This window comes from Coptis chinensis, chromosome 4 (genome assembly GCF_015680905.1).
Source record: "Coptis chinensis isolate HL-2020 chromosome 4, ASM1568090v1, whole genome shotgun sequence".
Classification (NCBI taxonomy): Eukaryota; Viridiplantae; Streptophyta; class Magnoliopsida; order Ranunculales; family Ranunculaceae; genus Coptis; species Coptis chinensis.
This window is the reverse complement of record NC_141459.1, coordinates 104139732-104206686: the sequence shown is the minus strand read 5'-3', so window position 1 is coordinate 104206686 and position 66955 is coordinate 104139732. Positions and strand designations below refer to the sequence as shown.

General features: G+C 37.2%; 1 pseudogene; it reads right to left on the bottom strand.

Annotated features, from left to right (window-relative positions):
* Positions 1–26451: 26451 nt before the first annotated feature.
* Positions 26452–28063, bottom strand: LOC147506514 (SNAP25 homologous protein SNAP33-like; annotated as a pseudogene).
* Between the last annotated feature and the right edge of the window lie 38892 nt (positions 28064–66955).

Genomic DNA, 66955 nt, shown 5'->3' with positions numbered 1-66955 from the left:
GCATCAATTTTCTGATTTTCTATTAATTATTCTTTGAGGTTAGTTTAATGTAGTACGTTGTATCCAGTTTCCAAATTCTCATTAATTATTCTTTCAGGTTAATTTATTGCAGTTGCATCAAGTTTTCGATTTCTCGTTAATTATTATTTGAGGTTAGTTCAGTGCAATTGCATCCACTTTATGATTTCCCGTTAGTTATTCATTAAGGTTATTTCAGTACAGTTGCATCCAGTTTTCGATGTTTAGTTAATTAATTAGTATTTGAGATTAGTCCATTGCATTTGCATCCAGGTTACAATCTCCCGTTAATTACTCTTTGAGGTTATTTCAATACATCTGCATCCAGTTTCTGATTTCCCATTAATTGTTTTTCTAGGTTAGTTCGATAGTTTACAATTTTTATACATTTTGCATACACGTTTGAGTCTATTTTTATAAACTCACTTTCGTTTTGGGTTCTTAATTACTCGTAATTACTCATGTGAGAAGGCTAAAAAAAAGGACATTTATGCTTTGAGGTCAGTGCAATGCAGTTACATCCGACTTCCAATTTCTAGTGAACTATTTTTTGAGGTTATTTCAATATATTTGCATCTAATTTTTTATTTATCGTTAGTTAATCTCTGATTTTAGTTTAATGCAGTTGCATCCAGTTTTTTGTTTTTCGTTAATTATTTTTTGAGGTTAGTTCAATACAGTTGTATCCAATTTCTGATTTTATGTTAATTGTTCTTTGAGGCTATGTCAATGCATTTGCATAAAGTTTCCGATTTCCCGTTAATTATTTTTTAAGTTAGTTCAATGCCGTTACAACAAATTTATAATTTCTCATTAATTATTCATTTAGGTTAGTTCAGTGCAGTTTCATCTATTTTTCAATGTTTCGTTAATTAGTCTTTGAGATTAGTTCATTGTATTTGGATCTAGTTTCCGATTTCCGTTAATAACTCTTTAAGGTTAGTTCAATATATCTGCATCTAGTTTTTGACTATTTATGCTTTTCGATGCAATTATATTCGGTTTCTGATTTTCCGTTAATTATTTTTTGAGATTATTTCAATGCATTTGCATTTAGTTTCTAATTTCCTACCAATTATTCTATGAGGTTAGTTTTATGCAGTTGCATTCGGTTTTTGATTTTCTGTTAATTATTTTTTAGTTTAGTTCAATGCATTTGCATCCAGTTTCCGGTTTTCCATTAATTTTTATATGAGGTTTGTTTGATGTATTTGAATACCGTTTCTGATTTTCCGTTAAATATTTTTCAAGGATTTGCATCCAATTTCTAATTTCCCGTTAGTTATTATTTGACGTTAGTTTAATGCAATTGCACCAAGTTTTCGATTTCTAGTTAATTACTTTTTGAGTTTAGTTTATTGCATTTGCATAAAGTTTCTGATTTCCGTTAATTACTTTTTGACCCCAGTTATGTATTTGAATCCAGTTTTCGATTTCTTTTTAATTATCCAATGTGGTGTGTAATACCAACTTCTACGGATCCATTTGTACTGTCCTTGCAAACATGACATAAAAAGTAAATTATACTTGATTTACTATGTGGGATCATCAAAGATTATCCAGTTCCCGATTTTCTATTAATTATTATTTAAATTATGTATGACTCACTATGTAGAATCTTCAAAAATTATCTACGAACGGGTGTTGTTAAATTAATTATTCTTAAAAGAAAAAATTATTAATTTGGGTACTGAATTATAGTGGATTTGACAAAATGGGTACTGTATTATTATTTTTACAAAATAGAATACCATATTTTTCAAATATTGCAAAAATGGGTACCGTCTATATATACTGTAATGTATGTATACTTATTTGATGATTTGGCGGATTTGATGATTTGGCATAATTTGGCAGCATAATCCGTACACATGGGAACATAATGCGTACACATACCCACCCTTTCTCTTCTTTCTTTTCTTAGCGGAACCGACGAGTTTCTACCAACCCAAATTAATATCCTCAGTTCAAAATCTGTTTCATTTACAAACCAAATCTTCATTTCCAATAGTTTCCTTGTTTTTTCTCAATAGCCATGGAAAATCATTTCCATGTCTATGTCTTCACCTTTTTCCTTACCTCCATCTTCATTTGTATCTCAGCATTGCTGGAAAATTCTTCTAATTCAACAAAAACCTCAAATTCCACAACACAAATAAACTCAAACTCAGTTCTGGTGGCGTTACTGGATTCACATTACACTGAACTAGCTGAGCTCGTTGAGAAAGCTCTTCTTTTACAGACCTTAGAAGATGTTGTAGGTAAACATAACATTTGTACCTGGGAATGTTAAATCTCTACAAACTTTGTTAATGTATCATATCATTCCTAAGCGAATTTCTTCAAATGGCTGGCAACTAGAACCAGAAAAGCCCCATCGTCGTCCGCAATGGTAATTCACCCAGATGTTATAATCCGACCTGATGGAGTTATTCATGGGATTGAAAAGCTTTTAGTGCCAAGATCTGTTCAAGAAGATTTTAATCGTCGACACAGTTTACGTTCCATTTCAGCTGTTTTACCTGAGGGAGCACCTGAAGTCAATCCATGCGTACAGATGATTTTGCATCTCGGAAACCAGTTCAAGTTTCCCAATTCGCTTTCTTTTCTTGTTCCAGTAGTGTGGATATTTTTAAGCCATTAGCAGACTATTAAAATCGTGAAGGGGTGTTTAAATCATTGTGTTACCATAATATTTCTCTTCTTTATCCTCTGTGGTGTTGGTGGTAGATGGTATTCGTGATGCTGATGATGAAGCTGACGTCGCTGCCATTTTCTTCTTCCTCCTTCTTTTTCCCATTTCGTTAGATAGATGATTCTCAGAGTAACTATGACACATGATAAAATTCCCATAAAATGTTATAGGATTTTTTATTTGGATTAAAATCGATGGGATTAGGGTGGATAGAGATTGGTGTTTGATGGTGGCTGATCAGTGGAGGTTTTGTGCTGCTGGGGGAGATGAAGGTGATGATGATACCGTGCTCCCCACAACAAGTTAGAAAGGTGCATCCGGTTTTATCTGATCTGGATTGGGTTAAAAGTTAGTTGGGTTGGGCCGGTTTGAATGTTATAAAGTTTGAGCTGGTTTGATTTGTTATCAGTGGGCTTTAGTTAACTTTTGGGCTTAGGCCTTTGATTTTGTGCATGCCTACTTACATGGAGACTGAGTTGCCATGTGTACGCATTATGTATGTCAAATCATCAAATATGTAGACATACATTACAGTATATATAGACGGTACCTATTTTTGCAATATTTGAAAAATACGGTACCCTATTTTGCAAAAAAATAATACAGTATCTATTTTGTAAAATCCACTATAGTTTAGTACCCAAATCAATAATTTTTTCTTTTGAAAAATATTTGCAAATATGCAGAACTATTATATATTAATGTTATATTGATCACTCAACCAAATTTCTTATAACATGAAAACCTCACTCTATTAAAAAAAAAGAACTCACCTTTGATAAAACCCTTCAACTTCATTTTGTTATTTAATAATAGAAGTTTGATTGAAGTTTTGTGAGATTGACTAATAAGGTGAAGTTCATATATATTGAAGCTATTTGAATAGCAAGGAGTTTCCAATTGTATGGAAAGAGATAAGATAAACACCATTTTAAATGCAAAACCATACTTATCGAGACATTCCCATAACATATAACCCAACTATGTTTTGATGTTAGTTCAATGCATTCACATCCAATTTCTGATTTTTCTGTTATTTATATTTTGAGTTTAGTTTAATGCAGTTGGATCCAATTTCCAATTCCCATTATTTATTTTTTGGGATCAATTAAATGCAGTTGCATCCAGTTTCTGATTTCTCGTTAATTATTCTTTTAGATTAGTTCAATACATTTGCATCCAATTCTCAATTTCCTGTTAATTGTTCTTTGAGGTCAGTTCAATGCATTTGCATCCAGTTTTTTATTTCCCGTTAATTATTCCGTGAAATTAGTTTAATGCATTTGCATCTAGTTTCCGATTTCTCGTTTATTATTTGATAAAGTTGCATTTGCATCTAGTTTCCGATTATTTGACGTTAGTTTCATTCAATATTTTATATATTTTTTAAAATATTTCTCATTATTTCTTTGCCGTTTTTTTTTTTTTTCCATTTTCCATTATATATTTTGTGATGTTATTTTTTGTATAATTGTTTTTAACTATGTTTTGAGGTCGTGTTAAGGATATATTCGAAAAAATTCGGTGCTTTATCATAGACACTTAAATTGTATTATTTGTAATAGAGAATTAGTTTCTACAAATTACCTATTTTTTAACAATTTTTTTTATTTGATCAAATATATAAGAAAAGTGTTTAATTTGTAATAGAAAATTACTTTTTACAAATCACCTATTTTTTTTTATTAATTTTTTTTATTTGATCAAATATATAATAATTGAAAATACACTCAAACTCTCCAAATATAAGAATTAGAAATACACTCAAACTTTCCAAAGAGGTTCCATATACGTGGGATTGTAGGCTATTAGAAAAGACTATCTTTCATAGTATAGTGCCACATAGGAGAGAAAAAAAACTAACTCTCATATTAGAATGCCACATAGGAGAGAGAAAATCCTCTATTAAAGCTCTCTGCTTTAGTATATAGACTAGATTTTGGACCCGGGCATACTCCCGGATCTATTAAATATTTTGTGTGCATAAAAGGCTTTACAAAATGTCTCACACAAATTTTCGAATAAGAATATATTTTTATTGAAAATAAACCGAAATACATTAATGAGCAGTGATTATGGTGCATAAGTAGTTGGAAACTAAGGGATCAAATTGAGATAGCTTCTTCACTTTGTGGTTTAGGATATTAATCCGTAATTTTCAAATAGAATTATCTTAAACTCGATCTAGCTTGTATAATAGTTTTCTTAGATTTATGGCGATTTAGCGGCAAATTTTCGAATCAGAATATATTTTTATTGAAAATAAACTGAAATACGTTAATGAGTAGCGATTATAGTGTATAAGTACTTGGAAACTAAGGGATCAAATTGAGATAGCCTCTTCACTTTATGGTTTAGGATAAATCCGTAATTTTCAAATTGAAGTATCTTAAACTCGATCTAGCTTGTATAATAGTTTTATTAGATTTATGGTGATTTAGCGGTAAATCATCACCGCTCAGCTTACGTACTAATGTGTACAAATCACTAAAACAGATTGATTGTTTCCATATCCGACCTCAAAGAATAAACTACTCCCACTTGAAAAGATTTATCACATGAACGTGTCCTACGAACGGGTGCCGTTATATTAAATTATTCTAAAAAGTATTAGCAACTATGCATAGATATGAGATATGAAAATTATATTAATTACTCATTTAAATTTCTTGCACCATTCTCTATAAAAAGGAAACATCAAACCTTGATAAAACTCATCGACTTTTTTTTTATTGTTAGGTTTAATAATAGAAGTTTGATTGAAGTTTTGTGAGAATGCCCAATGTGGCGAAGATAATATTGAAGCTACTTGAATAACAAGACATTCCCAATCACAATAAATGAATTATGATAAACACTACTTAAAATGCAAAACTATATTTGTCGAGACATGTATTCCCCCTACATATAATACAAATATGTTTTAGGGTTATTAGTTCAATACATTTGCATCAAGTTTATGATTTTTCATTAATTATTCTTTGAGGTAGTTTAATATAGTACGTTGCATACAGTTTCCAAATTCTCATTAATTATTCTTTGAGGTTAGTTCAATGCAGTTGCATCAAGTTTTCGATTTCCCGTTAATTATTATTTGAGGTTAGTTCAGTGCAATTGCATCCACTTTATGATTTCCCGTTAGTTATTCATTAAGGTTAATTCAGTACAGTTGCATCCAGTTTTCGATGTTTCGTTAATTAGTATTTGAGATTAGTTCATTGCATTTGCATCCAGGTTCCAATATTATGTTAATTACTCTTTGAGGTTAGTTCAATACATCTGCATCCAGTTTCTGATTTCTCATTAATTATTTTTCTAGGTTAGTTCGATAGTTTACAATTTCTATACAATTTGCATACATGTAAGAGTCTGTTTTTATAAACTCACTTTTGTTTTGGGTTCCTAATTACTCGTAATTACTCATGTGAGAATACTAAAAAAATGGACATTTATGCTTTGAGGCCAGTGCGATGCATTTACATCCGACTTCCGATTTCCAGTTAACTATTTTTTGAGGTTATTTCAATGCATTTGCATCCAATTTTTGATTTTCCGTTAGTTAATCTCTGATTTTAGTTTAATGTTGTTGCATCCAGTTTGTGGTTTTCCGTTAATTATTCTTTGAGGTTAGTTCATGCAGTTGTATCCAATTTTCAATTTTATGTTAATTGTTATTTGAGGTTAGTTCAATGCATTTGCATCAACTTTCTGATTTCTTGTTAATATTTTTTTGAGGTTAGTTCAATGCAGTTACATCAAATTTATAATTTTCCGTTAATTATTTATTTAGGTTAGATCAGTGAAGTTTCACCTTAAAAACCATTAAAAAAAAGAACTCACCTTTGATAAAACCCTTCAACTTCATTTTGTTGTTTAATAATAGAAGTTTGATTGAAGTTTTGTGACATTGCCTAATAAGGTGAAATTCATATATATTGAAGCTACTTGAATAGTAAGGAGTTCCAAATCATACGGAAAGAGATAAGATAAATATCATTTTAAATGCAAAACTATACTTATCAAGACATTCCTACAACATATAACCCAACTATGTTTTAAGATTAGTTTAATGCATTTGCATCCAGTTACTGATTTTTCGTTATTTATAAGTTAGTTCAATGCAGTTGCATCCAATTTCCAATTATAGTTATTTATTTTTTGAGATCATTTCAATGCAGTTGCATCCAGTTTCTGATTTCTCGTTAATTATTCTTTTCGATTAGTTCAATACATTTGCATCTAATTTCCAATTTCCTGTTAATTGTTCTTTGAGGTCAGTTCAATGCATTTGCATCCAGTTTCTGATTTCCCGTTAATTATTCTGTGAGATTAGTTTAATGCATTTGCACCTAGTTTCCGATTTCTCGTTTATTATTTGATAAAGTTGCATTTACATCTAGTTTTCAATTTTCCGTTAATTATTGTTTGAGGTTAGTTCAATGAACTTGCATCCAGTTTTCGATTTTCCGTTAATTATTTCTTAAGGTTAGTTCAATGCATTTGCATCCAGTTTATTTTTTGAGATTAGTTTAGTGCAGTTGCATCCGATTTCCAATTTTCCGTTAATTATTTTTTAAGATTAGTTCCATGCATTTGCATCATGTTTCCAATTTATAATTAAGTTTTCTTTGAAGTTAATTTAATGCAGTTGCATCCAGTTCCGATTTCCCGTTAATTTAATCTTTGAGGGTTAGTTCAATACATTTGCATCCAGTTTCTGATTTTTCGACAATTATTTTTTATGTTAGTTTGACGTATTTGCATCCAAGTTTTGATTTTCCGTTAATTATTCATTGAGGTTAGTTTAATGCAGTTGTATCTATATTCCAATTTTCTATTAATTACTTTTTAAGATTAATTTAATGCTTATATTTGCATCCAGTTTCTGATTTTCCGTTAAATATTATTTGATGTTAGTTCGATGCATTTGCATTCAGTTTTCGATTACCCATTAATTATTTTTTGACGTTAGTTTCATTCAGTATTATATATTTTTTAAAATATTTGTCATTATTGCTTTGCCGTTATTTTTTATTTTTATTTTATATAATATATTTTGTGATGTTATTTTTTGTATAATTGTTTTTAACTATGTTTTGAGGTCGTGTTAAAGATATATTCGAAATAAATCGGTGTTTTATCATAGACACTAAAATTGTATGATTTGTAATAGGAAATTAGTTTGTACAAATCACCTATTTTTTAGCAATTTTTTTTATTTGATTAAATATATAAGAATTGGAACACTAAAAGTGTTTGACTTGTAATAGGAAACCTTTTACAAATCACCTATTTTTTAGCAATTTTTTTTATTTGATCAAATATATAAGAATTAAAAATACACTCAAACTCTCAAAATATAAGAATTATAAATACACTCAAACTCTCCAAAGAGGTTCAATGGAATTGTAAGCCATTAGAAAAGACTCTATTTCATATTAGAGTGCCACATAGGAGAGAGAAAAAACTATATTTCATATTAGAGTGCCACATAGGAGAGAGAAAATCCTCTATTATATGTCTCTGCTTTAGTATATAGACTAGATTTTGGACCCGGGCATACGCCCGGGATCTATTAAATATTTTGTATGCTGAAAAGGCTTTACAGTATGTCTCACACAAAATTTGTATGCTGAATAGGCTATCTCAATTTGATCATTTAGTTTCCAAGTACTTATGCACTATAATCGTTGGTCATTAACGTATTTCGGTTTATTTTCAATAAAAATATATTATGATTCGAAAATTTGTCACCGTAATTTTTAAATAGAATTATCTTAAACTTGATCTAGCTTGTATAATAGTTTTATTAGATTTATGATGATTTAGCGGCAAATTTTCGAATCAGAATATATTTTTATTGAAAATAAACCGAAGTACGTTAATGAGCAGCGATTATGGTGCATAAGTACTTGAAAACTAAGGGATCAAATTGAGATAGCTTATTCACTTTGTAGTTTATAATATTAATCCGTAATTTTCAAATGAAATTATCTTAAACTCGATCTAGCTTGTATAATAGTTTTATTAGATTTATGGTGATTTAGCGGTAAATCATCACTATTTGGCTTACGTACTAATGTGTAAAATCACTAAAACAGATTGATTATTTCTATATCCTCAAAGAATACATTACTCCCACTTGAAAAGATTTATCACATGAACGTGTCCTACGAATGGGTGTCGTTATATTAAATTATTCTAAAAAATATTAGCAACTATGCATAGTTATGAAATATGAAAATTATATTAATTACTCATTTAAATTTCTTGCACCACTTTTTATAAAAATGAAGCATCAAACCTTGATAAAACTCATCGACTTCTTTTTATTGTTAGGTTTAATATTAGAAGTTTGATTAAAGTTTTGTGAGAATGCCCAATGTGGCGAAGATAATATTGAAACTACTTGAATAGCAAGACATTCCCAATCACAATAAAAGAATTATAATAAACACTACTTGAAATGCAAAACTATATTTGTCGAAACATTTATTCCCCCTACATATAATACAAATATGTTTTAGGGTTATTAGTTCAATGCATTTGCATCAAGTTTTTGATTTTTCATTAATTATTCTTTGATGTTAGTTTAATGTATTACGTTGCATCCAGTTTCCAATTTCTCATTAATTATTCTTTGAGGTTAGTTCAATATAGTTTCATTAAGTTTACGATTTTCTGTTAATTATTATTTTAGGTTAGTTTAGTGCAATTGCATCCACTTTATGATTTCTCGTTAGTTATTCATTAAAAGGTTAATTCAGTATAGTTGCATCTAGTTTTCGATGTTTCATTAATTAGTGTTTGAGATTAGTTCATTGTATTTGCATCCAGGTTCCAATCTACCGTTAATTACTCTTTGAGGTTAGTTCAATATATCTGCATCCAGTTTCTAATTTCTCGTTAATTGTTTTTCTAAGTTAGTTCGATAGTTTACAATTTCTATATAGTTTGCATACATGTAAGAGCCTATTTTTATAAACTCACTTTTGTTTTGGGTTCCTAATTACTCGTAATTACTCATGTGAGGAGGCTAAAAAAGTGAACATTTATGCTTTGAGGTTAGTGCGATGCAGTTACATACGACTTCGATTTCTAATTAACTATTTTTTGAGGTTATTTCAATGCATTTGCATCCAATTTTGAATTTTCCGTTAGTTAATCTCTGATTTTAGTTTAATGCAGTTGCATCAAATTTTTAGTTTTCTGTTAATTATTCTTTGAGGTTAGTTCAATGCAGTTGCATCCAATTTTCTATTTTATGTTAATTGTTCTTTGAGGTTATTTCAATGCATTTGCATCAAGTTTTCAATTTCCCATTAATTATTTTTTGAGGTTAGTTCAATGCAGTTACATCAAATTTATAATTTCCCGTTAATTATTCATTTAGGTTAGTTCAGTACAGTTTCATCTATTTTTTAATGTTTCGTTAATTAGTCCATGAGATTAGTTTATTGCATTTGGATCAAGTTTCTGATTTCCCATTAATAACTCATTAAGGTTAGTTCAATACATTTGCATATAGTTTTTTTATTATTTATGCTTTTAGGTTAGTTCGATACAATTATATCCGGTTTCTGATTTCTCGTTAACTATTCTTTGAGATTATTTCAATGCATTTGCATTTAGTTTCCGATTTCCCACCAATTATTCTATGAGATTAGTTCAATGCAGTTGCATTTGGTTTTTGATTTTCTGTTAATTATTTTTTGAGTTAAGTTCAATGTATTTGCATCCAGTTTTCGGTTTCCCATTAATTATTATTTGAGGTTTCTTTGATGTATTTGCATATCGTTTCCGATTTTTCATTAATTTTTTTTCAAAGATTTGCATCCAATTTATAATTTCCCGTTAGTTACTCTCTGTCGTTAGCTTAATGCAATTTGCATAAAGTGTCTAATTTCCCGTTAATTATTCTTTGAGCTCAGTTATGCATTTGAATCTAGTTTCTGATTTCTTTATAATTATCCAATATGGTGTATAATACCAACTTCTACTGATCCATCTATAGTGTCCTTGCAAACATGACATAAAAAGTAAATTATGCGTAATTTACTATGTGCATGGGATCATCGAAGATTATCCAGTTCCCGATTTCCCGTAAATTATTATTTAAATTATGCATGACTCACTATGTGGAATCTTCAAAGATTATCTATGAACGGGTATTGTTATATTAATTATTTTGAAAACTATTTGCAAATATGCAGAACTATTATATATTAATATTATATTGATCACTCAACCAAATTTCTTATAACGTGAAAACCTCACTCTCCATTTAAAAAAAAACTCATATTTGATAAAACCATTCAACTTCATTTTGTTGTTTAATAATAGAAGTTTGATTGAAGTTTTGTGAGATTGCCTAATAAGGCGAAGTTCATATATATTGAAGCTACTTGAATAGCAAAGAGTTCCCAATCACACGGAAAAGAGATAAGATAAATACAATTTTAAATGTAAAACTATGCTTATCGAGACATTCCCACAACATATAACCCAACTATGTTTTGAGGTTAGTTTAATGCATTTGTATTCAGTTTCTGGTTTTCTCTTATTTATATTTTGAGGTTAGCTCAATGCAGTTGCATCCAATTTCCAATTCCCGTTATTTATTTTTTAAGATCAGTTCAATGAAGTTGCATTCAGTTTTTGATTTATCGTTAATTATTCTTTTCGGTTAGTTCAATACATTTACATCCAATTTCCAATTTCATGTTGTTAATTGTTATATTATTTGAGGTCAGTTCAATGCATTTGCATCCAGTTTCTGATTTCCCGTTAATTATTCTGTGAGATTAGTTTAATATATTTGCATCCATTTTTCGATTTCTCATTTATTATTTGATAAAGTTGTATTTTCATCTAGTTTCTGATTTCCCATTAATTATTGTTTGAGGTTAGTTCAATGAGTTTGCATTCAGTTTCCGATTTCCTGTTAATTATTTCTTGAGGTTTTCCATCAAGTTTATTTTTTTAGATTAGTTCAGTGCAGTTGCATCCGATTTCCGATTTTCCGTTAATTATTTTTTAAGATTAGTTCCACACATTTGCATTATGTTTCCAATTTATAATTAATTTTTCTTTGAAGTTAGTTCAATGCAGTTACATCCAGTTGCTGATTTTCCGTTAATTTAATCTTTGAGGATTAGCTCAATGCATTTGCATCCAGTTTTCGATTTTCTGACAATTATTTTTTGATGTTAGTTTGATATATTTGCATCCAAGTTTTAATTTTCAGTTAATTATTCTTTGAGGTTAGTTTAATGCAGTTCTATCCATATTCTGATTTTCTATTAATTAATTTTTAAGATTAGTTTAATGTTTGCATTTGCATCCAGTTTTCGATTTCCCGTTAAATATTATTTGAGGTTAGTTCGATGCATTTGCATCCAGTTTTAGTTCCCCATTAATTGTTTTTTTATGTTAGTTTCAATCAATATTATATATATTTTAAAATATTTGTCATTATTGCTTTGTTGTTATTTTATTTTTTTCATTTTCTATTATATATTTTGTGATGTTATTTTTTGTATAATTGTTTTTAACTATGTTTTGAAGCCATGTTAAGGATATATTCGAAATAAGTCGGTGTTTTATCATAGACACTAAAATTGTATGATTTGTAATAGGGAATTAGTTTATACAAATCACCTATTTTTTTTGCAATTGTTTTTATTTGATCAAATATATAAAAATTGGAATACTAAAAGTGTTTGATTTGTAATAGAAAATTATTTTCTACAAATTATCTATTTTTTTAGTAATTTTTTTTTTTATTTGATCAAATATATAAGAATTGGAAATACACTCAAACTCTCTAAATACAAGAATTAGAAATATACTCAAATTGTCCAAAGAGGTTCAATATAAGTAAGATTATAGACTATTAGAAAATACTATCTTTCATATTAAAGTGCTACATAGGATAGAGAAAAAACTAACTCTCATATTAGAGTGCCATGTAGGAGAGAGAAAATCTTTTTAAAGGTCTCTGCTTTAGTATATAGATAGTATATATAGATAGTAGATAAGAAGGCTACCATAAATACGTTTTAAGACTAAAGTTTAGGCGATGTCTCAAGTTTAAAGTTACTAAGTAAAGTTAGAAAACTTAACATAAAACGAAGATTCATAAGGTTTAGATTCTAATTTTTCGTGGTACAGCCGTACAATACCTTAGCTTAAATACGTTTTGAGACTGAGTAGCTGAAACAAATTTAGGTGATGAAAGCATTGTATGTGGAATTATAGTCATTATCTATAAACACAGTAAATTCTTAAATTATATACTGATTTCTCTCTAGTCTTTATATATAATACTGATTTCCTCTATATATGTGCCCCCATATTGTCTCCAAGTTTTAATTTATTGATCTCTTTCAATTATGCATCAATATGTCATCAGCAACCATTCAAAAATTGAAATTTGAAGTAAAAAAAGATAGTACAGTTAGGAGCAAGGATCAAAATATCGAATTCGGTGAATATATCGGTGTACCCAAAAACCGATATATATCGGATATATCGAAAATATCGGATATATCCAGTTTTTTTGTGACCAGTCAAAATTTTGTTTTGCATGTCGATATATAAAAAATATCGTCGATTATATCAGAAATATTGTCTATTATATCGGAAATATCAATAATATATCGGTCAAAGTCAACAATATTTGGTCAAAATCAATAATATCGGTCAAAGTCAACAATTTATATAGGATATATCGTATATATCGGTCGATATATATCATTATGTCGAAAATTCCAATATATATCAGGAAAAAAAGGATTCAATATTCGGTGGATATATATCGGATATATCGATGTCGGTGTACCAAAAAAACGATATATATATTAGTGATATATCGGATATATTGGCGATATTTAGTTCCTTGGTTAGGAGAATGTCTTTCATCAACGACAACGTGGTGAAGCCAAACCCGAAAATGGAGATGGCCCTGGAAAAGGTAATTTACTATCTCTATCTTTTTATTTTTTTCAAAACTATGCGTGTTTACAATGGACTTCAGTGTTCAAATGACGTAGTTACGTGGACATTGCAATAGTCATAAATAAATTCTTAATTGATTCGAACCGGCGTCTTTTATCATGTCTAAATGTCCACTGTCTTGTGTGAAGACTGACCAGTGTTCTAAAAAATGCTAGGCGGTAGTCGGCAGTGGGAGAGCACCTAGCCTCAACCTTATAGGCAGTGCTTAGGCTGGCTAGGCGCTAGGCGGTTTTTTTTCCTGATATATCATATAATATATATAGTAATACACACCTATACTACAAGAAATGAAGAAAATCATTTACCATAACTCAAAAAACAAACACAAACAAAGATAATAATTACAAAAATACGTAATAGTTGAAAAATATTGACTTCATATAAAAACATACCCTTTCTTATAGTGGCATATAATTTACATTAGACTTTAGTACTTTTAAACTTGTTCAAATTTGACGTCTAGCCTATACGGGTCTTTAATTTTTGATATTTAATTATTTAAAAAAAAAAGTTGACTGGACCGCCTAGAGGCCGACTAGTATGCCTAGCCCGGCTAATTGGTCCGCCTAGACCTGCCTAATCAGTCAACTGATTTTTTAAACAACATGGGCCTAGGCAAGTCGGTTGGTCACCGCCTAGCGCCTAGAGAACACCTAGGCGGCCGTCTAGACCAATTTTTAGAACAGTGAGTCTGACTAGCTAATTCTTATTTGGCCCAGATGGTGAGCCATACGGGCCGGTTTGTTAATGGGCGAGTGTGGACCCCTGATGGCCTTTTTCCTTGTACTTCTAGAATATAGGGATGCAAATGACCAAGATCAATGACTTATCTCTACTACTTATAAGAGGCGTGGGTGAGTTAACCACATGAGCTGTTACTCGGTTCTAACTTTGCATAGTTTTTTGACACGTCACATGTTAAGACATTTGAACCACCTAAAAGCTGTTACTCGTTTCTAACAAGATCTAATAGTTTGACACGTCTCATGTAACCAAAACAAAAAGGCCAATAACCACATCTGTTGTTCTGTTTTGTTTTAGAGAGAGAGACCGTACCACAAATAAAGTAAGAGAGAGAGAGAGAGACCCTACCACTAATCATACACACAGATGATTAATTATCACGTGCAAAACACGTGTATATTTTGTAGTAGAGAATAGGGATAGAACAAAACGCTAGTGACAACTTTTGTGTTCATTGGCAGACACAAGTTAACTCACTTGGACCACATCATTACTGAATCCGGTATCATTATTTTCTCCTTCGGTTTCCATCTTTATGTCCAATTACTGCTAGTAAATGCTTAAGAGCCTTTTGCAATGCGTCGTTGTTTGAATGTTTGGTCTCTTTATGTATCTGCAATTCTCTACGGGGTATTTATTTTGGTTGTTGAAATTCTGTTGCTTTTATGACAAACACAAACGCATTTGTCTATTTTCACGATTTTTTCAAAATTAGTCCAAATGTCTCTTCTTGTTGTGTTTTTTTTATTCAATCAAGTGATTCGGTCAACCTACTATAGTACATTTTTTGGTGATGACCTTCCGTAATTAATATATATATTTATTTATTTATTTGGAAATTGTTACACGCTCTAGATGTTTTGGTAACCCTTTTCTTAACCTATCATTTACTGTTTGTTTTTCTCTTCAAATTTCCCTCCATTTTACTTTGACTATTTGTTGACTTTTTTCAGTTGATTCAAGGAAGATGGAAAGAAGAACACTTTATAGTGTTAGTCTTACACCTGAAATGCTGCAATTCATTCGAGATAATAATTTGCAATTGCACTCTGCCCCAGTACCTATAGATGAAGATCTGACAACTGATCTAACTGTGACATTGGAGAGGATACAAAATCCGACTGATTGGTAGAATCTTTCACCATCGTTTGAAAGGTTGAGAAGAGATGCTGAAAATGCAGACTTGGATGCTGAAAACCCTTATCTACGGCGTTTGTAACGCGTGGTGTAAGGAGGCGTAGCACCATCTCCTGGATCCGGTATATTGACATTTAATAACTTATTTTTATTATACAATCATGTATTATATTCTTTATGACTATAATGAATGCCCATAGTCTATTGATTTATAATTTTATATGCATGCCTATGTTATTTTTTGTTCATGTCAAGAATATAAGCGTTGATTTAGCAAAAGAAATATAAAACATCCACAAGTACAAAATTGGATAAGATGTTATTTGAGTTGAATAATACAAGTGCAACAAAACAAACCAATGTTCAAAACTTGACTTGGTAAGCTGATGAACATAATTTGAAGAGGAATGCTAACACTGATTGGTATGTTCACATACTGATTTGTATCCCTCGTATGTTAAATTAGTTACTTGTTGTATTGGTTTATTTGTTTTTCTTTCGTTTCTTGAAAAAGTTATTTCTTTAACCGTGTCAGTATGATATTGTTTTTGGTTTATAGGTTCGAGGCGAGTTAACCTCACCAATCCATCAACAGAGAGTGATTATTTGAGGAATTTAAGAAATTTAGAATTGATGCAAAAGCCTCGCAAGGACTGGACTTCCAATGACTTCAATAATCTGATTTCGGTGATATCTAGTTCTATACTTGTGACGGGCGATTCTCCTGAGATGAACAATTCAAAAGATGTTCTGAAGCGTTTGCTATTGTTAAAGGTATTTTTTATTGACGGACCCCATATTGTGCTGGGCAGACCCCAAAAAAAAACAATTATTACAAGTGTGTCATTGGTCCCAAAAAATAAAAAAACAATTATTACAAGTGTGCCATTGGTCCCAAAAAGTTGAATTCGAAAACCTCAAGCTTAAACGACCCGGCTAGGTCGTTCATTGTGCAAACCCAACGATATGGCCACAGCGTTTGGACTAAGTCCCAAACGGTGTGGCCAAGTCGTTTGGACTAAGTCTCCAACGATATGGCCACATCGTTTGGACTAAGTCCCAAACGACTTGGCCACACTGTTTAGGACTTAGTCCAAACGATGTGCCCACACCGGTCAAGAGGCAAAAAAACAAAACTTTATATTTTTTCAAAGTTCAAATCCCAAACGGTGTGGGCACATCGTTTGGACCGGTGTGGGAACATCGTTTGGACTAAGTCCCAAATGGTGTGGCCAAGTCGTTTGGGACTTAGTCCAAATGATGTGGCCATATCGTTGGAGATTTAGTCCAAACGACTGGGCCACACCGTTTGGGACTTAGTCCAAACGGTGTGGCCATATCGTTGGGTTTGCACAATGAACGACCTAGCCGGGTCGTTTAAGCTTGGGGTTTTCGAATTCAACTTTTTGGGACCAATGATACACTTGTAATAATTGTTTTTTTTGGACTTTTTGGGACCAATGTCACACTTATAATAATTGTTTTTTTGGGGTTTGCCCAACACAATATGGAGTCCGTCAGTAATAGGACCCTTGTTAAAAGATCATTATGAACTTTTGGAGAAAAAACAATGAAAAATAGCTCAAACAGTAATTAAGATATCGGCCTTCAGCGCTGAGGCTTGCTCAATTGTTAAGGATTGGTGTTGTACATATTTTCCCATGTATGTGCCATTAGTTTTAATTTTGTGTTTTTTTTCTAGTTATTTTATAAAGTTAATATATATATATATATATATATATATATATATATATATATATTTTTTTTTTGATGTTCTTGCAGTGCATGAATCAAAGTGGGAGTGACATCATAGGAAGCTTACAATGAGTGTTAGAATGATAGTTATGTGGCATTTGTTTTGAGGCGGCCCATCAAAAGTTACAAAAAAGTGTTTTTATTCTAATAGGGTTTAGCTTGGTTATGGATTTGTTTTTGAGCTTATGGTTTATTGTCGTTAACGGATTTGGTACCTTGACTTTATGTTGATGGCTTTACTTATAAGTGGCGTGGGTGAGTTAGCCACATGAGCTGTTACTCGGTTCTAACTTTGCATAGTTTTTTGACACGCACATGTTAAGCCATTTGAGCCACCAAAAGTTGTTACTCAGTTCTAATAAGATCTAATAGTTTGATACGTCTCATGTAACCAAAACAAAAAAGTCAATAACCACATCTGTTGTTTTGTTTTGTTTTAGAGAGAGAGACCGTACCACAAATAAAGTAAGAGAGAGAGAGAGAGACCCTACCACTAATCATACACACAGATACACAGATGATTACCACATGCAAAGCACGTGTATATTTTCTAGTAGAGAATAGGGATAGAACAAAACGCTAGTGACATCTCTTGTGTTCATTGGCAGACACAACTCACTTGAACTACAACATTACTGAATCCGGTATCATTATTTTCTCCTTCAGTTTCCATCTTTACGTCCAATTACTGCTAGTAAATGCTTAAGAGTCTTTTGCAATGCATCATTGTTTGAATGTTTGGTCTCTTTATGTATCTGTAATTCTCTACGGGGTATTTATTTTGGTTGTTGAAATTCTGTTGCTTTTATGACAAACACAAACCCATTTTTATATTTCCATGATTTTTTCAAAATTAGTCGAAATGTCTCTTCTTGTTGTGTTTTTTTTTTACTAAATCAAGTGATTTGGTCAACCGACTATAGTACATTTTTTGGTGATGGCCTTACGTAAAATATATATATATATATATATATATATATATATATATATATATATATATATATATATTTTTTTTTTTTTTTTTATTTGGAAATTGTTACACGCTCTAGATGTTTTGGTCACCCTTTTCTTAACCTATCATTTACTGTTTGTTTTTCTCTTCAAATTTCCCTCCATTTTACTTTGACTATTTGTTGACTTTTATCAGTTAATTCAAGGAAGATGGAAAGAAGAACGCTTTATAGTGTTAGTCTTACACCTGAAATGCTGCAATTCATTCGAGATAATAATTTACAATTGCACTGTGCCCAAGTACCTATAAATGAAGATTTGACAACTGACCTAACTGCAACATTAGTGAGGACACAAAATCCAACTGATTGGGAGAATCTTTCACCATCGTTTGAAAGGTTGAGAAGAGATGCTGAAAATGCAGACTTGGATGCTGATATCGACTTGGATGCTGAAAACCCTTATCTATGGCGTTTGTAACGCGTGGTGTAAGGAGGCATAGATCACCCTCACCATCTCCTGGATCCGGTATACAAACATTTAATAACTTATTTTTAATATACAATCATATATTATATTCTTTATGACTATAATGAATGCCCATAGTCTATTGATTTATAATTTTATATGGATGTCTATGTTATTTTTTGTTCATGTCAAGAATATAAGCGCTAATTTAGCAAAAGAAATATAAGACGTCCACAAGTACAAAATTGGATAAGATGTTATTTGAGTTGAATAATACAAGTGCAATAAAACAAACCAATGTTCAAACCTTGGCTTGGTAACCTGATGAACATAATTTGAAGAGGAATGCGAACACTGATTGGTATGTTCACATACTGATTCGTATCTCTTGTATGTTAAATTAGTTACTTGCTGTATTGGTTTATTTGTTTTTCTTTTGTTTCTTGACAAAGTTATTTCTTTAACCGTGTCTGTTTGATATTGTTTTTGGTTTATAGGCCCGAGGCGAGTTCACCTCACCAATCCATGAGCAGAGAGTGATTATTTGAGGAATTTAAGAAATTTAGAATTGCTGCAGTAGCCTCGCAAGGATTGGACTTCCAACGACTTCAATAATCTGATTTCGGTGATATCTAGTTCTATACTTGTGACAGGGGATTCTCCTGAGATGAACAATTTAATAGATGTTTTAAAGCGTTTGCAGTTATTAAAAGATCGTTATGAACTTTTGGAGAAAAAACAATGAAAAATAGCTCAAACAATTATTAAGATATCGGCCTTCAACGCTGAGGCTTGCTCAATTGTTAGGGATTGGTGTCGTACATATTTTCCCACGTACGTGCCATTAGTTTTAATCTTGTGTTTTTTTTTTTCCAGTTATTTTATAAAGTTAATGTATATATATATATATATTTTATATATATATATATATATATATATATATATATATATATATATATATTTTTTTGATGTTCTTGTAGTGCATGAATCAAAGTGGGAGTGACATCATAGGAAGCTTACAATGTGTGTTATACTGATAGTTTCGTGACATTTATTTTGAGGCAGCCCATCAAAAGTTCTGAAAAAGTGTTTTTGTTCTAATGGGGTTTAGCTTGGTTATGAATCTGTTTTTGAGATTATGGTTTATTGTCGTTAACGGATTTTGTACCTTGACTTTATGTTGATGGCTTTACTTATAAGAAGCGTGGATGAATTAGCCACATGAGCTATTACTCGGTTCTAACTTTGCATTGTTTTTTGACATGTCACATGTTAAGCTATTTGAGCCACCAAAAGTTGTTACTCTGTTCTAACAAGATCTAATAGTTTCACACGACTCATGTAACCAAAACAAAAAAGTCAATAATCACATATGTTATTCTGTTGTTTTAGAGAGAGAGACCGTACCACAAATAAAGTAAGAGAGAGAGAGACCCTACCACTAATAATACACACATATGATTACCACGTGCAAAGCACATGTATATTTTCTAGTAGAGAATAGCGATAGAACAAAACGCTAGTGACATCTATTGTGTTCATTGGCAGATAAACCTCACTTGAACCACAACATTATTGAATCCTGTATCATTATTTTCTCCTTCGGTTTCCATCTTTATGTCCAATTACTGATAGTAAATGCTGAAGAGTCTTTTCCAATGCGTCGTTATTTGAATGTTTGGTCTATTTATGTATCTGTAATTCACTACGGGCTATTTATTTTGGTTGGTGAAATTCTGTTGCTTTTATGACAAACACAAACGCATTTTTCTATTTTCACGATTTTTTCAAAATTAGTCCAAATGTCTCTTCTTCTTGTTTTTTTTACTCAATCAAGTGATTCGGTCAACCTACTATAGTACATTTTTTGGTGATGACCTTATGTAAAAAAAAATGTATTTTTTTATTTGGAAACTGTTACACGCTCCAGATGTTTTGGTCACCCTTTTATTAACCTATCATTAACTGTTTGTTTTTCTCTTGAAATTTCCCTCCATTTTACTTTGACTATTAGTGGACTTTTTTCACTTTACTCAAGGAAGATGGAAAGAAGAACGCTTTATAGTGTTAGTCTTACACCTGAAATGCTGCAATTCATTCGAGATAATAATTTGCAATTGCACTTTGCCCTAGTACCTATAAATGAAAATCTGACAACTGATCTAACTACGACATTGAAGAGGACACAAAATCCGACTGATTTGGAGAATCTTTCACCATCGTTTGAAAGGTTGAGAAGAGAAGCTGAAAATGCTGACTTGGATGTTGTTACCAACTTGGTGGCTGAAAACCCCTTATCTATGGCGTTTGAAACGCGTGGTGTAAGGAGGCGTAGATCACCCTCACCATCTCCTGGATATGGTATACAGACTTTTAATAACTTATTTTTAATATACAATAATGTATTATATTCTTTATAACTATAATGAATGCCCCTAGTCTATTGATTTATAATTTTATATGCATGCCTCTATTATTTTTTGTTCATGCCAAGAATATAAGCGTTGATTTAGCAAAAGAAATATAAGACGTCCACAAGTAAAAAATTAGATAAGATGTTATTTGAGTTGAATAAGACAAGTGCAACAAAACAAACCAATGTTCAAAACTTGACTTGGTAAGCTGATGAACATAATTTGAAGAGGAATGCTAACACTGATTGGTATGTTCACCTACTGATTCGTATCTCTCGTATGTTAAATTAGTTACTTGTTGTATTGGTCTATTTGTTCTTCTTTCGTTTCTTGACAAAGTTATTTTGATAACCGTGTCTATTTGATATTGTTTTTGGTTTATAGGTATAAGGCGAGTTCACCTCACCAATCCATCAGCAGAGAGTGATTATTTGAAGAATTTAAGTAATTTAGAATTGCTGCAAAAGCCTCGCAAGGATTGGACTTCCAACAACTTCAATAATCTGATTTCGGTGATATGTAGTTCTATACTTGCAATGGGGGATTCTCTTTAGATGAAAAATTTAAAAGATGTTCTAAAGTGTTTGCAATTGTTAAAAGATCATTATGAACTTTTGGAGAAAAAACAACGAAAAATCGTTCAAACAGTTATTAAGATATCGACCTTCAGTGCTGAGGCTTGCTCAATTGTTAGGGATTGGTGTCGTATATATTTTTCCACATATGTACCATTAGTTTTAATCTTGTGTGTGTGTGTGTTTTTTTAGTTAATTTATAAAGTTAATGTATATATATATTTTTGATGTTCTTACTGTGAATGAATCATAGTGGGAGTGACATCATAGGAAGCTTACAATGTGTGTTAGACTGATAGTTGCGTGACATTTGTTTTGAGGCAGCCCATCAAAAATTCTGAAAATGGGGTTTAGCTTGGTTATGAATCTGTTTTTGAGCTTACGGTTTATTGTCGTTAACAGATTTGGTACCTTGACTTTATGTTGATGGCTTTACTTATAAGAAGCGTGGGTGAATTAGCCACATGAGCTGTTCTTGGGTTCTAACTTTGCATAGTTTTTTGACACGTCACATGTTAAGCCATTTTAGCCACCAAAAGTTGTTACTAAGTTCTAACAAGATCTAATAGTTTGACACGTCTCATGTAACCAAAACAAAAAAGTTAGTAACCAAATCTGTTGATCTGTTTTGTTTTAGAGAGAGAGACCGTACCTCAAATAAAGTAAGAGAGAGAAAGAGACCCTACCACTAATCATACACACAGATGATTACCACGTGTATATTTTCTAGTAGAGAATAGGGATAGAACAAACCACTAGTGACATCTCTTGTGTTCATTGGCAGACACAACACACTTGAACCACAACATTACTGAATCCGGTATCATTATTTTCTCCTTCAGTTTCCATCTTTATGTCCAATTACTGCTAGTAAATGGTCAAAAGTCTTTAGCAATTAATGCGTCGTTGTTTGAATGTTTGGTCTCTTTATGTATCTGTAATTCTCTATGGGTTATTTATTTTGGTTGCTGAAATTATGTTGCTTTTAAAACAAACACAAACATTTTTTTCTATTTTCACGATTTTTTCAAAATTAGACCAAATGTCTCTTCTTGTTGTCTTTTTTTTACTCAATCAAGTGATTCAGTCAACCTACTATAGTACATTTTTTAATGATGACCTTAGGTAAAAAAAAAATGTATTTTTTTATTTGGAAATTGTTACACGCTCCAGATGTTTTGGTCACCCTTTTCTTAACTTATCATTTACTATTTGTTTTTCTCTTCAAATTTCCCTCCATTTTACTTTGACTATTTGTTGACTTTTTTCAGTTGACTGAAGGAAGATGGAAAGGAGAACGCTTTATAGTGTTAGTCTTACACCTGAAATGCTACAATTCATTCGAGATAATAATTTGCAATTGCACTCTTCCCCAGTACCTATAAATGAAGATCTGACAACTGATCTAACTACGACATTGGTGAGGACACAAAATCCGACTGATTGGGAGAATCTTTCACCATCGTTTGAAAGGTTGAGAAGAGAAGCTGAAAATGCTGACTTGGATGTTGTTACCGGCTTGGATGCTAAAAACCCCTTATCTATGGTGTTTGAAATACGTGGTGTAAGGAGGCGTAGATCACCCTCACCATCTCCTGGATCTGGTATACAGACTTTTAATAACTTATTTTTAACATACAATCATGTATTATATTCTTTTTGACTATAATGAATGCCCATGGTCTATTGATTTATAATTTTATATGCATGCCTCTGTTATTTTTTGTTCATGTCAAGAATATAAGCGTTGATTTAGCAAAAGAAATATAAGACGTCCACAAGTACAAAATTGGATAAGATGTTATTTGAGTTGCATAATACAAGTGCAACAAAACAAACCAATGTTCAAAACTTGACTTGGTAAGCTGATGAACATAATTTGAAGATGAATGCTAACACTGATTGGTATATGTTCACATATGATTCGTATCTCTCGTATGTTAAATTAGTTTCTTGTTGTATTGGTTTATTTGTTCTTATTTCGTTTCTTGACAAAGTTATTTTGATAACGGTGTCTGTATGATATTATTTTTGGTTTATAGGTCCGAGGCAAGTTCACCTCACCAATCCATCAGCAGAGAGTGATTATTTGAGGAATTTAAGTAATTTAGAATTGCTGCAAAACCCTCGAAAGGATTGGACTTCCAACGACTTCAATAATCTGATTTCGGTGATATCTAGTTCTATACTTGTGATTCTCCTGAGATGAACAATTTAAAAGATGTTCTGAAGCGTTTGCAATTGTTAAAAGATTGTTATGAACTTTTGGAGAAAAAACAATGAAAAATCGATCAAACAGTTATTAAGATATTGGCCTTCAGCGCTAAGGCATGCTCAATTGTTAGGTATTGGTGTCGTACATATTTTCCCACGTATATGCCATTAGTTTTAATCTTGTTTTTTTTTTTTTTTCCAGTTAATGTATATATATTTTTTTGATGTTCTTGCAGTGCATGAATCAAAGTGGGAGTGATATCATAGGAAGCTTACAATGTGTGTTAGACTGATAGTTGTGTGGCATTTGTTTTGAGGCGGCCCATCAAAAGTTCTGAAAAAGTGTTTTTGTTCTAATTGGGTTTAGCTTGGTTATGGATCTGTTTTTGAGCTTATGGTTTATTATCATTAACGGATTTGGTACCTTGACTTTATGTTGATGGCTTTACATTTTGAGGAGAGGATCATAATTATGTGATACATTTAGATTGTATCCTCTCTTATACATATGGTGGTTTCATTTAATGAAGCAGGATTGGTTATGTTACTATGTTGTAGATTGCTATTCTTATTGAAATTATTGTGCAGGGGATCATCAAAGGTTTTATATATGATCGTTCTATTTATGCTGAAGTATGTGACACTCACTCACTCGTCAATGTACTTTAGCAGTTTTGCTTGTGGGTTCATCTTGTTGTTCATTATTATTATTTGCTTTTATGTCTACTTCTGTCACTGTCAAATGTTATTTGCTTATTCCAATATGGCTCATGTTAATTGTCAGTTGTATTGAATTTGGATGATGAATTTGCAATGAGTTGTGGTTTTTGAATGTGTGTTTCCTTTCTAAACTAGATAATTTGCCGGCATTCACCGGGCTTACTACATTAATAGTTGTACTAAAGAATGTGGAGCATATGTAATCAACGCACTTAAGGGCTATGGTAGTGCATCAGTAAACAAATCAAGGTTGCTCAAATGAAATATAAAAACAGCCTGACCTAGTTTTGCAAGCTAAGAAATGGCTAAGCAATGGCGATGCCTGAATGAAAACTTCCTTGCAGTATAGACAGTAGACTATCAAAATGTAAAAAAGCCAAGAACACAATTTCCTGTGTGTCAATAATAATGTAAATAAGATGAAAAACTATCGTGCTGAACAAACAAAAGCCAAGCAACAACATTCACGTATTGTTACTTCAATTCATATAGCAATACAACAATATAGTTGAAATAGACGGATCCAATTTCAGGTACCAATAAAGGTTAGCAATTACTCGTTCACACCACTGGAATGGACTGCAATTTCATGGGCTGCTGGTATATTTCTTGCCACTCCAATCCTAATCTTAATCAGTCGTCCACTGGACCACGGCAGGAACCACAATCTCATCTTTGGTGGTGCAACTGCCATAGGCTCTCTTTTTTGTCTCCCTGCCGGTTTTTTCAACGTAGCATGGATTTTCCCACCATACATTGCAGCAATTGTGGCCGCAAGTGTAGTCTGTAATGCCTCCCACACTTGTCATCTAGGTGTGATGGTTTGTGGCTACTCAACATCAGTAGAATCACAACATCAATTCCCTCAGAGTAGGTCAGTTGGAAGTTAGCTGTCACTTCACGCTACAACTCTCGGTTGCCTAGGTGGTGGTATCATTTCTGCCTTCACTTACCGCATGCTTCATCACAGAGAAAAATTCATAAGCTTATGGCTGGTATCCATCTTCAATGGCCTTAAATGGATTGTTGGGTCAACCCATGCTTTCCTTTGAAACATCATATGTTAACCACTTAACCGTATTCAAATATCCACACGCCCCATAGTTAAAACAGAGCAACCAAGACCTCCTGTGATCTAAAAAAGAAGAGGGTTCTCAGTTGGCTTGTTCTCAGACTTGACGAAGTAGTAGAAGTGCTGAACATCATTAATATCATCTACCCTCACATAACTGAAAATACACAAAAAAAAACAATCCCAAAAAATCCGAAACAATCCCATCAAGAGAATTCCTCCATCGACAAAAACATAAGAACGGTCACCATCTTCCTTAGACTCTTCATCAGTCACATCTGACCTTCCACTCAAATCCCCATTATCATCACTACTTCGATAAATAGAATCGGTAGATTCTAGTTCTAATTGTGTATTATCTACAGGAGAGGAGTCTATTTCCATTCGAGGCCCCGCTCCTTTGCGAGGAGCGATCTAAAGGTTCTTCCACGAAATATCCTCATCGGATTCTCCACTTCTTGATACCACTCTAGCTGTTTCTAATCTATTGCTTTCAACAATTTCAATAGGCATAGGCATGCGAGTCCTCATTATTTCACATCACAACTCCCGAATCTAATGTGTCTTGCTCTCCGGACTTTATCTCCCCATCAACATACATTCGTTCAATTTGAATTAGGCTTATCTAGCTGTTGCAGTTCAGATTGAACATATTCCATCTCCACCTCACTCTCTACTTTCTCCTCCACACTATCTGTGAGTTTTACTTTCAATGCCAAGATGTACCTTAACTTTCTGTAGTGCAGTTGTGGGTTCAGATGCCGGTTTTCGAGGGTTCGATCTTCCCTTAGGAATTGATGCCAGTCCCAACTTCTCCCTTTGCTCCAAGTGATTCCCCCTTCTTTTAAATGAATCATCTGCAACCCAACACAGGTATTTAGGTAAGCAAAGAGAAACTTTTCCAGCTAGTAAAGTCCAAAGATTGAATGTGATATGATAATTACCTCTCGTAATTACTGGCCCTTTAATTGCTTTAGTCTTCTTAGGCTTCCATGTTTTAGAAAACATACCACCAAGACTTCCCAATAGCTTCTCACCCTGAAACACGCAGCTAAGTTATCCAATAACTGAAAGCGCAACTAAGAATCCAGAAAAAAAAAACAAATTTGGATCTCTACAGTGTAGTAGTGTGGGATAAGTACTCCAGTATATCGAGCATGCGAAGGCAAAGGTCAAGCTGAGACATTAATGGCAAACACTCAATCACCACCAAAAGGTCAAATGACCCTATTCCCAAAGCTAGTGGATATACTTAATGCTCCACACGCATAGTTCACAATCTTTACTGAAAACTCATTACTTGAAGATCTTATAATAGCTAAACAACAATACATTGTTAAATACTATCACCAAAAATGATGTTTTGGTTCCAGTTATATCAAATTTAACTTTCTTAGACAATTTAATAGTAAGTTCTTAAGAAAAAAGATATTAGCAGATGTTTAGCAAGCAGATATTCTCGCTTCAACCCCTCACCCCCACCCCAAAACACACAAATTCACAACGCTATTTATATTCACTAGTCACAAGGCAAAATATAACAGCAAATGGGACAAATAGCTATACCCGACTGAGATCCTGATCAATGTTAGCAACAACCTCGTGAGTCCTTGTGATTTGCTCACCCTGCTGATGCAAGGTGATCAAAGTCTTAGTAGCATCATCTCGAATATCCTCAGCAATCTTGAGGGCAACTATCGACACTTTTTGTTGTCTCCTTAGCCTTATGCGTGGCATAGCCCTCCGGTTCTGCGCGTGATGCGGTTCTCCAATCCTCCAGAATCACAGAAGTCATTCTTGTATTTGTTTCTCGAAGCATAACTAACTGTAGAAGCTCCACTTCCCTCATCATCACTAAAAGTATTGCTATTAAGATTCGGCAGTACAAGTTCCGAAGAAGTATGTCTTGCAGGAGTAAAGGTTTTCTTAGCATCAGAGTCCAAGTTGGAATCAAATGGATTAGAATTGGATGAACCAAGAAATCCAGGTTCTTTTTTTATTTTTGGTTCTTCTAGGAGTGAGTTTAGATTTTGCACCAGCTGTAGAGATAATTAAGATGTTACTATGTTACTAAAGGGTATTTAGCAGTAGAAGGAATTGAAGAATATCACCTCATTTCAATAGTAGCTCCAAGCGCAAGGAATCCCCGGACGTATATGTCGATAGGTCGAGCCCCAATGTCACAACCACCAGGGAGTGCAACCATTGCCTCACCAAATCTAGCAAGCAACGGGCCACCAACAAAACCCAATTTCGAATCTTCCCAACAAATACGCGACATGGCTCAATGGCGAATCCCATGGGTATCAACCGTTACCTCTCCATTATATACATCGACTTCAACCCCTAATGATTCGAGAACTAATATCATAGTTCTAATGTCGAAACATTAGGAATGTTATGAAGTTTTGAATTTCCGAACAACAAAGAGTTCCGACAAGAACCGCCAATGCTTTGAGTTCTTCGACCCGCTAATGTGAACATGACCGGATAGCTTGGAACCACCAACGATAATGAACTTGTCATCCGAGCTTTGGGTTTGATTTAGGGATTTGGGAAGCCGAGCGAGGATATTGGAGTGTAGAAAGATGGTGTTCTCAGTAAATGAGAAGTTGAGTTTCCAGGAAGTGAGTGATAGAGATTGTTTGAAGGTTTGAAGATCAAAGCCATGATAAATAATTGCCGAAAGAAATCAAGATTTCCTAAATCCAAACATCTCTCTAACTCCTTAAAAATTGCTTGAACTAATCAATAGGGAGTTAATGATGACGAAGCTGACATTTAATTTTGACATCACTCTATCATTTTTAGTTTAATTTTGGAAGAAGAGAAGAATAAAAGAGAGGGTTTGAAGAGATGAATTTTTTTTGGGAGAATTGGGAGTGTTTTGTATAATTGAAAAAAAGAGCATGGAGAGAGGTTTTTACCTATTTTGGGTTACGAATAATTGAAATCAGCAAAAAAGAGCGTAGAATTCCTTTTTTTATGAAAAAAATCGATGTGGGTTGAGGAGAAAAAAAAAGTGGCGATGGATGCACAGGAGCATTCTCAACTACTCAGTATTAATGGTCTTTGATTGGAGTTTCATTACTTTCAAATCATTGCTGGAAATGTAAGTTTTGAATTGTCATTGTTGTATTGAATTTGGATCATGGGTTAGAGGTTATTGTATCCAAAAAAAAAAAAAACTCACACACTCACACACAAAACTTAGAGTCTTGGACAACTGTGTAACTATTATGCTTTTACGCATATATTATGTGGTCAAACTGGTAATACTCGATAAGTCATTTGAATCATTTTCCCCTTGCAATTGTACGTTAGGACCAAAGTGGTTGACTTAAAACATGGTTAGGCCCTTTGACTCAATGTCGACGTCGGACATCTATACCAAAACAAAATGTTTGACGTGCTACAACAAGTGATTGGACTCTTTCAGCGTTGTGCCCATCCTCGTAATGAATTTGGTTGTTCATTATTACTTTATTGCAAGGATCAAAATATCAAATTCGGTGAATATATCGGTGTACTCAAAAAACCGATATATATTAAATATATCGAAAATATCGGATATATCCAGTTTTTTTATGACCAATCAAAATTTTGTTTTGTATGTCAATATATCGAAAATATCGTCGATTATATTGGAAATATCGTATATTATATTGGAAATATCGATAATATATCGGTCAAAATCAACAATATTTGGTCAAAATCAACAATATCGGTTAAAGTCAACAATTTATATCGAATATATAGTATATATCGGTCGATATATATATCGTTATATCAAAAATTCGATATATATCGAGAAAAAAAGGATTCAATATTCGGTGGATATATATCGAATATATCGATATCGGTGTGCAAAAAAAAATGATATATATTGGATATATCCGCAATATTTTGTTCCTTGTTTTATTGGTTTTGTTTATTCTGTATCCCCAAAAACTAGGTCCCACGGGCGAGTCTGATCTTTTAAAGTCTAAACTTTAGTGTCCACTGTCTGCAGTGACAAACTATATGCAGGTCCACAAATCACACCTCACACATTGCATTAAAATGGAAACCTGATTATTAGGGGTGTGCACGGTTCGGTTCGGGTCAGGTTTGGGTAAAAAAACCGAACTTATTTCTAACCGAACCGATACCCAACCCGAACCGAACCGATTGGGCAACGATTTAACCGATATTAACCGACCGGTTTTTATATATTTTAAAATTAAATCAATTAAATATATATATATATATATATATTCGGATCGGGTTTGAGACTAAATCGATGACCGAACCGATCTTATCGGTTTTTAAATATACTTAACTGAACCGAACCAAATCATAAGCATAACCGACCCAAAACCGACTAGTTCGATCGGTTTTGTCGGTTCAGCCAGTTTTATGCACACCTCTACTAATTACACTGCCAACAGGCCTACAAGACGCTCCATATTTAAGGAAAAGCCTTAAATTATCATTGCTGGCTTGCTGCCATAGAGTCCTAGACGTACAATTGAAAGGGATGAGGGACTACATCATTTGAGCGTGAACGCATAACTCAACTTTACCTCTCTTTTATCTGTGCCAAATTTATTAGTGTTCGAAACCCGAAACCCGCCCAAAGCTCGAACAAAATACCCGCACCGAACCTAAACCAAAATACATAGGATAGGGTTTGGTCACACTCTCTAAACCCGAACCGACCCAAGCCCGACCTGATAATTTAGCTTTAAACCCGTTAAAAGGGCTAAAAAATCCAAAATCGAACTCCAAATCCGATTTCAATTGCATACTACTAATCTCATATAAAAGAATGAGTTAGATAAATATTTGGATTATGATCTCATTCATGTTTACAATGATGAGTTATTTAATATATTGGATTATGAAAAAATATATATCGGGATTTCCAATTTTTTCAGTAATTGCACGTGATCATGTGTCTATATAGTTCATTCCGAGTCTATCTATTTTTAAATAATATCAAATAATTATGTCCGAGTATAGATAATTACTTCCAAGTTTATTAGAAATTTTATTTTATTTGAAAGATTGGTGGATAGCTGAAGAAGGAATAAAATGTAGATATATATTTCAAATAAAGGTTTTTATTGTCTTCTTTCTTCATTTATACCGGGCTTTATCCTACTCGAAATCCGAACCCGAGCCCGATGGGTACCCGAAATATAGGGTTAGGATAGGGTTTGGTCACATTTCTCAACAAAATACCTGACTCCAAACCCGACCCGCTGAAAACCAGTCCAGGTTTGGGTAACCCGATGCCTGTTCAAAACCCGAAAAGTCGGGTTCATGCCGGGTCGGGTACCCGTTTGGACATCTCTAAATGTTAGTAAAGGTGTTAACACTCCTGTCATTTATTATGATATCATCCTATCACTACCTAGATGGCCTACACACTTACACTTCAGACGGATGAACTCTAATGGTATTAGTAAACCACATTGTCTGTTAGACTGGTAGAACAACACGTGACCTATATATACCACCTTTAATTAGAACAAGAGCATAGATATCGGAAACACAAAGAATTTTTCAAAAACATGATACCTGGTTATCAATCAACATTGTTTGAACAAGCCCTAAACCTCCTAAGGCAAAATGGATATAATCCTTCAAATGTACGTTGATGGTACTTGAAGCATTACATGAAGAGCCACTACAACATTTACAAGAAGGCTCTATGATGCTTAACCAAGAACCACAATCTCTTCAACCACATCTAGCAGACTTGGAGCAAAGCATTCTACTACCTAGGTCCACGACCTCCAAATCTAGGTCTACATCTACCATGTCTCAAGGTGATGCTACTGACACAGTACTTAAGTATAATTTGATTAGTTAGATAAATGAGGTTGAAGTATTTGAATTGTTTTTTCTTTTTTGCAGGAAGTAGTCAAAAGAGTTCACTTACAAAAGACTACGATAGGACCTACCACCATCCTGACAACAAGCAGTTCATGGCAGACAATGCTGCATTATTTAGGGTTCTACTACACAAAGAGCTCTCAGCAAGAGATCTACTAAACGTACAAAGAACAATGGAATGAAAAAGATCTAAAGAATGTTGTAGGTGTTCTGGAGAATTTTGTTTATAACTTACCAAGTGAAGAGGATGGTGATAAGCAAATATAACTCAAGGAAAACATCAAATTGAACTTGAAGAAGTGGGAAATGGTATTCAATGATAGGAAGAATCTTCAAAATTCCAAAAAAATTGTCCTGAGGGATCTTGGTGACTGGCTAGATTTGTTCAAAGAGATTAATGGAAGGATGAGGAGTTCCGGAGCTGGTCCCTCTCATTGACAACCTGTATTAAAATATTTTAGGGTTAGTTAGACTTACCCCCCCATTAATAGTTGCAATTTCAAAAATATTAGTGATACCCCCCCAATTGCAAGATCCAACGGCTACGAGATGATTTTTTTTTAGATGAAGAAATCTGACCGTTGGATCTTACAAATGGGGGGGTATCACTAATATTTTTGAAAAGGGGGGGGGGGGGGTAAGTCTATCTAACCCAATATTTTATCATACTGGTATTAGCTATGTTAGAGTTTAGGATGTCTTTAAGTATTTATATAAGTCCTTAGTTTGTTCTCAAGTGTTGACAAAGTCTTTAGATTCAATTATGGTCATGTTATGCACAGAACCATGTTCGGGTAGTTACCGCATTGTGTGGTTTGTGGTTAGTACTTGTAATGATCTACTATATATGTAATGTTGTCTCTGAATATCACTGAGACCTTCCGTTCTAATTCCAAGTCTTCTCTTTAGAATACAACAAGCTATTGAAGAACCAGAAATAGTTCTTTTTTTCCTTTTTTAATAAATTTGCATGGTATTTAATCAATTTAATGAAACTTTTTCGGTATTGGTTAGAAGGTATGTAAGGGCTGGTTTAGTTGCTGAAGGCGTTCATGCTTTTAATAGAATGGAAGATTTTGGGTGTAAGCCTGATAAGATTGCGTTTTCGATAGTGATTAGTATACTTTGTAAGAAAAGACGAGCAGAAGAAGCCCATCGTTTTTCGATAGCTTGAAGGACAAGTTTGAACCAGATGTGATTGTAGGAACACTAAAACTCTCTCTCTCACACAATCTTCTCTCCCTCTCTTTTTCCTCTCTCTTACTGTTTCCTCCCCTCACTTTTCTCTTGCGGCCTCCTCTTTTCTCCTCATTTTCTCCTTTTTATATCCTTCTTCATCTCATCTGGTCCGTCCATCTGTCTTGTCATCCTACGACCCTCCTGCCGACCGTACACCTGCCACCCCGTGGACTAGGGTCCCGCGGTCTTGATTCGCTGCTCCTCCTTGTTCTTGCTTATGTTGCCTCCTATCCTCGCGGACTTAGTCCAATCTTTGCACATCAGGCTACTACAAATGCCTCTTCTCGACTCTGCGGTCTCGTTAAGGGATCCGGGGTCGAGAACCCTCACCGTTATCCTCTTTCTGCCGCCCATACCCTTTTTTCTTGGTTTGCGTGTAAACCTTACTGCAATCATCATGTGCATTTTTAGCCATCCATCGTTCTTTGTGCTCCCACGTGTCCAGCGCTGGCTGGGCTATTCAACTGACTCCTCGAGCTCCACAACCCATGAAGTTACATTTTTGCCCTTTCCCTATTTAAACACCCTTCCCTCTCCCTCTTCCTCATTTCACTTTCACTCTCCTTTGGTTTTCCACTGCTCTCTCCTTCACTCCCTTCCGATCAACCTCCGATTTGCGTGCACTCTGCTGGTTTCTTGGCTGTTCTTTCATCCTTTTGGACCTCACCTCAGGCGTATCCACTCTCCTTGCTCCCTTTGGTACGTTTTCTAGGCTTGTTTTACTTTTGATCAAACTAAATAGTGAGTTCTTTCCATATTCTGCTCCTGTCTCTCCGTTTTTCTGATGTCGGGCTCTAACTCCGGCGACTCTTCCACTTCCCATTCACCCCCAATAGCGTCCCCGCCTCCTCTTGCCCCTACAGCGGCCTCATCCACCTCCGGGCGCCCAGTCTCTTTGCTACCTCCACCCTCATGATGTTGCCGTCCTAATTTAGACGCAATTAGGGCTGCTTATGGCATTCCAGCCAACATAACCCTAGAACATGTGCCATCCATCACCCACTACCCTCACCTGGTTCCCCGTCGTCCCGGGCACCTTGTGATTACGATGGGACAAATTATTGCCGGTCTGTGGTTGCCCCTCACTCTCTTGGATGTCGAGGTGTGCAACCACTTTAACATCCCCTCCTGCCAAGGTATATGAAACTTCTGGAGAACTATGTATGCTGCGAACGCTTACCATAGAACGGGCGAGCCCAAAATCACCAACCGCGTTATCTTCTCCCACTACTTCCTTAAGAAAAGCACCAAAGATGTCGGTGTGGGATACCAGTCATTCTGTGTACGTCCTCAGAAGCTACCCCTCTTGCTCCGTACTACCTCCTCAGACAAAGTATGACACCATTACCCTTTATATGTATCAGGACAATTTCTGTCCGCGGACCTTTCTTCAGATTTAACTCTTAACCACCTAGCCTTCATTACCTGTGGTGAGTGTCTTCGTACTTCCCTTCTTTCTTATTGTATTGTTACCGTTATGCTCTAACTCGCTGTTCTTCTCTGTTCTATAGGTTGGCGGAAGACTCCAAATCCCAACTCTATTCCGACGTATCTTGTCCCATTTTTCAAAGACTCCGCGATCTCGGACACAATCAAGCCAGTTACTTAGGCATCAATCCTACAACCGCTACCCCCCCTGTTACAAATCCCCAGTCTGCACACTTTCCGTGGCTTCTCAGAGCGTCTCCCCCCACCTGGAAAAGATCCCGCGTCTCGTCCTCCCACCGCCATCATCCTCGCACCTCCTCTCAACCCCTGAGATCCCGTGACTCTCCTGCCACCTCCGCGCCCGAAGACATCCCCTCATATCGCTCCATTTCCAACTGGGACGACCAGTATACCTTTCCCACCTCCCCTACCGACGACATGGATGTTCGTAAGTAGAAACGTTTTGACAGTGACTCTGAGGAAAATGAAGTAACTGAAGTTTCCCCGACCGAGATGAGGGCTCCTGCCGAAATGCCCCCGTCCAAGAGGCAGCGGACCTCAACCTCTGAAAGGTCTGTCCCTGTTGTTCCGCAGACCTCTGTGTCTGAAGCACCTGCCCCCTTCAACTCTTCGCTTCCCTCTGCAGTCTCTTCCCCCAGACTTCGGCCGGCCTGGCAAGGAACAAATTCCACCAGCCGCCCCTATTTCTGACTTGGCCCCTGCATAAGATTTCTGCCCCATCTTCAACGTGCGCAACCGCCAAGTATCCACCGCTGACTCTGCCCTAGACAATGCGGCGGTAGCCTCTTCCCTATTTTACAACTCCCATCTGCCCAGGGACATTGCCTACGCTGATGGGTTCATTTGATATCCACCACACTTCCTTTTATACTAACTGGGAAAGGGTACGTTCCATTCTCTCATTTTTTTTTTTTATTTTTTTTTTTTTTATTTTCTCTATTTCTGTTTCTAGGTGAGCTTGGACATTTCTTTCATGATCCGCGGTCTTCTCAGCACCAAGAACAAATTGGCTGCCTTGGAGAAAGAGGTCAACGGCCCTGGTGGACTAAAGGCCGCCCATGCAGGGCTTCAATTCGAATTAGCCGCTACTAACATGGCCAAACTCAAGGCCCAGGATGAATTGCATTCCACGGAGTCGTCTTATAAGACCTACATGGATTCAGTGAATGACCGCCTTAGTAGTCAGCGGGAAATGCTCCTTGAACATCATCAGCTCAACCTATCTGAATTAGCCCAACAACACCAAGCTGCCGTTGGCTCCCTCCGTCAAGAACAGGAAGCTGCTACCGCCGCTCTACTTCGGCAACACCAAGAGGACATGGCTACTCTTCGCGAACGCTTCAAGACTCTTGCTGACAAACGGGTAACCAAGAAGATCCAGGAAGAGCTTGCCCGACTCACCCAAGAAAGACGACTTCTACCTGAAAAGCCTTACACCCCAGTTGCAGCCCCCTCCGGAGACGCCCATGAAGAAGTGACCGCCACCGAGACACTTCCCCGCTCCCCGGTGCATGAAGAGAACTCCCTCCCCGCCGCGGCTACCGAAGAGACCCATACTGGGACCCCGGAGAATGTTACTGCAGCCCTCACCACCGCACCCTCTGAAGAAGTTTCTAATGTCTTACTTGCCACTGACTCCCCATCTGAGAAGCAATAGAACTACTCTTTGTCTTTTGTACTTCGTTGTAATATGTCCCTTTGTCCCATCTGAGCCACTTATTGCATTACACTTGTTTTCTAGCTTCTGCCTATGTTTGAATATTAACGGATGTTCCCATCCGTATATATGTTTAGGTTTATGTTTGAATATTAATCTCTTTCTTGTGAAGTTTGATTTTGTTTAGTATGTTTGTCATCTCTTCCTCTCTTGATTTTGCTATTTGCCTAACCCATCTTGCACCTTTTGTCCATCGGTTTCACCTCTTTCTTGTCTTTCTGTAGCCCTTGCCTTGTCTTTTCCTCTAAGTTTGGCTATTCCCTCAACTGTGATCCAGACTCCGTGCTCTGCGACAAATTCCTTGTATTGGTGATAGGCTCATCCCTTTTGCTATTTTCGCGATGGTAGAGTATATCTGTGAAGGACTCCAACTTCCTGCTATTTCTCTCTATGTTTGGCCTCATGCCCCACATGGTGTTAGTCTCTATAATCCGCAAAGGGCTCCTCCCGCTCGGCGGACTTTATAACCTCGGTGAGTCGAATGGGGCAACTCCTCTTGCCTTCGACTCCCTCTAGCCTTTTGTCAGCGAAGGGCTCTTCCCCTCCGCTGTCTCCCTCCACGCTGGGGTTTCATGCCCCATGTGCAATTTGCTCCCCCATGAAGGGCTCATCCCACTCCGCGGGTTCTGTATTCTCAGCACGTCCCTTGGGGCCTCTTGCCCCGGCTCATCAGCGAAGGGCTCATCCCCTCCGCTGTCTCTCTCCACCTTCAGGCTCTATGCCCCCTGTATTACTCGTGCCTCTCGCTCCGTTCCGCGGGATTCATAGCTTTTGAAAGCCATTGGGGCCTCGCCTTGCCCCAGGTCCAAATTTGACCTTGTGTCAGCGAAGGGCTCATCCCTCCGCGGTCTCGTTGGCATTTCATGTCTAGTAGTTATTTTGGACTCCTACCTCTATAAACAATAATTTCTTCTCAAAAGTGTTGTTGCATTATATTTCCATTACATACAGCCCCAGATTCAGGCAATAGATTTCCATTACATTCAAGTTTTAACATTCTCACATTCCACGGCTTCTCTATCAGTTTGTCATCTTGTGTCCGCAATTTGTAGGTGCCCGCCCCTCCGATATCCCCCACCGTATAAGGTCTCTCCCAGTTTGGACCTAGCTTTCCATCTTTCTCTTTCCTGGTACTAGGTGTCACTCGGCAGAGGACTAGGTCACCTATCTGGAACTGCCTTGGCTTGACCCTCTTGTTGTATTGTCTTTGCAACCTCCGGTGGTACTCCTCCAGCCTTATACAGGCAATGTCTCTTCTTTCCTCCGCTAGATTCATATCTGCTGCTAAGATTCTCCAGTTTGAACCCTCCTCCACGACCTTTGTCCGCGTTGTAGCTGCCACCATCTCCGACGAGATCACGGCCTCCACCCACAAGCCAACGAAAATGGAGTCTCTTGGGTGGACGACCGAGGTGTGGTCCGATAGGCCCACAATACATGATTAAGCTCGTCGGCCCACACCCCTTCTTATCCTCTAACTTCCTCTTTAGGTTGTTCATGATGGTCTTGTTGGAGGACTCTGCATGTTCGTTGCCCTCGGGGTTGTAAGGGGCCGAGAACCCCTGTCTTACGTTGTAGGCTTGCAAGAATCTGGCCACCTTTGCTCCTGTAAACTGAGTTCCATTGTCTTCTATGATGGCGAACGACAACCCAAACCTGCAGATGATATTCTCCCATAAAAACTTGATGACTTGCGCTTCCTTCACCTGCTGCAGGGGCACGACTTCAATCCATTTTGTGAAATAATCTGTTGCCGCGAACATGAACCTCCTTTTACCACTGGCCATGGGCAGCGGTCCCACTATATCCATTGCCCACATAGCGAAAGGCCACAGACTTGAGACATTGTGAAGGGGTTCAGTAGGGGCGAATATCAACTGTGCAAATCTCTGACATTTGTCACACCTCTTAGCAAATTCCATAACATCCCTCTTCATGTGGGGCTAGAAATACCCCTGTGTCAGTAGTCGGTGTGCCGTTGTCCTTCCCGCCGAATGACTCCCGCAATCTCCCTCGTGTAATTCTGCCAACACCTCCTGGGATAGTCGCGGACCCAAACATTTTAGAAGTGGTCCATTGAAGTTTTTCGATATAACTCTCCTTCCAGTAGAACGTATCTCCGAGAAGTCTGCTCCCATCTCCTTCTTTCCCTTTTATCTGTGACTTCCTTTCCCACCAGAAAGTCCTTAATAGGCTCCATCCAACCCTCATTCTCTTCCGCGACATGACAAATTTCCATCTCATCCTCGGTACTTGGTTTCTCCAACCTTCCCACATGTATTATTCTCTCCTCCGATCCTGGAATTGTAGCTGCTACATATGCTAGGGCATCGGCATGTCTGTTCTCTCCTCAGCCCAAGTGAAGGAAACATATTTTCGTGAATTTCTCAACTCGTTTACGCACTATATCCAAATATCTTGCCATCCTGGGACATCAAGCGGCTAACCCTCCATTCACTTGACAGACCACTAAGTTTGAATCAGAATAGACTGTTAGCTCCTTCACTCCCAAATCCTCGGCCATTCTCAATCTGGCGATCACCGCTTCGTACTCCGCCTCATTGCTAGACGCCGCGAACCCGAGTTTCATGGTTTGCTCAATTATGTTATTATCAGGTGTAACCAACACGACTCCTATGCCACTGCATGCATCGGTAGCCGATCCATCCGCGAACACCCTCCACCCATTCCTCTTATCCCACGGGTCTAGAAGGTCTGGCTCGCTCTCCCGCTCAAGCTCCATAATCATCTCCTCTCCTCACGTGGGATCCTCTGCGGGAAACTCTACCAGAAATTCAGCCACCGCCTATGCCTTCTCCACGGTTCTTATCTGATACTGTATCTCATAGGAACTCAGCATCACTGCCCACTTCAACATTCTACCAGATTTTCCCATTCTTAGTGCTTGTCTCAGAGGCAAATTCGTTACCACCACCACCACATGTGCTTCAAAATAGGGCTTTTGCTTCAGGGTTGAAAATACCAATGCCAAGGCATACCTCTCGATTCTACTATATTGCGTCTCCACGTCTAACAAAGTCTTGCTCTAAAAATATACCGGCTTCTCCACCTTGTCTACCACTCGAACTAGAACGAGCTGACTGCATACTCCGTGGCCCCAAATACAAATACAACTTCTCCCCGATCTTGGGCCGCGACAACAAAGGCGCTTTGCCCAAATACTTTTTCAATTCCTAGAATGCCTCTTCACACTCCGCGGTCCATATAAAATCCGGTGTGCTCCTCAACAGTCGGTACATCGGTCTGCACTTGTCAGATGACTTGGAGATGAATTTATTCAGAGTCGCGACTCTTCCTGCTAACCGCTGTACTTCCTTCACATTCTGTGGAGATGGCATCTCTATCAAGGACCTTATCTGCTCGGGGTTAGCTTCGATTCCCCTATGTGTAACGATATACCCCAGAAACTTTCGTAGGCAAAAGTACACTTCTCTGGGTTCAGTTTCAAGTTGTATTTACGTAGTATACCAAAGGTTTCTCGCAACCCCTCTATATGTTCCTCTTTTGACATACTTTTCTCCACCATGTCGTCTATATAAATCTCAATTCCCCTTCAAATCTTGCTTTCGAACATTTTCTCACCCAACCGTTGGAAGGTTGCCCCTGCATTTTTCAAACCAAATGGCATCCTTGTATAGCAGTAAGTACCGCCTTCTACCACAAACGAAGTCTTCTCCTGATCGGGCCCATACATCATGACCTGATTATACCCCATCGACGCATCCATGAAGGAAAAGATCTTGAACCCGGCCGTCCTGTCCACCAACTCATCTACTCGCGGCATGGGATAGCTGTCCTTTGGACACTCTAGATTCACATCCGTAAAGTCCATGCACATATGCACTTTCCCATTCTTTTTTGGTACCGCGACTATATTAGATAACCAGTCTGTGAACTCTACCTCTCGGATTATTCCCGCCCTTTTCAATCTGGCGACCTCTTCCCGGATCCCTTCAACATATTTTGGCCTAATATTGCGCATCTTTTGCCTCACGGGTTTGGCGTTCTCTTTCATATGCAAGTGATGACATGCAAACTCGGGGTCCAACCCAGTAACATCCTCTATTGTCCAAGTGAAGACATTTCTATTTTCTAACAAGAACTGTATCAATTTACCCCTCTACTCCTCAGGCAAGCTAGATCCTATCGACGTGAACTTCTCCTCTTCCCCTATCCCAATATTTACCACCTCTATCTCATCGAGCGTCTTTGGATCTGACGCTGTCTCACCCTCCTCTTCCCCCGAGGTGCACTGTAATTGCTATGCCAGCCTCTTCCTAGGATTGGAAGCCTATCCTTCTGAACCGCCTATCAGTCTCTTCACGGTTCCCTGGTGACTATTTTTGCCGTAACCTGATCACCGTAGACCTCATACATGCCAGTAGGGGTGGGGAATTGTATTACTTGATAATACGTTGATGGGACCGCCTTCATCTCGTGAATCCACCGCCTTCCCAAGATTGCATTATATTGCGACGCCGAATCCACCACCATGAAATGGGTGAAGACTGTCACCGGCCCTGTTGTCACTAGCAGTAAGAGTTCCCCCATGGGCTCGGTCATACTTCCGTTAAATCCATACAAGTTAGTTCGCGAAGGACGCAGCTGCTTAGGATCAACTCCCATTTCCTCCAAAGCACCTCTGAACAACAGATCTACCGCACTTCCACAATCAATCAATACCCTTTTCACCATGTAATTCCCCATTGCCACTGTAATGACCAATGCGTTTTCATGTGGTGAGTCCACTGCTCTTAGGTCCATGTCGCTAAACACGATTCTATCCTTTTCTGCCGCTGTCCCAGCTTGCTGCCGAGGCCTATCCATTCTCTCATTAATCTGCTGGATGCTCGCGGTCCGCCGTATCTTGTCTCTATGAGCGTTATGACTCATAACATCCCCACTGTAAATCACGTAAATGGTTCCCAATATCCTTCCCTGCGGCGGCATGCGCTCCTCATTCCGACCGTCTCTCACAAATTCTCCCATCCTCCCTTTTTCCACCATTCTGAACCAACCATTTTAGAGCGTAACAGTCATTCGTCTCATGATTCCTTATCTGATGATATGCACAGAAGGGCTTCTCCGATATCTCCATTGGCATGGTTTGCGGTCCTTCATACCCCGGCCGATCTTTTATTAGGGGCAAGATCTCACTGAGCGGCTTGTTCAATGGAGTTTGTTCCATCTCGCGGTATGGCTTCCTCTCTTTGTTCTCTTTTCAGATTCCTTCCTGGCTTCCCTCTGCTCGCGCTCCGTATCCGCGGTATTTCCCACTTTCTTTCTCCGGTGTCCCCACTTTCCGGCGTTCCCGATCCTTCTCCAAGGATAACATGGCCTTCCCCGTTCTCTTGGAATCTTTCTACATAGAATCTTTATATCTTATATACTTTTCCACTCATGGATACAACTCATGTAATGTCGCAATCTCATTCTTGGCTACGGATTGGTGCACTCCTGTCCCTGGGCGCAAACCTCTCTCAAAGGTTATCACCGCTGTCCTCTCATCCAGATTTTTAACTTTTAGGGTCTCTGCCTTGAACCGATGCAGAAACTCCCTAACTGATTTTGTAAACCTTTGTCGCACATTGAATAAAGTCGCGATGTCCACCACTCGCTTTTTTTTATGTATGAAGTGATCTATGAATGCCTGCTCCAACTCCTGGAAACTCTTGATGCTCCCCGCCGGCAATCGATAATACTAATCCGACGCCCCTCCACTTTCCCCAAACAGATGTGAGTGGTTACGCAAGACGGTTTATATTAAAAAGTTTTTTGGTCGTTGAATACCCTCGTCGAAACTCCTAGGTCCGCCCTTGAAGCCAATCGTAGTTCTCGGTTTAGTAGGGTGTTTCTATAGGAATGGATTAAGCATTCCGATGAGGTTGGCGGTTCGGATTCCTCACTTTTGTTCTAATTATTTAATTTCGTCCACTAACCGATTCTTTACCTTGAATGGGTATTTTACACTAGTGTGTTAGTTCACGTATTAAATAATTACTGGGTATTTTACACTAGTGTGTCAATTTCCTAAGCAATCCTTTAAGCACAGTTCATTAGATACTTTAGCAATCATCACATACTCAACATTCTAACAAGCCTACAATTAATAAACCACGGATATGAATATATTAAAGTAATTACTTACCTCTTCTTGTACACCCGTAACCCGTTATATTAAAGTAACTACTTACCTCTCCTTGTACACCCGTTCCAAGCAACTTGCTTGATACAAGTGAATTTGTGCGTATCTAGCTTGTTACAGGCCATATTTCAAAAAACACATCTTTTCACACAGTTGTCTATATCAAGGCCCAAAATATCGTTGAGATATCCGAAATATCTCGTTTTTTGGGTACACGAGATGGAAATATTTTATATATCTCCACCGAATATTGAATCTTGTTTTTTCTGATATATCTCGCAATTTCCGATATATCGATATATATCAACCAATATATACATTGTCACCAAGTACGGTACGAGTTTAAAACGGCGTACTTGAAAAAAACTTAGTTCATATTTTAAACGGAACATCTCGAAAAAAAAAGTGTAAAAAAACGTGGGGCATAAAAAAAACAAGTTTAAAACGGTAAAACGGATTTAAAACGTATAATATGTAAAAGAAACGGTAAAAACCGATGATAAAAAATACAATAGATAAGGAGTTTGATTTTTTATAAGAGTGGAAAAAAGAATAGGCACAGAAAATAAAAATAAAAATAATACAAATGAAAGAAAATTCAAATACATGAAAGTATCAAATTATCAATTACTCATCCAAATACTATAAGTTTTAGATTCAGTACCAAAACACGACCTTAAATAAGATACTACTAATTACTAACCATAATTGCATAATCAAGTACTACAAATAAGTGAATAACTTTAAAATTTCCAAGTATTAATAGTCCAAAACAAAATAGAACTGTCTCAATAAGTCAATTTAACGCCCACTCTTCAAAAAGGTAAACTCCAAAACCCATTTTTCTTCTCACGTTTTCTTTTAGATTAAAAAAAAAATGTCATGGGATTCGAGAAGGAGTTTGATTTATCAATAAGTCAATCTTGCGTGTTTTACGGTAAGATTGTTGCTAGTCTCGAGAGGGAGTTTGATTTATCTGCTCGTCAAAAGACAGTCATGGGATGCTTGCAGTCGGAACACGCAAAAGATTTTCTACTTGCTATGCCGATGGAGGGACTTGGACAATGTATGTCGCCGGTGGAGCATCGTTCTATTCTCCGATACCATCTCATGATTCCTTTGTACTCTGACGGTGGTTTATGCCCTGTTTGCAAAAAAAGTAGATTAGATGCTTTCGGAGACCATGCAGCACATTGTCGGCATTTTCCAGGTTTCAAATACCGACATGACCATGTTCGAGACATTTTATGTGATGCATTTTGGAGGGCTGGGGTACAAGTGAAGAAAGAAGCTCCTGTTAACTTTCTCACTGATTTGAATGAAGGAAGATCAACTCTTCAGCCTACGGATGTCTTGATTTACAGTTGGTCTGAGGGGAAACATGCATGTGTTGATGTAACTGGAGTCTCTCCGTTGGTAGGGTTGGTGAATGGTGACTTTGAGGTGGGAGAAGCAGTTAAGAAAGCAGTGACAGGGAAGATGGAGAAGCATGAGGAAGCTTGCAAGGCTAACCAGTATTGTTTCATTCCATTTAGTTTCGACACTTTTGGTTTCTTGGAACAACAGTTTGTTAACCTTCTCAAGAGACTTCAGAAAGTTATGGACAGTAACGTTATGACAGCTGGTTCTAACAAGTTTGTTTTTAGAAGGGTAGGATTTGCTATTAAAAAAAAACTGGCAGCGTAGCTTGTTGCAGCTTGTCCTAATTATTTATAAAAAATTTTATCATTATCAATAAAATTTAAAAAAAAAAATTTAATAAAGTTTTAAACGGGAAATTTTCAAAATCTCGGGTTTTAAAAGTTTTTTAAGTTTAAAACGCGATATTTTGAAAAAGCCGAGTTTTAAACTGGAACAAGACGCCTTGCCAATTTAACGGGTTTTAAACGCGTTTTTTTGAAAAAAAAACGCCAAATTTTGATGACAAGGGATATATACGATATAAATTGTTGACTTTGACTGATTTTTATTAATATATATATCAATGATATTTCTGATATAATCGACGATATTTCCGATAGAATCAACTATATTTTCGATATTTTCCGATATATCAACATACAAAACAAAATTTTGACGGGTCAACAATAAAATAGATATCTCCAATATTTTCGATATATCTCGTTTTACATGATATATTGTCCGAATTTGATATTTTGGTCTTTGGTATAAATACAATGAAACTGGTTTGGTGAGAAATCGGTTATCTCGGGCAATTAATCGACTAGACTAGTTTGATGATAAATCTAGTCACTGAGAAAAAATGAAAAATCGTTGAAAAACACTAATCACTTCACAAGCTATAAAACGAAACGCGAAACATAAATACGCAATGAAAAGATACAATCTTGACACATATCTGACAGTAAGAACACAACAACAATGAGATTTCAATAAACCAAATAAAAGACAACACAACTGCGCCCTGGTGTCACGGACACGCTTGGATGCAAGGCGTGTCATGCATCACTTGGGCGTAACTTGTCCCAAGTAAGGCTGTTATTCGAGTGAGCAGTGCGAACTAGTGGTGTTTAAGTAAACAGTAATCAGATCACAATTGTATGAAAAGAGCGGAAGCAGTAAGTAAGCAGTTCGTAAGAAGGCAAGAATTCATAAGAAGGCATCAAATAACTTTCATTCGAGTAATCAACAGTAATTGTGGCAAGCGAAGGAAACAGTTTTGGTTGTAGAGGATGCTTGCTATTCCCCTACATATATGTTAATAACTTTTTTCCCATACAATCAAAAGGGAACATTGAACCAGGTTGAAACTTCAACAAGACATGACTCCTAGCTCGATGCTCTGATTTGTACGTTTGACCACACTATTTGGGGTGTCTCGAAACATATTAAAAGATGGAACTGAAATTGGGAGCATGCGAGAAGTTTTAAACATCCAAAATGGCATATATCTGCCTAATGTCATTTGTGATGGTTTAAACTCTAGTTTTGACATATAGTTGACATATATCTACTCATTACATGACTATTACAATTGTATCTGTTACACTCTCCCCCACTTAATGCGTAGACGTCCTCGTCGCGCTGATGTCCTTGAACTCTTCAATCTTCTGCTTAAATGAGGTGAGAGTGGAAGCTGGTTCCCAACTGGCTTCTGAAAGCGGCAAATCCTTCCACTTAACAAGATACTCCAACTACAGCTGATCTCTTGCTGCTGGGGTGATTGTTCTGTCAGCTAGAATCTCCTCGACCTTTCTGTCTAGCTTGATGGTGGCGTGCTTGAATCTTCTGGTGGTAATGCTTCTGCATGGATCGTCCTTGTCTGCATGGTACTCCTTCAAACAGCTGGCATGGAATACTGGATGCATTTTTCTGAGCCAATGTGGGAGTTGAAGTTTGTAGGAAACTTGGCCAATACGGTCCAGAATGGTGACTGGTCCGACATAGCGCTGTAAAAGTCCCTTGTGCACTCTGTCAACTCTGTTGAAGTGGCGGATGTGATCTGTCTTGAGGAGGACTTGGTCACCTACTTGAAAAGGATCTAGGTGGCAGTTTTGATCTGCAAACTTCTTCATTCTGTGTGCGGCTGTCTCCAAATAGGCTTTGGCAAGATCCGCATTGGTTTGCCATTCCTTAGCAAGATGAAAGGCTCTGGGCTGGCGCCTTTGTATACGCTAATGATCATGTGAGGTGCTAGAGGTTGTTGTCCTGTGATGAGTTCAAAAGGGCTCTTGTTGGTGGCTGAGCTCTTTTGGAGGTTGAAGCAGAACTGTGACACATCAAGTAGTTGTACCCACGCTGACTTGTTGTTACTGATGAAGTGGCATAATTAAGTACTCTTCTAGCATGGAGTTGAATCTTTTTGTCTGACCATCACTCTGAGGGTGGTTGCTGGTGGAGAAGTTGAGTTGAGAACCTAGAAGCTTGAACAGTTCGGTCTAGAGTTTTCCTGTGAATCTGCCATCTTTGTCACTGGCAATATTGCTTGGAACGCCCCAGTACTTGACAATGTGCTTGATAAATAGCTGTGCTGTCTCTTTGGCGGTACAGTTCTTAGATGCTGGCATTAATATGGCATACTTGGAAAACCTATCAATGACAACTAAGATGGTGCCATAGTTGTCCACCACTGGAAGGCCGGTGATGTAATCCATAGATACACTCTCCCAAGGACGAGTAGGTACGGGTGGGTAGAGGTTGTAAGAGGCCAATCGGCTTGTGTCTCTCCACTTTATCCTGCTGGCATATCAAACGTGTGCGAACATAATGTTGGACGGTGTCCTGCATCTTGGGTCAGAAGTAACCACGTTCCAGAAGTTCCAAGGTGCGGTGCCAACCAAGATGGCCGGCCCATAGAGTTTCATGACACTCCTTAATGAGATCTTTCACTACTACAGAATGACACATATACCACGGTCAATAAGAACATTTATACCACGGTTCTTCCAAAAACCGTGGGAAATACTTATATACCACGGCGGAAATTTCTTTGGTCATTGGTTTACTAGTATATGCCACAGTTACATGAAAACCATGGGATAAGGCTGTGTTTGATAGCACCATTTGTCACGGTAAATTGTGGCAAATGCAAAAAATCACCCATTTGCCGCTGTTTGATACGTTTTTCAATCGGTGGCGAATTTTATCCAAATTTGCCATATTCCTTGATTTGCCACCATTTTCATGGCAAAATTTGCTTTGGGGGGAGATATGTAAAAGCAAATTTTGCCACGCCAAAACAACACACAAATTTGCCACCAACAGAAAAAAGAAAACCAAAAAGAGCCTGATAACATATTTCCAAAACCCAACCCACCTTCGCCAGTTCGCTTGCCTTCAACATCAAACCATTGAGCTGCAATTCTCTCACGATGAGTAAATCTCCTTGTTTCCTTTAATAGGTTCGTTCCTCGATTTCTTCTCATCTCTTCTTGTATATAATTTTCTTATAATAATTAAAAGAAACACTACACCATATCACTAAAATTGCAACATATAGAAAAATTGATTGCTAACACTTATTTATCCGTTACAATGTTTGTCACACATATCTTCCGCTAGAAATTTTACCAACCGTTACATATTCTGGAGACAAATACTTTATTTATTTTGTAACATTTACTCAATATTATGTGACGGATAAATAAGCGTTACCTATTGCGAAACGAAATAAAAGAAAAAATGAAAATGAAAATGAAAATGGGATAAAACTTTGGGGGGGAATGTTTTCACTCTCGCGCTCGTCTCTCTCCCTTTCCACATTTCCAATAACAAAAACAAAAGCGAAGAGCACAGAGAAAACTACTGCTGCTGCTGTCGCCTTCACCTCGCTTCTAGTGTTGCCCACTTAGGTAAGTTGTCATCTTCTCCTTCTTTTTCTTCATCTTATCTTCTTCCTCCTTTGTAACAATAAGGATTTTGGCTAGGGTATTACATTTACACAATCTAACAAAGGAAGCTTCTTCTTTGGTCTGCAAGGTAACATTTTGTTTAGTGAATCCTCTTTTATTTGAGGTTTTTAGTGTTTCCATTTTTTAAAAATGAAATAGCTTTTGGGTTTGTGTAGACGTAAGATTATTAGGGTGTATGGTAGTAATAGATACGTATAATCTGTCAAACATGGCAAGAGGTTGCATCTTTATATGATAGATTTAGTTTATCTTAATGTTCTAATGTTGTATTGTCTGTATCAAAGACAAGGGTGGGAAATCTGCTCATGTTAATAGTTTACAACACTTTGATTTCAGGGAACGTAATTTCTATAACAAATCTGTTAAATTTTCATTTTTCTTTCAAGTTAATAGTTTATTTAATTAATGAAGTTGTATGTTTTGAATCTTATCACTTTGGGTTTTGAATTATGTACTAAAACTTTGTTCTTGAAGTGGAGTTTTTATATTTTGGAGATGAGTGTTCTTTCAAATTATGGGTTAATTGTGTTGGTTCTTAGATCAGTCTATTGTTATCGTTGACCTTATAGCTCCAAAACTAATTAAACTTGAGGAAATCCTCATTTAGATACATGATTGACTGTATAATTGTATGGAACTTCTTTTAGGTTATCGTTTGCCCTTATTGAGAACATGTTCAATTGTGCAGCTGTTTGTTTCTTTGAAATCTGTGAACGACATACTTCGAAATTATATTTTCGTGTTGTACAAGAACCAATTCAGAAACTTAATTATATTTTTGGATAACTTGTGATGGAAAAACAGGCATCTCTTCTCAACTACTTCAGCCCTCAGAGACATTTACTTTAGCACACACATATGAACTCTTTGTGACTAGACAAGGGAGCTTAAAATAGTTTTGAACAAGGTTTGGCACTCCATTTTGAATTTACATATTTCAAATATAGCGAGGATTCTTGATAGCTTGATAGGGAGTAAACTGATATTAGTTGGGGTTTCTCATAACCTTTGTTGTTATCATTTACTTTAGGTGTGCCAATCACGTCATCTACTGTCTGGAAGTGGACGTCTGAGAGCAGATTAGATGCAAGGAGGGAGCAGCCTAAGGTATGTGACATACGCTTAGTCTAGAATGGTGTAATGCCAAATTTGTGAATCTGAAAAATATTTTAATTTCTTTATGTTGGATAATATTTGTTGGGGATTATACCAATACCAATCGGTTTCCCCACTACACAGATAACTTGTATGAACACACTTCAACTCCAGATAAATTCTAAATATCACAAACTACCTATACTAACATGCCCAACTCGCTAAACAACTATCAACAACAAATAATAATGTAAAGTAGTAAAAGCCAAACCACAAAACAAAGATTTACCGTGGTTCGGCCAATGATGCTTACTTCCACAAGAGCCAGTTTTTATTAAAGTGGGAAGGAAGATTACAATCTCTCCTTTCAGTCTCTCACCTTACTAGATCACTCTTATCTCTTTACAGGGTTGTATCTCTGTAAAGGTTATCTCTCAATCTTGATAGCTTTCAAGATTGGGCTTCTCTCTCTTTATTTTAGTCTGGATTCCAATCCTTCTGACTTGGTTTTTCGTCTTAGCTTAGGTTTTCCAAAACCTTGATTTTTGGTTTTTATCTCCAAAAACCAAATTTCGCGGTTACTGTAGCGAAACCCACGAACAATAGACCTTGGCTTGGCGGTGCTTTGAGGCTGGTGGCTTCAAAATTGGCTGCTGGCGGCGAATTGCGCCCTACGTCTTGTAACTCGAACGGCGCGGGTGCGCTATACGGGAGCGGCTGGGCTTCGACATGTCGCGATGCCTAATTGCCCGTTTCTCTCCGTTTCTCTCAGCTCTGTTTTCTCTCCTCATGTGAGGGATAACTCAACAATATCCCCTCGAGCGGTGAGGGGGATACCTCCATGCAATTACCAAATCAGCGGGGAGGAGTCTGCTACCATTCCGGCGGTAGCACAACAAATATCAAACTTATCTTTCGATAAGACTTTGGTCATCATATCCGACCCGTTCTTGTCGGTATGGATCTTCTCGATACACAAATGCTTGTCTTCAAGTACTTCTCTAATCCAATGATAACGCACGCGTGTATGTGCTTGGATCTAGAATGAAACTTCGGATTCTTGCTCAAGTGGATGGCGCCTCGGTCATTGTCACATAGAACTACAAACTGTTTTTCTGCTTTAGCCCTAGTTTCGTCGAAGAACCTCTTCATCCATAGCAACTCTTTGCAACACTTTCGGTGGCTGCAATATACGAAACTTCGTAGTGGAGAGGGCAACACACTTTTGCAACTTTGATTGCCAAGAAACCGCCCCCCGCCAAAGTAAACGGATAACCGGAGGTGGACTTCATCGAAGTCAACATCACCGCCATGTGCGATCGGTGTAGCCTTCAAGTAAGGGCTTACTTCCACCAAAACACAAACACGATTTGGAAGTGCCTTTGAGATATCTCAATATCCACTTAACACCTTCCCAATGCTCTTTACCCGGATTTGACAGAAATCTGCTTACAACCCCAACGGCGAAAACAATATCCGGTCTAGTATACACCATGGCATACATCAAAATGCCTTTTGTGGATGCATAAAGAATCTTTTCCATCGACTCTGCTCATGCTCACCCTTAGGACACATCTCTTTGGTCATGCTTGGCCACCTTTTATTAACCGAACTTTTGATCCATGTTGAATCTCTTCAACACCTTTTCAATGTAGTTTTCTTGAGAAAGCCACAACTTCCCACTCTTTCTGTCACGAGTGATCCGCATCCCAAGTATCTGCTTTGCTTGACCCAAATCTTTCATCTCAAAGGACTTACTCAGGTCTTTCTTCAGCTTGGATATTTTGTTGATGTTTGGGCCAACTATCAACATATCATCCACATACAACAATAACACAATGAAATCTCCATCTGGAAATCTCGAACAAGCGCCGACAATGATCGGAAGCGGACTTCTTGTATCCTTGCTTCGCCATAAAGGAGTCAAACTTTATGTACCCATCGTCTCGCTTGCTTGCTTCAACCCATACAAGCTCTTTATCGGCTTGCATACTAGGTGCTCCTTGCCTTTGACCTCAAACCCTCACGGGGCTGGTCCATGTAGACATCTTCTTCAAGCTCTCCATGAAGAAAAGTCGTCTTAACATCTAATTTGCTCAACCTCTAGGTTCATACTTTGCGGCCATACCCTAATACCACCCGGATAGAAGTCATCTTCACTACAGGAGAAAATCTCATCAAAGTCAATTCCTTTCCTTTGACCAAATCCGCTCACAACAAGGCGAGCTTTGTGCCTTAGGTGAGGATTGTTCTCCTCATGCTTGACTTTGTATATCCACTTATTCTTGAGAACTTTTTCTCCTCGTGGGTTTCTCAACTAACTTCATAAGTGTGATTCTTATGCAAAGAATCCATCTCGTTATGCATGGCCTTCAACCACTTTTCTTTGTCGTACCTTCAAGTGCCTCTTGATAGTACATAGGTTCTCCACCATCCGATAGTAACGCACGTGCATTATGTGGTGGATACTGGTTGAAGCTAGTCTCTCTATCGGACCTCCTTGCCCCATCTACCGGTGCCTCGGGGAGGATGCACTTCTTGCTTGCTCGGTGGTGGTTCATGCATCTCATCTGCATCTTCTATACCAATAGGTTCTATCCCATCATGAGCAATAGGATTCTCATCATGAGCTTCAAACTCATGGTTCTCTGCATTCTCAATGCCCTGCGTGACGCGTTCCACGGTGGGAACCGGTTACGAATCAACAAGATCATTGGTGAAAGCCTGTAGCTTCTCACCCTCCTCAAAGTCTGCTATGGTTTGGTCTTCTAAGAACACAACATCTCGACTTCGGATTACCTTCTTGTTAATCGGATCATAGAGTTTGTAACCAAACTTTTCATCTCCATAACCGGAAAAATGCTTTGCTTGGCTTTGTCATCAAGCTTGGATCTCTCATCATCGCCGGAATATGCATAAATGCCCCGCACCCAAATACCTCAAGTATCCATAATCAACATCTCGCCGACCATACTCTCCGGATAATCACTATTGAGGAGGCTTTCTTTGGCGACGGGTTGATCACATGCGGTATGACGCATTGCTTCTACCCAGTAGCTTCTAGGTAGCTTAGAGTGAGATAGCATGCATCTCATCCTCTCTACAATGGTACGGTTCATTCTCTCTGCTATTCCATTCTGTTGCGGTGTCTTGGGAACGGTCTGATCATGACGAATCCCATGACTCTGGCAATACTCTTCAAATGGCCTAATGTACTCACCCCTATTATCCGGCGAATACACTTCAACAACTTCCGGTCTCTCTTTCTACCATCTTTGTGGAATTTCTCAAACACGCCAAGTACTTCATCCTTGGTCTTTAGACTATAGGCCCATATCTTTCTTGACGATCATCAATGAATGTCAAAGAACGAATGGCTCCCCTGGTGGGACTTTACTCTCATAGGACCACATAAGTCCGGTATTGCACTAGTTCAAGGGCGATTGTCCTTTCGTGAGCGAGAATCTTTGGAAAGACACTCTGTGTTGCTTTCCTACCAAACAATGAGTACATGTATTTAAATGTGTACCTTTAATGTCTGGCAAGGCCTTTTGCTTAGCAAGAACTTCCATCCCTTTTATGCCCATGTGACCACGATCTCTTGTGCCACAGTTCGGATGAAGCTTCTTCTTACGCGCATTAAACGCTTTACACAAACTAGCCTGTGTTTTATAAAGAGATCAAGTTTTCTTTCCTCTGGCTGCTACAATGGAACCTCTGCTCAGTTTCCATACCCCGTTACCAAACAAGTTTACAAAGCCGTCGTCATCTAATTTCCCAGCCGAAATTAGGCTTAACCGTATGTCAGGGACATGTCTTACATCCTTGAGTGTCAAGGTGTAGCCGACATTGGTTTCTATATGAACATCTCCAATGCCTATAATCTTTGAGACTCCACTGTTACCCATCCTTACTTTACCATATTCACCGCAGCTGTAGGTAGTGAAAAATCCCAATCGCGGTGATTGTGGCGTGATAGGATGCTCAGTATCTATCACCCACTCTCAGATATCGACATGAGGTACTAAGGCGGCACACACCACAATCGACACAATTCCCACAGGTCGCCGACTAGTGCGGTAGTATCTCGCTGTGTTTCCGTTCCTCCTCCGCACCATGTCTTCATGTACACGGTTATTCTTCTCATCCCTCTTGATTATTGCGACTCATATCCGAGTGGCCTTTGGTGGCACAATAGTAACATTCCTCTCTGCCTTAGGAGTTCTAGCTTCACCCCTAGATTTACTTACGTCATCACCTCTAGAGCGAGATGGTTTTCTGTTTTGACCTCTCCCCGTTTCTCGTGAAAAGGACCTGCGAGTGAGAGGAGCTGTTTCTTGCACTCCTTCTAGTCTCCTCATTCAACAAAGACATGGTAGCCATCTTCATGGTAACAATTCCATCCTTGGCTGCTCCATGTAGAGAAACTGCTAATGTCTCCCAACTTTCGGGTAGAGAGCCTAATAGAAACAAAGCCTCAAACCGTCTCCCAAATTGATCTTCATCAAATGCATCGATTGATGATATTCTCAGTACTTCATTAAGATGCTTCGGACATTGAAGAACCTTCTTGGTGCCGATTATCGCAAACTTCTTAACGACTAGCACTTTGTTTCCGCCCGGACTTCCCTCATAGAGGTCTTCTAGTTTCTTCCACAAACTAAAAGCGGTAGTCTCTTGGGATACATGGTGGAAGACACGTCGTCTATCATTTGTCGAATGTACCAATAGCTTTTTCGTCAAGCTTGTTCCACTTTCGGCTACCTTAGTCTTTTCGGTCTTACTCCCCATTATCAATGGGTAGTGCCAAGTCCTTGTAGTAAAGCAAGTCTTCCATCTTGGCTTTCGGATGGTGTAGTTCTTCCTATTCGGACTCATCATGCGAGTGTTCACTGAATGGTCCATCTCTACAAGTTATTTAACCTCAAATCTTCTCTCAGGAATTTTGTCAAACACCTTCTGACCAAGATTCGGATAACACCCTAGGCTATTCTAACCAAGGCTCTGATACCACTTGTTGGGGATTATACCAATACCAATCGGTTCCCCCACTACACAGATAACTTGTATGAACACACTTCAACTCCAGATAAATTCTAAATATCACAAACTACCTATACTAACATGCCCAACTCGCTAAACAACTATCAACAACAAATAATAATGTAAAGCAGTAAAAGCCAAACCACAAAACAAAGATTTACCGTGGTTCGGCCAATGATGCCTACTTCCACAAGAGCCAGTTCTTATTAAAGTGGGAAGGAAGATTACAATCTCTCCTTTCAGTCTCTCACCTTACTAGATCACTCTTATCTCTTTACAGGGTTGTATCTCTGTAAAGGTTATCTCTCAATCTTGATAGCTTTCAAGATTGGGTTTCTCTTTCTTTATTTTAGTCTGGATTCCAATCCTTCTGACTTGGTTCTTCGTCTTAGCTTAGGTTTTCCAAAACCTTGATTTTTGGTTTTTATCTCCAAAAACCAAATTTGTGATTCTTATCAGCGAAGCCCACGAACAATAATAGACGGGTGCGGTGGCGCTTCTTTTGATGCTGGTCTTCAAACACCGGAAGCCGGCTGGTCGCTACGTCTCATGTAACTCGAGCTGGTGTCGCTCTTACGGCGGCGGCGCTCGACATGTCGCGATGCGAATTCGCCCCGTTTCTCTCCAGCTCTGTTTTCTCTCCTCATGTGAGGGATAACTCCAACAATATTAGATGCCCCCTATGGTGCACCGACCAAAGATCACATGAAATACAACGTTGTTTTGGTAATAGGTATGGGAATTGGTGCTACCCCAAAGATCACCATTGTGAAGGACACATGAACAACATGCAAGCCAATGGAGAATGTGGAATTAAGGAGTGCGGGGGGGCTAATACGACTACCACTATTTCTGGTTTTCTATAAGTCTTCAATATTTCAACTCCTATCAAGCACTCTTATGCTTATTGGATATTTTAGAAGTGTGATTTGGTAATACTAATCTGGAGAAGCAATCAAGTTCTACGCAATCGGGATTCTGAAATCTTGATGGAAGTCTCTTGTATTGCTTAACAGGTGTTCAATGTGAACTTAAAACTAGCTGCCTGGTTCAGTGCCATCCCGTGGGGGATGATGGCCATTTTGGGTTACATTGCAGGTGTTGCCTCAGATGCCTTGATCAAGAAAGTTCATCAACCGATCACTTTTGTGCGGACAATCATGCAGGTAACTTCCTATGCATGCAAGTATTCAATTACTTTAGCAAACGGACATGTCTAGATCAGTTCCTTCCAACTGTAGGTTACTAGGCGTATTGAAGTCTGGGTTTATGAAGGAAGTTAAACTTAAAGTCTCAACAATCGATAGCTGATAAAAAGAGAGTCTATTGGAACTAAATACTTATAAGCAATGAGTTTAAAGTCAGGTACAACACAACAATGTTTTTTGCTTCACCTTGTGTTTCATGAATTTCACCCCTATATTTAACATAATTAAACTCAACAAACACTATACCAAAATAGGATATCCTTAACGGTTTCTAGCCGTTACTAAAAATATTTGTAACGGTTTTTATGCGTAACTGTTTGGGCGTTATTAATGTGTTAATTTAATTAGTTACGGTTTTTAACCGTTACACATTATTTATAGTAACGGTTATTTAGCGTAACTAAAATTAATTACTAACGGTTTTTTGCCAACACGTGTGTTACTTATTTCCAACAATACTAACGGTTTCCTTTAGATTCTAACGGTTATAAAATGTAAGTTCCTTTAGCTATTAGTAACGGTTTGTATAAGTTGGTAACATTTGTTAAGTGTAGAATATGTGTTACTGATTGAAGCATTTACTAACAGTTTTTGCACCCATTGCTAACGCTTTTACTTCCACGTAAGTGTTACTCGATGAAGAAATTAGTAACGGTTTCTTGTCGTTACTAAACAATTTTGTATTTAAAAAAAATTATTTTCGCCCTGCCACCCATTTACCACATTTACCTGCATAACATGTCTCCCTTTTATTTTTAATGAATTCCACAAAAGTTATCAATAAACATAAAACCTCACAAGTACATCTGATCAAATACTAATTTTCATTACTACAAATCACAACCAAAAAGTCATACATAATGAATGAGTATGCGGATTTTGAAATTTACAACTTATCCATAGACTTATCCAAAAATTTATTGATTGACCTACCTTGATTACTTCATTATGGTCACGAGTTAACAAAACCCTCGTGACAGATTTGTCGCAAAGAATGCGGTAACACCTATTAACCACGGTAACAATAAGGAATCAACTCCCAAGTACAGAAGACCAAAATGATAAGAGAATATAAGTTCTAGATCATACATTCACACCAAAATGATATTATATTGATATCATATGCAAAAAAACACAAGTGCAAACTCACCTTTAACACACCCATGACATTAGCTAAGGAAGACTTCATCTCATTCATTTCCTCCTTCAACTCATGTGTAGTCTGTGGAGATCTTTAAGTGCACAAGATACTTACGAATATAGCGGAAAAAAATAAAAAAGTAGTGAAGAAGAATTACTTAAAAGATGAATTTGACGACATATATGTACAGTATACTACTAAAAATGACTTTTGCCCAGTTGGCAAAGTACGAGTACCACATGCCAGGATTCAACACCTAACAGCATCATCAAACAAGTTATCTAGCAATGTAACGAAAGAAATAGCTTGATGGAAGGCAAGGAAAAAAAAAGGATTTTGCACTTGAACTCATCTTGCCTAACTAGGGATTTACTAACTACTCACATTTTCTAAGGTATTAGAGGCAACATTGAGTAGAAGTGCTGAAGTAATTTACAATAATAAGTTTTACTGATTTGGAAAATGAAACACCAAATAGAAAGGATTGGTCGAGAAGAGGAGTAAAATCTATATGTCAATGTTTCACATATTTTGCTTGAGTGAGGCGTTTAGATACAAAAAAAAAAAACAAGTAGAGTTATAATACATCACACCAGTTCATTACTACTAATACTGGGCATTCCCTCTAAACTCCCTAGTTTCTACACATATTTTTCGGGAACGCTAAACCCGGCCTCACCCCACATTAACCATTTGTTATTGTTCATATCCGCCCTTTGCACCATGCTATTGTCCTATCTCCAACTCAAATTCAACATTCTAAAATCTAAAGTAATCGATACTTGTTCAATTCCATAAAATTAAGAAAACACTTTGATCAAATAAGCATTGCTCACCTGGATTTTCAGAGTGCATCAGATTCAACAGAAGCTTCTTTCTTATAACTTACACAACCAACACACGCCACACCACCAACACCACACCTACACCACCAGCACACACCTCGTATTGTTCAATTCCATAATATGATTGAATTGTTTCTCTGTATAAGAATGGTTCACCTAATTGTAAGTTGCATGTGAAGTTAATTACTACGACTGATCAAGCTACACAAATTACAAAATTGAAGTGCAAATTTCAATTCATAAAAATAAATCATTTATACACAAATATCTACCTTTATCAGTAAAGCACCACAAACTACGAAGCATTCCACAATAACCAAAACCGCAATCAATAAAAGGAACTAGTGTTCATAACCTGCAAAGATTACAAACAACCTCATTAAAAATAGACAATAACCAGTAAAAGGACGGCCATCAATAGCTTGTCATTGGTACATATAAAATAATCAAAATGAAGAGATTGTGAGTAAAACGTTTTGATTGATGCTTGGATAGTGGATAACCAAAAGCATGTACTCGAATCACGGCAACTAAGCATATGCTGACTTTACTAGTGAGAAAATACAAAGATAATAGATAAAAGACCCTAGCTACAACATGTTACTGGTCTCTCATCCAATCCACAGCTTGCTGATTTTTTTTTAGTAAAATTTCTCCCTTACAATGAAAGCTATTGGTGCCTGTAAGTAGCCTGAAGACAATTTCTCTCCAAGAGCTTCAACAAGGCAACTCTGTAATCCTCATTTTTCTACTCAAACTGAGAAGAGTTTTCATTATATTTTAATATTTTGGATTACAGGTTAAGTAGCTTGTTAGGTTAACTGTTAGAGTCAACATATTGAGTGGATTGGGCAGGTGTCTCATCTCAAATCAACCATGACACCTACTATCTCAAGGGAGGATTAAAACGGTTTTGGAAGTGAAGCAACACATTACACCATTTTAAGGGCGTCATCTCGGCATATCTAGTAAATTTATTCACAATCATTCAAGCTAAGTTGTCGGGGAGAGGGAGGTGCAAAGGCGTTAGGTTTCTTGACTAGCGGCTTTAATACCCCTTAGAAGCCTCGACAACATAGCATTCAAGGTGAATAACTTATATCTGTTAATAGCAACCACAATTCAATCAATGAGAAGAATATGAAAAACATGTGAGTAGAGAATAAACTCCATAATAACTATTAATGAGCCACTACCATAAAGTACTCACAATTTCGGAGTAACTTGGATCATAAAGATCCTCATCATGTGCTTGATCCTCCAAGCTAAGCTCGGACATGAGCAGTACCATTAGAAAAAAGCCATTGACCTTTCTCAACTTTTCTGCAATTAGGGCATTGCATCACTCCTTTTACATTGAAGGCTGAACCGATGCAATCTGTAAAAACAATATAAAAATACGAGATAATGTTAATCTGAGGAGAGCACAATCATCACATGCGAGAGATATTAATCTTTTTTATAAGTTGACCGTGATAACCTTGAGATGAAACATTAGAATTTACAAACACCGGAGAGTATATATAAAGTAAAAAGCCTTTTGATATCGGGTAGAGAAGATTTAATTTTGTTACCTGGCCCCCCGAGTCGTGCTTCTAGTTTGATACCGGGAAGATTTTGATCTGGGAAGACCCGGAAGACCCGGGGTCGTGCTTCTAGTTTCCATTCCCATCACCATATTGATGATAAATCTCCTCGTGCTCTCTGCCATAAGAACTTGGAGTCCTTATCATGGTGAAGGTAGGTTTGTTGATAGTGAGTTCTTGAAGGTGCCCTGTCAAAGCGGAACTCATAGCTGCTCAAGGCATCACAAGCCCTTTTCGATCCGGTGAAGGAAAGCGGCTCCAACCAAAGGGTCTAGCTGGTACATAACTCCTTGTTGAAAAACAAAAAGGAAGTAGTTTTGAAGCTCTTCACATTGTGAAACTGGAATCCTTGAATGATGACATAATCTTTTCGTTCGTCGTGGATCCTCGTTATCATGTCTCGTTGTGTTTTACGTTCCTCTAACTAGGCTAGAGCATTTCGATTACACGAATTTCATAAATAGAGTGTAATCGGAATTATTAGGTAGTATCATTTGTCTTTATCTATGTATAGTACTGACTTTTTCTTGGGTGACTGATTGATTGTAACACACGAGCCACAAAATCTCCTAAGTGAAAAAACAGAGACCAACAATGGTTCTATAACTAACACTAGTTTATGCGGTACGAAATTTATTGAAAATACAGAGATAAGAAAGAAGTACAGAAGCATCTATAGTAGTAAGAGACTTATAAAAATCACAATAACATCTGTTTTCTACTTCATATTTTTACAAACTACAAAGATAAAAACATTTATAGATTTCCCATCCATGATGATCGGCTAAAAACATTGGAAAATTTGGTGAAAAAAGTTCTGAGTGGATGGTTTACATATCTGGGACCAATTCATCCCTATGGCACAATGAGAAAGCCAATAGGGGCAGACGTCGAATCAAATCCCAACAAATAATACTTAAAACTTTTCCGCATCAAACTAGGTCTGGGTTCAATGTTATTAGTAAAGCCGTACCAATACATTGGCATGCATATATCCATTATCCCTTCTCAACTCTAAGCCACAAGATTGTAACTTCTAGGCTAGGTTAACAGAAGGTATAAACGTATTAAAATTTTCACTTACAGAAATTAGGGCACTATTAAGAATTTTAAGTTTCCTCACATTATAAATACACACTAACACACACATTGGAGACCAGAGAGAAATGGGCTGGAAGCCGAGAGCACTTAAAGCAATTGTGGCAAGTATGTAATCATCCGATGTTTACCACAGAAGTTTCAAGGCAAGTGGAGAGCAAATCGAGTGCATCTGAAGTTCAGTGCAAACTGAACATACTAGAATAGAGTAGAGCGACAACAGGATGTACTAAAGTTTGTTTCCATATGGACTGGAAACAGCATGCACTAAATTTTTGTTTAAATAATCAACCATGACACCAAAATTCAGCACACAAACACACCCAAGATGATGAACAAGGCAAAGCACAAGACAGGCAACAAAATTTCCAGGAGCTCTCTAAATCAAAGACAGTATAGACATTCACACTAGAATTTCAGAGTAATCAGACAAACAAACAATCTATCAATCTACCTTCAGAGAGAGAAAGGTTTAAGGGGAGCTGAAATTGGAACAAGGGAGAAAGAAGACATGACGGTACAAGCGAGAAGGACACATAAGTTATAACCCCTCCCCACGCCAATGTATCATCAATGGATGAAGGTAAAAAAAAATCAGATGGAGGGACAAAGAAAAAAGTCTCTTCGTCACCACGATAAAAAAGCGGTAAAGTTGTGCATGCAAATATATTAGACAAGTGAATACACGTAGGGTCAACTATCCAACCATGATATAGCGGAATGTCAAGAAGATCAAATATAGCACATTCTCGCGTAAACTCAAAATCATCCATCCCGCAAATAAAAAAAAATCCTCATTTCAATCCAAAACCAATAATCACACCCAAACAAAACTTATCAAAACCTATAATAAACATAAACACCTACTTTCTAAACTGAACATTCACATCAATCCCAGTCGCAAGTCGATCAAGTAGATTCAAAGCATCTGATATATTTTGCCTCTGATTCTCAACATGTGTACAATCAGGCATGGAATATAGCAACAAAATCAAGTAATGCTAACGCAATCTATATACCATTGAAACAAGAAGAGTGTAAGTGACAACCGTCTTAACTAAGCTAGGCACAGGCAGCTTTTACATTATTCGACAAGCTACAGAAACACCAACAAGAGAAACTAAACTAAGTTACAACATGTTAAGCAAAGACTAGTACACACCTTTAGTTCGAGAATCCCAACGTTCAATGGAAAAACAGTCCAAGGCTCCACCATCCTCCCTCCTCCTTTATCCGGGCTTGGGACCGGCAATGCAAACCAATTATATTAATTTGCACAGGCGGAGTTAAAAATGGGTTAGGACTTTCTTTAACCTGCTAAGCAAACAAGCATACATACACTGCAATCAAATTTAATAAATAGATATAGTACGAACATATTAGAGTAAATACTCATCCATACCAAAAAAAGACCATAAGTTTGTCAAGTCACTATGACATCCATATTAAACAAAAACAAGCGGCATTCAAAACATAAAGAAACCAAACCATACTAAAAATCCCAAGTTGAGAAAGTTTGCATATCCCAAACAACTTATTAAGAAAACTGCATCCTTGACTCGAGCCAAATTAAAGGACCTCCAAAGACTAAAGCCATCCAAAATCTAACTCCATCTTGGGGCCCATCAGTAAACAAGAGCATCACCAACCAAGACTTCCTCTATGTAGACCTTTTTTTTCACTGAGAACTTTTTCGCCATTGCAATCTCCAATTTGTCTCTGTCATGACATACCCCTTAGCAACCACTACACCATCCCTATCTAATAAGGATACATTTGGTGAAGAACCAAAGCGTCCCCGAAGGAGGATTCAAATTTGCAAACATATTCATCAAGTTTTGTTGAGTCGAGTGTGAGCGAGCTGGAACCGAACTTCGGTTTCGGTGTTAGGCCCGCGGTTGTTGAGTAGTTGATGTTCCATTGTTTTTAACAGCCTTAAGTACATCCTGACACAATTTATAGTAACAATTGGTCATACATAATGAAATTGTATGCAAGAAAGCACAAGTGCAAACTGCAAACTCACCTTTAACACGCCCATGACATTAGATAAGGAAGACTTCATCTCATTCATTTCCCCCTTCAACTCGAGTGGATGAAGAGCTTGCTTTTTGCAATAATGCCTTGGCAATACCACACGTTGCAATTGCTTCTTAGACTTGTTGGAGCTGATTCCACGAGTTCTACTCCCTTTGTCAGGCCCAAAGACTTCAGACAACTCATCATTATCGAAGTCTACTTCCATTACACTACCCTCACCACCCACACTTGCTTCTTTTCTTCTTTTATTAGAAGCATCTACTTGTTCCTATATGAGTAATACATGCATAAATTATGAGAATGGTATGCAAGTATGCAACATAGTTTATATACAATACCAACACACAAGTAAGTTCAAGCTTCAATGTTATTAGAACTTACATAATGGGTTTGGCTTCGCTAATATAGTTCCATCACGACGCTCATGTCTTTTTTTCCAACTATCTACCGTCCATGTTTTCTACTAGGATCTTCTTTATCCTACAAAAAAAATCCTTAATAGTTGTTAGCATAAGGTGATAAGAAAACGTTAGTAAAAGAATAGACACCTACCATTTTATCCAATTTATGGGCATATGTGCCCCGCCCATTAGTATGTCGATATATATTCTTTTTGGCATTCTCAGCATTCTTTGCGTTTCTAGCTCTCACTTCAATTGGTACTTTCATTTTCGACAAAACAAACGCAGCCCAATGATTTGGATCCTTGCCATCTGGGCATGCTGCAATAGCTTCTTCCACGCTCCTGCACTTATGCAAAATCTCTTTCCTAAAGGCATACTTTGATGATCTGAACTTTTGGGGAAAGTCCTTTTCAACTTCTCGGCGTGCCGTTGCTTGGGGAACATTAGGCTCAAATTCTTCCTACATGAACAAAGTGATGTTTGTTCATTTCATATTAAGTAAATTTCCACACATAGGGCTGGACAACATGTAGATATAGGATTGGAAAAACATACTAATTATCAAGAATAATGGATGCTATAATTGAAATTAAAGTACATGTAAACCATACCATTAATTTGTTCCAAACATTATCCTTGAAGCTTCCATCTACTTTTCTCCAATCTTTGTAATGAATTGGAATACGAGCTCGAACATAAACTCCAACCTAGGTATTCCATTTGGCATGGTTAGGACCCACAGCAATGCCATCCCCATTGAACTCTATAGGTAACTTGGTAATCGTTGGTGAGGCTTCCAAAGGCTGAGATGTATGTGAGTCGGAAGTTAAATTATGAGATGGAAGTGGGACTGAACTCGAAGGCTGGGAAGCAGTATGTTGTGATTGACCTGATGACATTATTAAATAGCCTAATATGACAAAAATATTGTTAGAACAGAGAGGTAAAACTAGGATACCACAAAAAAAAAATGACAAAGTTCAATAGTATACATTTATAAAGACCACTCTTGATAATAAAAAAAAACATAAGTCTCGCCTAATTGCACAAACAAACTTCAAAATAGAAAAAAGTAGAAAATGAGAAGTTCGCATGCAACTAAGAATCTTAAAAATATCTAAGAATCTTAAAAATATGATAATACAACTATTACAATTAGGTTAGACTTTGCATCAAAGGTTGCAAATTAGGTTGGTCCTCAAGAATAGATTGGAAGTCGGTTGGTGCATCTAGTTCATCAACTCGACTTGTCAATCGCCTAGGTGAATTTATCACTACCCACCAATTAGGATTTCTCAAATCCTTTGAGTAAAATACTTGACTAGCCTCAGAAGCAAGAATCGCCGGCTCATCAATATAATGATCAACACTCTTTAGCCTATTGAGATTAACCATCACCAAATTAGAATCTGGACAAAGTTTACAACCATTGGTCTTGTCCTCCACCTTCACCCAATTGCAGTAAAAGACAACATCTTTGGAAGGTCATATAGTCCAGCTCTATTATCGTTCGATAACCCCATACCACTTAGTCGATGCATCAATGGGATTTTTTGTCCTTCCTACTTGGCGTAAATGTAGTGATTGCATTCATGCAAACACTGCTTGTCTTGTGTGGCAACTGTTTCATCATGTGACCTAGTAGAGAACACAAAACCATTAACACACGATACTTTTTTTATCGTTTTAGCTTTGAACAATGGTCCTTGGACAAATCGCCATAAGTCACAATTTGTGTCTTTTTCAGCCAACAACCGTGGAAGTGAAAAAAAAAGCGACAATTAGAAAGTTAAAAGTACAAATTGTAATATCCTAGTACACTAAATACATGAATATAAGAAAACAATACCTTGTCATATAACCACACAATGAACTTCGGTCTGCATCTCCACTTCGTCTTTGCTATCCCTTTTCTTCTACCACGTGCACTTGCTTGCAAGGCACGATACTCACTGCAATTTGTTTATGCAGTTTGACATGACTATTTATTATGACTTTCTAGACTAGTAATTTCAAGTCAAATGTGTCAGAAAAGAAATCAAACCTATAATTTTCATCAAGCTTTTCGACGTCTAGTTGAAAAAGAACCCATCTACGGATTTGTATCCATTGTTCCTTGCCTAGGGTCACAGTTTCACCCTCAAGTATAGGCCCCTCATCACAATACTCTCCATCTTCATCTAGAAACACCTCACGAGTAGCTTTGTGATTTCCATCCCGTGAATTTGGCATGTACTCCATAGCATACCTAACAGATTCAGAAACAATATAGGACTCCATGAATGGAGCCTTCAACATAAGCGTTTATTGCTCGGAATATTTTTACACTCCTTCATTGCCCTATTAAAATAAACAAATCCAAAATTGTACTTAGTAGTTTTGATGATAATTGCCGTTAAATATGAAATAAAGGTAAAATTGTACATACCGTTCAAATGGAAACATCCATCTAGGATACACGGGTCCACAAATCAGCCCTTCATCAGCCAAATGCACCAAGAGGTGGATGCTGATATCAAAAAAAGCGGTTGGAAAATACTTTTCCAGCACACACAATGCCTCTGCTACCATGTATTTGGCAACTTGGATTTCTTTTCGGATTAAGACTTTCGAACATAGGAGATTAAAGAATAAGCTAATCGGTGAATAGCTCACGCCAAATCACGGTGTTTTGGAAAAGCGTGTTGAAGCAAAACTGGAAGCAAGTAACACATAATCACATGATAGTCGTGTGATTTCATTGTAAGCAAACCAGGAGGACTCAGAGTGACAACATTTTTTAAATTCGACGAAAAACCTGAAGGAAGCTTCAAGTTCTTCAAAATTGTGAAAAAGTCAAGTTTCTCATCTTTATTCAAGACAAATGGAGCCTTTGGTTTAACAGATCTCCCTGTGATTGGGTCTGTTTGCATCCACTGACCACTATGAATCCCCATTTTCTTCAAATCCTCTCGTGCCTGTACTGTATCCTTTGTTTTCTCTTTCTTGTCAAGAATTGCATTTATTATGTGTTCTGCCACATTCTTCTCATCGTGCATCACATCAATAACATGTCGAGTCTTATGTTTCGGCCAATATTCGGTTCAAAGAGAATAGACCTCTTATACCATGCCCGGTAACTTCATAATCTTCATCATCTTCATCATCTCCAATAGCAACCACATCCACATCATCTACACTCCGTTTAACACCTTTTAATACTTTACGGGTACATAATGGACCGCGACTTAGCATTTTCTCAATTACTTCTCCCTTTAACCTTAGTGGAGGGGGTTTAACTCTTTTGTCTTAAGTCCTAAGTACTTGCCTGCCTAAATGGGTGATCGATTTAAGAAACATCCGGTAATTTGTATAAGCGATCTTCCTTGCATTCCCAAGATGCAAAGGCGGAGTTTCATCACCACAAATAGGACAAGCTTTGTAACCATGTGTTACGGTACCGATAAGTTACCATACTGCAGGTAAATCATGAATCCCCCACATCAACATAGCTCTCAAAGTAAAGTGCTCTCTTTTGTACATGTCATAAGCTACACCCCTTCTTTCCATAACTATTGTAACTCATCAACTAGTGGTTGAAGAAATACATCAATGTTTTCACTCGGTGCCTTCGACCCTGGTATTAATAATGACATCATATGGAACTCAGATTTTATGCACAAAGACGGAGGGAGATTATAAGGAACTATGTAAACAGGCCAACAACTGTAACCGGTGGATTGAACTCCACGTGGATTGAATCCATCAGTTGCAATTCCAAGCCAAACATTATGCCCTTCCTTAGCAAAGTCTGGCTAGTCATCTTTACATGTCTTCCACTGAAGTGAATCGATTTGGTGTCGCATATAATTCCAAGAAGGTGTCGCTCTATCGTGCCATGTCATTTCACGCGCTATCCATGGTATTGTGTACAACCTCTTTAGTCTTGGAATCAAAGGAAAATGTCTCAATACTTTTCTCGCCTCTTTTGTTTCTTTCTTCCCCGTTTTCCCCTCCTTCACTTTGTATCTAGGTGTTTCATATTGAGGACATACCGTTAAGTCAAACCGGTCTTCTAATATAACATACGGTTGTTTTCGCATGCATCTATACACTTGGCTTTCATTTCCCAAATCTTTTAACATTGCCTTCATCACGGGGATACTTTAAAGGCAGCGTGTTTCCTTCCGGCAACCATTTTCTTAACATGGACAAGAGCGGGTCGGTCCTGCTTGTTTTCGACCAATTATATTGCTTCTTCAAGTTTTGTAGGTCCACCACTGCAGAGAGAGTTGTTATAGGAGCCTCGCATGAAGGGTATAATTTTTCTTCTGCTTTTTGTTTATATTCATTATACCTCTTACCCAAATCTGGTTCAAGAACATATGGTGGTTCCAAATCTCCACCCTCACTTTCATCGCCTCCATTCAAATCACCTGCTAGCCCTTCATGCATGCCATAAGCAACGTCAACAAGATTCCCCATTCTGAGTCCTTCAGCCTCATCGTTTTCTTCTTCATCTTGGTCTACCATTCGATCCTTATATGGGTTCTCACCATGTAAAACCCATACACGGTATGTTGATTCTATACCATGCAAAATCAAATGTTTTCTCACTATATCAAACGGAAACCTTTTCCTATTTCGGCACTTATTACAAGGGCAAAGACACGTGGTCGATGTAGGATCCTTGTCACTAGCAAATTGAATAAAATCAGACACCCCTTGCTTGTATACAATCCCAAATCTGTCAATTTCATTCATCCAATCCTTTGGAATTGGTTGAGACATACTGCAAAATAACTCCTTACACTACACCGTTTAGAATAAAATAAAATCTATGCAAAATAGTTTAGAGGCAAAAGGATGGAAGTGACTTCGAGCTTGCAATATGACAAATATGACATA